Source organism: Abramis brama (genome assembly GCF_963993115.1).
Source record: "Abramis brama genome assembly, chromosome: 12".
Classification (NCBI taxonomy): Eukaryota; Metazoa; Chordata; class Actinopteri; order Cypriniformes; family Leuciscidae; genus Abramis; species Abramis brama.
Genome location: NC_139974.1, coordinates 36,991,416 through 37,063,504, shown reverse-complemented (window position 1 = coordinate 37,063,504; position 72,089 = coordinate 36,991,416). Strand labels below are relative to the sequence as shown.

Below are 72,089 nucleotides of genomic sequence, written 5' to 3'. Positions count from 1 at the left end.
TTTGATTTGGTCATCTTCGAAGAGGATCTTACTAAGGGAACACAAATGGACTGCACGTGGACATTGTGTACAAGCTCTATTGCACTATACAAAGTGTCCTGTTAATTGGAGTGAAAGGAAATCAATAGAGAGGCTCTTTAAAGTCTCCTGAGCAGATGCTCAGGCCCTCAAACCCTCAGACAACAATCAAAACTGTCATTACACACCGAGCTCCACCTGAACCCCACAGATACAAAGCACTCAACCTTAAATGTGATTCTTTAGTGATTTCATCTGAATCAGGACAGAAAAAGGTTCTGTTTACACCTGGAATTAAGACGCGTTTTGGTCGATTGGTCGATCACAAGTGGACGACGCTAAATACAGGTGTAAATGGGGTCTAAAACGTTTTGAGCTTGTCCACTTTTCACACCCTTCCAGATGTAGTTGAAAACACATTTGACCGGATTTCTTTCGTAGTGTAAATGCTCATGAATGCGTTAAAACAGACACAAAAGACCGTCTTCTCTCCGTCTGCTGACCTAATGCGTAGACATTGTAGGAAGCGCGCTAGCCAGACGGGATTTAAACTTTGTCAGCTGGAGACCCAAGTTTGGTTTGAAGACGAATAACGTAACAAGCACAATATTCTCACCATTCCTGATTTCTAACACTCAGTGTTCGGCTGGTCTTGCGGCTGTCAGAGCAGAAACGAAAGCTGATGCTCTCTGTATGTTTCTCTGTCGTCTTCAGGCGCATTCATATTTAAATTGCGTGAGCTTATTTCGTCCATTAGATCGAAAGATCTGAAAAAACACATACATTTACCCGCCCATATTCCCTCCCCTCGAAGAAATCAGGACAGAAGTGTTTGAAAGTGGACAAAAGAGACGGATTAAAACACCTGGGGCCGGTTGCATAAACTGCTAAGACTAGTCTTACAAGTTAAGTCATAAGCTAAATTTTTTTCTTTAAGACTGGTCATGTCTTTTTCAAGTCAGTTACATAAAAACGTAGATTGGTCTAATTTGATACCGAAAAGTAAGACTGATTACCCCTAACTAACTGCTAGTTCTAACCCACTAGTTCTTATAGCAACACTAAGGAACATTTTTTACCTTAAAATAATGTTTCCAAAATCGTATCAGTGGTTCATCAAGTCGTAACAGGGTGAAAGGCACTTCTGGATTCGCTTTGCAGCCCTATATCTGCTATAACCACACTATGCAAATTTGCCAAACCAGGTCACGTTTCTGTAGTTCGAATGAGACATTTTGACTTGATTTACATCAAGCGTTACAATAGTCATTATTTAGTTTTTCTTTGTTTCTGATGTCGCAATACATCATACTTTCATGAAATCATGCAACATACTCTACCTTGTCTGTGGACATCGTTCATTCCAAAGCCGGTGATAGACAGCGGTAATGGACAATTCTACTTCCAACCTGTAGGGCGACCGAAGAGGAAAAGTTCCTTAGTGTTGCTTTAAGTACTCTTACCATAATGGCTATGTTTATGCAACTGGCCCCAGGTGTAAACGGGTATGTGTCTCCCTCGTCTCCTAGTGATCCGATCGACCAAAACGCATCTTAATACCTAAGATCTGTAAAACATAGATGTGGATAAAATATCATAATCATGATTATGAGTGGTCTATATCAATAAAATAGTGGGCTATTTTGACTTGGGCTGGTGAGCAACCCTCTAGCAACCACCCACAACCCCTGGCAACTGCATAGCAACCCCTTGGCAACACCCCAAACAGCCTAGCAACTGCACAGGAATGTGCTAAAACCACTTATACCTCTTTAGCAACCACATAGCAACCACCCACAACAACCTAGCATCATTGTAGTGACCTTTGGACAGAGACAAATCTTCAGAAAATGTAAATCTAGTGTTTAATACAGATATTTTCTTTCATTAATAGCAATGTTTCTAAGCTAATGACAACAGCATGTGATGGTTCACCTTGGCAAAATCTTCACGCGTTTCCCTTGACATTCACAGCAAGCTGCACTGAAGCTGTAATTGAGGATGATGGGCTGTTTGTTTAATAACACATCATTCCCTTCATTCCCAGCCTCTCGCTTTGAGGAATGTGAGGGTTGTAAGAGAAAAAGACTCACACCAGATGTAGGGTAAGTATACCCATTAAGCCCACCAAAATCTAAATCTAGGTTTTTTTCATAGATATTGACATAGTTTATAAGAAAAATAATTTGTTAAAATGCAAGATTAATCTCTCATTTGAAATTGTATTAATTAGTTGATGTACATTTTAGAATATAAAATTAAGATAATTTAGGAATAAAGTCAGAAGTCTGGCATGGGCTTAATTGGTACTTTTGGTACCATTTAAGCCCGCATGTGTTCCAAATAAGCCCACATCATCATTGATTCACAAAATATATATTTTTTTAATTGATTTTAAAGAAGTAAAACATCAATATATTTATTCAGTGACAGGGAAGAATAAAAAAAAATCCTTCTGCTAATGTTTGATTAGAGCCCTGGGTGGGATGGGTAGGTGTTAGTGGCCGGTGGTCTGGAGCTTTAAGTCGGCTTGACTGGAGTTGTAGCTGGAGTCAAGCTGGAAGTTTGACCGGGTGTATCTCGGGAGCCAAGCCGAGTTAGGGCTCCATACTCTGGGCTTAGGGGGGGCTCCTAGTGGGCCCCCCACACCAGGAGTCTGGATCCTTAAGCCAGCTTGGCTCCCGAGTTATGCCTGGTCAAAGGTGGAACTTAAACCGGGTGTATCTCGGGAAGGAAGCCGAGTCGGGGCTCCATACTCTAGGCTTAGGGGGGCCTCCTAGTGGGCCCCCACACCAGGAGTATGCAGCCTTAGGTCGGCTTGATTCTAGAGTTATGCCCAATCAAAGTTCCACAGGAAGTGACCATATATTTGGAAGAAAGCCGAGTTAGGGCTCAATAACACTGCATAGGGGGCCCACTGGGTGACCCCTCCATGCCCGGAGTCCAGAGCCCCAACTCAGCTTGGGTTGGGTCCCGAGTTTTGCCCAGACAAAGCTAGACAAGAAGTGCCGGACGGTCCCAGGGGCTCAGGACTATGGGGAATGTAGGGTCCCTCTGGGGACCTCTCCATGCCCAGAATCTCAAGCCTTAACTCAGCTTGTTTGCACTTAGAGGGATTCTTCATTGAAATACATAAGGTGGGCTTAAATGGTTCCACAGTGAGTAATGGTGAAAAAAGACAATGTTTTCCTTTAAAAATGTAAGATATGTTTACAAATACATGCATGGAGCTTAAATATACTGTGGACTAGTATCACAGTAATTTTCATTTTTTTCATTCAAGGTTAGCTTGTTGGCTCTAGTTTGCATGCCTTTTGTGGCGCTGTACCATTTAAAAAAAGTTAATTAAAAAAAATAATCTCCTCTACAAAACAATTTATGATGTATTTATTTGTAGATGAATGTAAAATGAATCACAAAACATTTATTGTTTGCAGTTCACATGCTTAATTCTTTGGCAGTCTATCTTTCTGTAAGGCTAATGGTTTGACCTAGAGATTAGCTTTGAACGCAAGCTAATAAAACTCATCTTTCCATTTAAAGGAAAATAATATAAAATGGTAAAGTACTATTTGTTCATACACAAAAAACAATACATTTATCTCTTATTTGACATAATATCAATGTAGTTACCAAAGAAATGGCTGAAAATTGCAGAAATGTGTTGATTTCTGAAGGCTCCCGAAACACCAAAGTTTTGGGGTGACTTTGTGCGAGGTCCCCTGAGACAGCACATGGGTGGGGCTAACTCAACATTGCCAAATGTGATTGGTATGCAATAAAAAATGCCAGGGAAGTAATAAATCACTGGATTGGTTAAAATAATAAGCAGCACAAAATATCATTTTCTCTTTTTTTAATTTGACTTCAGAGTTGAAAGTGGGCTTAAAGGGTACATGGGCTTAATGGGTACACTTACTCTATGTTGACACCAGGAGGAGAGCTGGAAGTGAGAATGCTGACAGTGAAGAGACCGTTCTGTGCTACAGCTGGCACCTGTGAGCTCACTAATGTCTCATAACCCTCTCAAGGCCAGAGGATAAGAGCAGAATGAAGACCTTATCCACCCCCTGGACTGATGTCAGAGACTCTTTTCACTATTATCTCAGCTGAAGCTGTTCTGTCTACTGAGAAATAGTGAATTATTTTAATAGGTCCTTTAATGTGTCATGCATGTCACATTACTGATTTAAATTGCTACATTTTATTAAATTACTGTAAATTATACAAATTTAGTGAGTGGATGAGTCTGGTGAGAATCTTGTACAGAGTCGGTTATGTTTTGGAGGATGGGTCATTAGCTAGACAACATGATCACTTTACATTAGTGTTGATGTCACAGTGTAATTGCAAAATAATAACATGTAATTATTATGTGTAAAACATCTTATTAGATTATTTAAACCCCTGACCATAAAATTTGTGCTGCAGACATGAATTATACCTCAAAATTGGTTTGCTTTTAGTTTTATGAGTCTTTTTTCATATAATTTTCACTTTGATGATAATAAAACAAACATACTAAAACAATATTAGAGTTACACTGAAGGAGGAACCTGAGAGACTTGTGAGTGGACTCTTTTGACTTGGACACGTTTGTAAAAACCTAGCAAACTCTAAGATCACCCTAGCAACCACATAGTAGGCTAATAGGCTAATAGGCCACTCTCAACACCTAAACTGCATAGTAACACCCTGGCAACCACCCGCAAGCTGTGAACCCGCAAACATTTAACGTTACTTCACATTATTCAGTTTCTTCACAGTTGATATTAGCCTACTATTTTTCACCCCTATAATTGACTCACCCTAGTGTTCTTTTAAGGACAACAAAAGGATAAGTTGTGTGTGTTCTGGGAGTATACGAAAGGGTTTGGTGGAAAACAAACTTTAATGTAATGTATTATTTAACAAAATTCTTTACCTTGGCCGTTGGTCTTTCTTGGCCGATGTGCGCGTTCATGACAATTAGCGCCTCCGACGCGCAGTTCTCTCCGTCTTGCCCAGAAAAAAGCACACAAGTTGTTAGAAATCAAGATTAACAAAAAACAAGACACATAACAAAAACAAATACAACACATAGAAATTCCAAAAAAGTAGGCTATCCGTGTACTTTCTTCACTGAGTCAAATATCACCGGACCAGAAGTCTGATGATGATGACAGTCAGTCAGAGTGACAGTTGACAGATGTGAATGTTAACGCGATAACTTCTTGTACAACTAATATATTCACCTCAGAGAAGAAGGTACTTGGGTTCTTTTATTTCTTGTTGCGTTTTTGTTCATCTTTATTTCTCACAACTTGTGTGCTATTTCTGGGCGAGATGGAGTAAACTGGGTGGTGCTAAGAAGTCTCACGAACGCGCACGTCGTGCAGAGAAGACCAATATGGCCAAAGTCAAGAATTTCGTTAATAATAAATTACGGTTTGTTTTTACATTACCATAATGACTGTGATCTGCACACTATGGGGCCTATTTTAACGATCTGAAACGCAAGTGTCAAAGCGCAAAGCGCAAGTAACTTTGTGGGCGGGTCTCGGCGCTGTTGCTATTATACCGGCGGGATAAATGACTCTTGCGCCAGGCGCAAATCTAAAATGGGTTGGTCTGAAGTAGCTTCATTATTCATAGGTGTGGTTTGGGCGTAACGTGAAATAAACCAATCAGAGCGACATCTCACATTCCCTTTAAGAGCAGACGCGCTTTTTCCTTGGCATATTGCTATTATAACGGCGGATTTGCCAGGCGCGCGCCAGGAGCGGTTCACAGCCGAGGAGAGCAACGCTCTCGTCACGGCCGTAAAAGAGAGAGAAGTGACATTGGGGATGGAGAAACACACCCAAATTATCTTCGGTTAAACAGGTATATAATAATGTGGGTAAATGTGTAAGCTAGATGTATGCTTTTATAATAAATTGTCTATCTATCTATCTATCTATCTATCTATCTATCTATCTATCTATCGTTTGTAATAATATGATTTGCAAAAATGAAAACTGCTGCTTCTGTGTAGATTAGAGAATCAAAGTGTATGCGCGTTGTGCACGCTATACATTATGGTCAAGCATGCGCCCTTAAAATAGCATAATGAACAACGCGCAACGCGCCACTGACTTTAGACTAGGTTTTTTCTGGCCAGTGGCGCAATTGTTTTATGGAACAGTAAAATAGCACCAGGGATTGTTTGCGCCGGAACACGCCTCCTTTTTTGCGCTGAACCGCCCAGGGAGTTCATTCCCTAGTTTAGCGACGTGCTTCTGTGGAGGGAAAAGCGCGCTTTGCGCGGGTGCAAAATAGGAATGAAACATGCGTCGGTGTACAAAGTTATTTGCGCTGGGTGCAAGATAGGGCCCTATAAGTGCCTCTAAAAAGTATTCGGACACATATATTAAACCAAATGATAGCAAATAAATATAGCACCAATAGGTTTCCAAGAAAACCTTTTCGTAAAAATATGTTTGTTAGGTATTAAATGATAAAACAATAGATAAACTGTGCAAAATAGAGACAAAAAGTACTTGGACACTGTCTATAATGTGATGAACATTTTAGACACCTGTGTGAACTTGAGGAGAACTAGGCTACGTCTACTAAAAATGACACCAGAAAAAAACGTGGTGTCCAAACCATAGACTGTAAAAAAATAGGTCCAAACACTATAAATAAAAACATAGTAGAAATTAAATCAAGGCATTTGCAGATGGATGGGTCAGTAAAGAATAACTCACTTGAAGAGAATACCACAGATGCATTTCACACAGCACTGTTCAACACTGCCCTCTATTGCTGGCAAGAGACTGAAAAGTATAGAATCAGGCTAATGATTCAGCCAGAGTAGAATACCAGTGAAGAAATGATCATTACTATAAAAAAGGGGAAATAGGATGACCAGAAAGTGGTGAGTAGACTGACTTACAGAGGAACAGGCCTTACCTTGTCCAAGCCCTGCAGCTGCTCCGGTGACACAGAGATCATTCCCAACTTAACTTCATTCCAAAGTTGACATCCACTACAACCTGCAGCCTCTCCAGACACGCTTCCTGATGACTAATGAGACGTAATCGGGACAAGCTGTCACTAAACAATGTGTATGCGGGTGGAAATGACATGGAAATTACACTAGTAATGACTAATAGTTTTAAGTTTGCAGTCACTGAATGTTTTTGCAGTGGCCTGAGGGGAACATTCTTGGAAAGACAGAAAACGAATCACTCCAGATTTCCAGTGGGATGCATTTCTACATTTTAGGTGGATTTTGAATCTTTTCAACAAGAGCTCTTACTCAACCTTTGATTACATAACCCATGAATAGAACTACACACACTAACATGTTAGTGTGACAAAGGCGTGACACACACGTTGCGACCCTGGCCGGCACAGATGTGCAGTTGTGACCCGTTACACACTCAAGGTCAGAGAACAGAATGGTCAGCGATGATCATATCGTCACCTCTGACCCCAACACTCCTCCTCATTCATGCATCTGCTCTACGGCCCAGGAACAGAGGTTGAGAAATACACACGAGCAGGTGGGCGCATGTCGAGCACTGAAACACACCTCAGATATTTAGCCAAAAAGCAAGAGCACAGGAAATATGTTTGTGGGTTGATTCCAAGAACAAAACTGTGTGGGCTGCGCACAATTGTATATTGCTTAATACAAGCATGTCATGTCTAGAACACAAAGCAACTGATTATAATGGTAAATGATGATGAATGAATAAAAAAAAAAAGAGGTTGCTCACCTATTAAATTTACAAAATGACCTTTTTTTAAGCATTAAAGGCATTAATAGATAATGGAATTCGTTCATTACGATGTTCACAATTCATACATATTGATATTCAGAGCCCAGGACAAAACTTATCACTATAGCGTACTTGATATTAAAGGGATAGTTCACCCAAAAATTTTAATTCTGCCATTTACTCACCCTCATATTGTTTAAAGTATGAGTTTCTTTCTTCTATTGAACGATAAAGAAGATATTTTAAAGAATGTTGGTAACCAGACAGTTGCCATTGGCTTCCATAGTAGGAAAAAATACTATGGAAGTCAATGGCTAAAGTCTGGTTACAGTTGCTTGATTCCCATAGCATCTGAAGCATTTGTATACAAGGAGGGTTGGATTGCTGAAAGAAAGGCCCAGTCAACATCTATTCACCAGATAGATTCATTGAGAGAATATGATGAAATATTCAATACACATAACAGGAGGGAGGGCTGGTCTCTGTCCGTATCACTCAGATAGCCTACCAGTGTTTTACAACTGCTTGTTCAAACACAAATGTTCTCTAAACACAATAATCCGTATTACTGACTATATTTGGATCCATTTGTGAAAATACATGACTAGAAGAATTGTGACTTCATCAGGACTGCAAATTACATTTAAAAAGAAAATTACCACTAAAATAAAAAATGCTTGCCCATTGCTGTAATAAAGCATGTCAAGAATGAATTGAAATAACTCACTGTCCACTTTCAGATGATCACACATGCACCTGTGTCAACTAACACTGGTTTAGTATGACCATAATAACAGCTATCATCCCTTAAAAGAGAACAACCTTGAATCTGCTGGCAGGAGACAGAAGAACAGTGATGCTGTGGAAAATAGCTATAATTGTTGTGACCGGATAATGTCAAAGCTTTTAATGAAGCCGATTAGTCTGTAAATGAATGACCACGGCCCAGGAGACCGTGTGTGTGTGCTGGAGGAGTGTGAGAACTCTGATCGTGGCGGCATCACCGAACATTGTGTTACGCTTTAACTTTAGAGTGACCTGACAACATTGTTAATCTGTCGTTTTAAAGGGATAGTTCACTCAAAATTGAAAATTCTGTCATTATTTACTCACCCTCATGTTGTTCCGAACCCATAAGACTTTCTTTCATCTTCGAAACACAAATTAAGATATTTGAATGAAATCTGAGAAATGTGTCCCTCCGTTGACAGTTATGCAGCCAAGATTTTGACGATTCAAACAGTTCATAGAGATCGTAAAACTAATCCATATGAATTGAGTGGTTTAGTCCAAATTTTCTGAAGAGACTCGATCGCTTTTTATGATGAACAGATTGAATTTAGTCAGACTGAAATTAACATATAAATATTGATCAGCGAACATAAACGGAAGCTTAACCTTGACGCGGGAGAACAAACCTCATTGGTTCTTGCGGAAGCTCAAATGCGCTGCGCAACACGAGAATGAACCTCACTGGTTTTCACATGCTGATGAATGTTTATGTTTGAATAAAAGCCTAAATTAAATCTGTTCATCATATAAAGCGATTCTTAAGAAAATTCGGACTAAACTCTCAATTCATATAGATTAGTTTTACGATCTCTTTATGACTTTTTGACAGAAATGTGTTTCGGAGATGAACTTAAGACTTATAGGTTTAAAACGAAAGGAGAGGGTGAGTAATTAATGACAGAATTTTCATTTTTGGCCGAACTATCCCTTTAAACATTTAAAAGAGAAGTCTTAAGTATAAAACAACAATACAAAATAATAACAACATTTTTAAAACGTCAAAAATACTAATAGTCCAGTCATTTTATGAAAAAAGGTTGAACAAATTGCAATAGAAGCAAACTCAACTGATTTTGTATCCTCAATATGTCCTATGTAAGGAAAAAAAAAGTCCCGAAGAATCCCATTAGGGGAAAGTTTCGAAAAAGACCCAAATATAGCCTATTCATACGCCTATTCATTCTTTTTCTTACGTGAATAGGGTAAACATTTTAACCTTTAGATATCACCATGAAAATTACTGAGTTGATTACGTACATCAAGACAAACAAAAAATGTATTACAAGTTTTTTTAAATTGTTTGTTAACATGGACAAACGGTGCATAATCTAATTACAGATGTGCTAATTTGCATAAATACCACAACAGATCTAAACATTGGGTCTAGCCAGGTGAAAATGTCTTGTTGAATCTTGTTGACACATAACAGTAAAATACTTGATGTTAAGGTCTGAATGGAACACATTTAGGCTACCCATGAGCATTAATACATAGAGGCAGGAAGAAGTACTTTAGAAACCAGCCTTTATTAATTATTATTGCAGAGATGGGGTTTGGGGCTGGGTCCGTGGGACTGTTTCTTGGGATTCACTTTTTATTTTACTTACCTTTTGTCTTCTGCATTCCCCTTACCATTGTCTCCTGTTCTTCCCTCAGACTCGTCCCCAAGAAACAGTCCCACGGACCCAGCCCCAAACCCCATCTCTGCAATAATAATTAATAAAGGCTGGTTTCTAAAGTACTTCTTCCTGCCTCTATGTATTAATGCTCATGGGTAGCCTAAATGTGTTCCATTCAGACCTTAACATCAAGTATTTTACTGTTATGTGTCAACAAGATTCAACAAGACATTTTCACCTGGCTAGACCCAATGTTTAGATCTGTTGTGGTATTTATGCAAATTAGCACATACGTAATTAGATTATGCATCGTTTGTCCATGGTAACAAACCATTAAAAAAAACTTGTAATACAATTTGTGTTTGTCTTGATGCAAGTAATCAACTCAGTAATTTTCATGGTGATATCTAAAGGTTAAAATGTTTACCCTATTCACGTAAGAAAAAGAATGAATAGGCGTATGAATAGGCTATATTTGGGTCTTTATCGAAACTTTCCCCTAATGGGATTCTTCGAGACTTTTTTTTTCCTTACTCAGGACATATTGAGGATACAAAATCAGTTGAGTTTGCTTCTGTTGCAATTTGTTCAAGATTGACGCCCATTTTGGCTTAAAATGACTGGACTATAAAGGACTTTTAAAAATGGCAAAATAGGCCAACTAAAAATTTAACAAATAACACTATAAATGAGCTGCGGACAAATGTTAACACACTCCGAGATAAACTGTTCCATCCTTTATTAAACATAGCTTGCAAGTGATAAATATTACAAAGTTATTTCCTCCAAAATTAGCTTATTTTTTTTTTTCAGTCAATGCATAATTGTTGTTAATCAACCGGCAGTAATCAAACAGCATTTTTTCATCTCCATTTTAGACAGTTAAATATCAAGGATGTGCAAAAGGTCTGGATTAATGTTCTAAATTAAAATAAAAACTTGACAAAAAGCACTTATTTTCCTTGACTAAAATCAATAATCCTTTAAGCCAATCTCCAGTACTTTTTTTTTTCTTTTTTTTTTTTTTTTACTGTACACAATTTAATTAATCATAGTTTTCTTTTACAAACGGATTTCAACATATTGCCATTTGCTTTAAAATTCAAACTGGGTAAATTGCAGCTAAGTCTATTTAAAAATATATGAAAGGTCAGATGAAATTCAGAAAAGAAATGATGACCAAAAACCCTCTCTCCCATTTCAATAACAAAAAAAAAAAAGAAACAAAAAAAAGAGAGACTTGCAACAAATAAAAATCAGGGAGAGGGGGGGAAAAAAAATTGCAGAGAAAAGAAAAGAAATGGAGGAGAGAAGTAAACCCCAGCGCTAGAACTCCAGAAAAGCTGATTGTCCAGTCAGAGAATTATGGACAGTGATTCCATGACATGAAACTTCAAAAAGTATATCTAAGTCACAAACCTTAGGATCAAAACTTGCATGTGTGCGAATTGTCCATTTTTTTTTTTTGTCTTATGATTTAAAGGCTGAAGGCAAGAAGCATTGGAACAGTCAAAAACAAACAAGTTTTTTTTCTTCATCGTATACAATGTATACAATCTTCCATGAAAAAAAAATAAGAGCATTGTGATTTTTCCCTAGAAAAAAAAAAAAATGATATATTGAAGAAAGTTTGTACTGTAAGCAATAGAAAACAAATTTACACAATCTCCCCTGTAGGGTTTTCTGCACCCAGTAATTTAGCTAAAGCATTAGCGTGCTTTGATTTTACATTTATGATGATCGCTTTGGATTTGGTCAGGTGAGGGCTAATACTGTCAAATGTTTTATCCAGTCCATGTTCTGTAAGACCAACACTTTGTGTGGGACATTAGAGAAAGGAACTTATTCACCGAACATCTACGTAACTTCAATGCTTGAAATCAATCGTGGAAACAAATAAAAGAGGTAACAAAAAAAAAGTAACATACGAGACTGTCCCATCATGTCTCAGTCCAAAGACTACAGAAATGGATGGATCCACCAGAACAATGAACTTTTTTTTCCTCTGCAAATACTACATACTACAAAAAACGTACAGCCGGGGAGAAAATGCATCTAAAGAGCTCATTCAAAAACAAGAGAAGTATAATCCCATACATTTTGCACATTTGTTACACAATAATACACAGTGATCACAAAACGAAATGACAAGCTTCACAATATTCATGGCTTTTTGTTTGCTTTTCTACACAATATACAACCATTTTAATTTCATTTCATTATTTTTAATTCAAGGGAGAAAAAAAGCATATGTACAATAAGTCATTATTACTTCTGACCTAGCAAATATCGTGTCATCATCTGTTCATACATTTTTTTTTTGTTGTTTGATTAAATTTGATTTTTTTTTCTCCTTTTTTCTTTCTTTTATTTTTTTTAAGAAACAGCTGAAATTAAACAACCAAAAAAAAAAAAAAAAATGGAACTTAATCGAGGAGTCAAAAAGGAAGTTAAACTTCAAAATCCAACTTTCTCGTAAATACATGAACACAGGTATATGGATGCATCTAATATAGTCTACAAGAGAGAGCAGGAGAGAGAAATGAGTTATTATAAACACCCTACGTTCATTTCAAAAAAAAAAAAAAAAAAAAAAATACAGATAAAATTGGAGCAAAAATAATATCAAAGACTGAACAGAATGACTAAAAGGGACTGAATTATTTTCATTACCAGGAAAAAAAGAAAAAAAAAAATTAATAAAAATGTAAACATCCTATCATCTAATATTGCACCTGAAAATTTAAATCCAAGGTAGCTTCAAAATTGTTTTGTTCAAAAGTTGCATCGTTCCACCACAAATCAGTGGCGTTATACAGGACACAGTTTAAAAAAAAACTGCAAGGATCAGTGACTATTCACATGACAGAAAGACGCATGTGCACAGATTCATTTCCATTAATTCGCCACTTCATAGCTTCGAGTTTCCTCACGGCTATTAAACATGACAGACCTCAAAAGTCTGATTTCCAAAAGAACCAAACGTGTCATGGTAAATGCTTAGGATCAAAAAAAAAAAAAAAAAAAAAGTTAAGTGCTCAACTTCTCGTCAACAAGCAGATGTTAAACCCTTCGAAAGCCATTCGTGAAACACGGAGCACTGCCTCAATAACAGGCGCTGATGGGAGTCCCAAATCATCCTGCACGAAATCCCTAATACTGCATATCGACTAAACACTGCTTATATTGTCGCCGTCGCCTCCACAAACACACGTACCATATCTTGAAATGCATTCATTCAACGTGGGGTCGAAAAAAAAAGCAGGTCTCTCTCGAAAAGATGAAATGCTCCACAAAATCTTTCTCCCAACTCTCTCTCCGAGACATCCGATGGCATCCATACCTTAAGCTGAAACATTCTTATCCTCTTTCGTTTAACCATTTTTTTTCCCACTTATTAAGAAGAAAAGTGCTCCTCCATAACGAGGCATCTCATGTGCATTGCTTTAACATGATGATTGATCCTTGTCAATGCCTTCTGTTAAAACTCACGTTAACAATCTACGCATAAACCGTTTTTTTTTTTGTGTGTTTTTTTTTTTACCAATAATTCCACCTATTTGACATATCAATGATTATCGTCTCCCGTGGCAAGTACCTTTAAGATACACGGCCATTTCAGATGGAGACGCCGCCCGACGAAAAAAATAATAATAAAGAGTACAAAAAAACACCCAAGCAGAAAGAAAAATCAAAAAGAGACAAAGTTCATGGAGATGGAGAACTCTCTGGCTTCATTCTCTGCTGTGCAGTGAAACACGACGTCACCACACGAGGAGATATACGACATCACTGCATCCTGTGAAAGTGAAGGCATCGAGAGACACGGGAGAGATCCTGCTCGGTAACAGGACTCGGATTCTACAGTTTCTCCGTACATTCGACGGCAGGAGACTCGTCCGTCCTTTTTCAGTTCGTGTGGCCTTCTCAGATCAGCACTCTGCATAAGGATCAATCTGATCAATGTACATGAGTCTGTCTCAATCTCTCTGAACCGGAAGGTTCTCGGAGGACTTTGTAGTTTCCAAACGTGTAACGCTACAAAGATTCTGCTCTCTCTCTGCGGGTAAGAACGCTTTAACCATTCCAACTCTGAACATATACGACGTGAGAGAACGAGTCTAATTTTACAAGGGCGACTGAGGGAGGAAGATTTCAAAATGAACCAAAAAAGCTTGGAGATTTTTAAGAGACCCTGCAATCTGGCATCCTCCCTCTAAAAAGAAAAACATTAGGGTAGGAACATAAAAAGATGCAAAAACCACTAAACCTACTAATAAGTGTAATAAGAGTAACTGTAACAGAAGCAACAATAATACTAATAATAATAACTGTGATAATAATAGAAGTAGCAATAACAACAGCAATAATAAGTTGAGATAACAATAAAGAGCTTTGCTATAGTAGGAAACCGAAGTTTGAGATGCACAGTCTGGTGTTTATAGTCTGACTGATTGAGCTGTTCTTATGGGTTAGTTGGGTAGGCACACGGACAGGCACTGCATGCGATGGGGTGATGGTGTGCGTGTGTATGTGTCGGGGGGGGGGTGTTCTGATGTAGAACAGAGGGGTGGTGGGGCGTCCGAAAGGGAGGGGGGGGGGGGGGATCTGCAGTCCCGTCGGGGCTCATTTCTGCCCGGTGATGGACTGGGATATGGAGCGCGGGGGAATCATGTCGAGCAGATACTCCCGCTGACGGTCCGCTAGGCTGGATGCCTTGTGGCCCCCAATGGCTCCCGGATTTAGATAGGCAATATTCAGACCTGCGATGGAGAAGAAAGACAAAAAGAGGGGCCGGGATAAGTTAAGGAAAAAAGTTTTTGCTCCTGATATACACTCCAAGAATAACAATTCTCACCCAAAACTAACTTTTTCACATGTGATCCTATCAAACCCCAACAATCATGCCAACAAAATGAAATAATAATAATAAAATAAGGGGTAAATGTGAATTTAAATTAAATTAAAATGCGTTGAAATAAGTAAATTACATTAAATTGAATAATATATTTTTCTGTATAAAAATATGGTTCATTTTTCTGTAATTAAATCGCACCAATTCTAGAATTTCACAGTTAATCTCACAGTCTCAACACACTACATACTCAACGAAATTAGATCTATTTTGCATATGCCTTGGGCGGGAATTATTTAAATGAGGAATATTGTTCCCGGAAGAAAACTCAAGACTACAATGGAGGCGTTTCAGGGAGTTCAGAAACACTGACACTGATATAGAGAATAACTCACTTTGAAGTGACTTTGTTCTTTGCAGAGCTTTTTCAAGCTCAAACAGCAACATTACACACTAAAGAAAGGTGAAAATCCTCTTTACGGTGTACGGTGCGTTCTTAATTAAGAGGTATCATCTTACCAGGGATATTGTAGATCTGCCTGCGGCTGTCATGCTGGGCCCGACTGCCGCCACTGGAACTGCTGCTGCCGCCACAGCGCTTGCTTGTCATACCCAGCAGCCCACTGGCCACCGAGAGCTGGGAGGCCTGGGCGAAGTTAGAGAGGACTCCTCGTGCTGAGCTGGACAGGCTCCGCTGTAGAGCGGCCTGTGGCTGGGGAGTCTGAGAGCAAATCACACAGAATCAGTGTTAAATTTCACGACACCTTTTGGTGCCATTAATTTGCTGTTTGGACACCAGCATTCAGAATCATCAGTCATTAAAATCTGTGATTAGCTGAAAGGCCAGAATAAAACATCCATTTCAAAATCCATAAAAATGCTCTGATGAGATGCCATTATTAGTCCACACTGAGAGGGTTTACCTGTCGGAGGGCATGGTGTCGGATCATGGTTTCCGCTTTGCTCACGCTGGGCACAGTCTGGGCGGAGCTGGGAGACAGAGCGGCCTGTTGCTGCAACCTCTGCTCGATTTCCTGAAGCCAGCGTACAGTTACACAAACCACAGTTACCACACAAACCACCAGCTAGGAACGTCACTATTAAATCAATAATAATAATAATAATAATAATAATAATAATAATAATAATAATAATGAATGAGTCTATATGAATAAATATAATATTAATCAATATAAATAATAAAGACAAATAAACAAGTAAAATGAAGAACAAAAACTATTAATGTATTATTTAAAACTTGAAGAAAATGTTACTTAATAAAGAAATAAATGTAGGCTGTTTGTCATTGTTTTTAATTAATTAGTTACCATTTCACTTCTGCAATTCAGCAGCACATAAGTATTATTTTTATATTATTTATATACTATTTTTAGAACTAGAATTTATGTGTTTAGTTTTTTGGTCATTTAGTTTTTGTAATTTTTATTAGTTTTTTTTTTTATGAATAGCTTTCATTTATTTTTATTTCAATTTGAATACTTAAACTTCCAATTATTTAAGTTAGTTGCCAAAACAACATTTCTATTTTTTTTTTTTAATCAAACATTTCTCAGGGTTCCCACATCTTGGTTAACTTCAAATTCAAAGACCTTTTCAAGGACTTTCCAGGTCCAATACCCTCAAATTCAAGGACTTAATATGGGAACACATTTGTTGTGTCGAACAACAAACGTTGAGGTACCATCGTAGAGTAGTTTTGTGAACGCGGGAAACGCTTAACGTAACGTGTAAATGCGCGTAACGATAATCAAGCAAGCTAGTATGCATAGGAAATAACACATTAGCGGACCGAAGCGAATAATATGGAATTTTTTCCAGAAAACTTCTTGCACAAAATAAATTCAAGCACTTTCATTTTTTTTTTTTTTCAGATTCACAAACTTTCAAGGATTTCAAAGACCCGTGGGAACCCTTTTTTTTGCTTTATGACATTTATAACTTTTTTCTAGTTCGTAGTGCCGTATTGAAACTTTTATTGAGAATCATCAAATTTCACTGTTACTGACTGCAGAAATGTTGATATCATGACAACTCTACTTCCAGCTGTGAAATGAAACCTCAGATATCGACTGACCTGTTCTTGCTGCAGAGCTTTAACGAAAGCGTTCTTCAGCCTATTGGTGTGCTCGGCCTTCAAGGCCTTCTTCTGATTGGACGTCATGCACTGCTCACAGAGGATGCGGCCGCTCTTCTCCTGCTTCCAGTGTGGGGTGAAGTCGGTCCTGCACTGGGCACAGAAGAACGGCTCCACGTGTGGCAGTGACCCCCGCATTTTACCTGATCAGTTACAAACACACAAAAGAGGAGTTTAGTGATGAACAGAATTAGACCTGCATGCAAATTGAACAAACTGAGTGAATGTGGTTCAATAAATCACAGGTATTGTTTTATTTTTGGGTCAAGTGTGATCGGCAAATGATTCTATTTAATTTACACAATTTTTGTAACCCTTTTGAACATTAGATCTGTGGATTAAACCATTTTGTTATTTTAGGGTGTGTTCACACCCAATTCTCTTGGTCCGGACCAAAAAAATAAAATGATACATTTAGTCCTGGTTCGCTTAGTGTTCACAGTGCCATTTTAAAGGCCGAGACTAAAAAATGGTTGCGACGGAACTTACTGAACATCCAAAAATAATGCTGCGTTCTGGACTAAATGTGCCAGTTGTATGTGCGTACATATGATGGTATTTTTACCAACATATAAAATGTGTAAAGGAATCAAAACAGCATCAGAACAAAACATCTGCTGCAAGGAGACGCGTTTCCAGCGCCTGTACTGAACTGTAAAGGGCAACATTGTGACTATGGCGAGAACAACCAGGTATGCGTGAGCAATCTGTCCTTCGTAGGATCGCATCTTGTGATATCATGTCCTGTTTTTGGTTTGTTTAGATGTCTTTGGTCCGTGTTGCGTTCGTATTTTAGTCAAACCGTACCAGAGTTCGATTGGAAGCCCTGAAAAGTTTAGTTTCGGTCTGTTTGTTTGATGCACTCCAGGGTTCAGATGGCAGCGTTCACGTTTATACAAATGAACCGCACTAACAGAGCCATCAGATTCACTTTAATCGAACCAAACATGCAAACCAAACACACACCCTGCAATATGACTTAATGTGTATCATACTGCAATTCAAACTATATTGCGTTCCCATATTGTGCAAGGTTCAGAATCCTCTCCACCCTATCCAACAGTGTGTTTTTGCAGTGTGGTTTCTTCCTCTCGCTCTCACCCTGACTATCAATGACGCTCTGCACCACCTCTTCCAACCCCACCATGTAGATGAACTCAGAGTTGGCAGCAGAGGGCAGAAAGTGCAGCAGGGGTGCTGGGGGTTTAGGTGGAGGGATCTCCAGCAGGGTCTTCTCCAGCTGTTTGCGCAGGGCCAGTTTAGCGGCTGCTTGGCTGCTGGCCTGGTCGTTCAGAGAAGCGACGCTAGAGGCGCTGGAAAGGGTGGACGGGCTGACGGCACCGACCCCGCTAACACCCACCCCGACGCCAGCTCCCGCTGCCTGCATGTGGGCCAGGTTCATGTAGATCGCAGAGGAGCCCGAGCGCTGCGAGACCCCCACCTGCTGGCTGGCAGCCTGCATCACACAGAGCAAAAGGGCAAATCATCAGCGACTGACACGATCCATTTTTATCAATGATTCATGCTGCGATTTGTCTGCGATCTGGGTGATTTGTTAAATATACGACATGTTCAATATGATTTTGTTGGCGATATAAAACTAAACAACACTATGAATACTGCTGTGATTTAATGCACAATTTTTATTTGGCTATTAAGTCAAGGGCTGTTCCAGTAGGCTTGTTTTATGCACCATCCAGAGGAGGAGAAATTTTAAAAGCAAAATTTAAATCTAAGCGGCAAAAGAAAAAAAAAGTAGTACTTGCATTGTAGCAAACATAGCACATAGTAAAAATATTAATTAGTGTACACATACACACACAAAAAAAATACTGTTTGTTCTGTGTTCATAATGAAAACATGATTATTTTGTATTTAATTTTGTTAACTATTAACAAAAAAACTCCCACCCTTTTAAGGCAATTTATAAATATATCAATGCTGAGATATATACACACACTTTACCATTAATATTTTTTAAAGATGCTCATCAAGGCTGAATATATTAAATAAAATACAGTAATATTGTGAAATTGCATTACAGCTTACACCAACTGTTTTCTATGTGAATATATATATTATAAAATCTAATTTATTCCTGTGATGCAAAGCTGAATTTCATCATTTAAATTATATCAATTTTGAGAACAGTCCTGCTGCTTCATATGTTTTGTGGAAACAGTGATACATTATTCAGGAATCTTTGAATAGGAAGTTCAAAAGAATTTCTTTACTGTCACTTTTGATCAATTTAATGCATTCTTGCTAAATAAACGCATTACGTAGAAAAAATTACACCCACAACTTTTTAACGTTAGTGTATATTTTGTCAAAAGCCTGAAAATATTTTTTTCGCTATATCGGACAGCCTTAGTTTATAAATTCAGTCTTTTGAAATGAGCCTGTAATAAATGAATTTAACAAAGTACAAATGTGACGCAGCAACTCCCAGAACAGATTATGACCAGATAAAACCTGAGCTGTTCACATTGTATAATTGTTTAAAAGTTCAATGTCAATAAATTGTAGGGAGAAAAAACACAAAACGAATTAGGACTAATGTGTTTGAGCTTAACGGTGCGACCGTACCTGCTGATAGCTCACTGTATTACCCAAACCGCCCGTGGAGGAGCGGCCCATGCCAGGCTTGGAGGGCATTCTCTGACCCTGAAGCTGGGCAGGATTGGGTGCAATAACCCGCTGTGACATCATCATGGGGGGCAAAGATGCATTGGCAGCAGACCTGATTACTGTGTGGCCCTAAGGGGGAAAAAACACATACAGAGCTATTAATAAATATGCAATGCACTGTATGTCCACTAGATGTCAACAGACACTGTCAGTCACATTGTTGACATCAAATGCTTTGTTTGTACTCAACAGATGGACTGTTATTAAAAATGGTTACTGGTACCAATCTATACAGTTATGCTGATCTTAAGGTGCTGCTCCCATGGCAACCAACAGCAGGCTTTAACATGTTCAGACTAATATGTATAACGTAATGAGTATTATTTAGTGCTTGCTTTAGAAACAAACATTAATGCATGTAGAAAAAAGCTCATATTTAGAAAAGGAGTATTCTGGTGCACATATCTCCTTTGCACGTACATGTACCTGTGCAGTGCGCAGGTTCTGAGGCTCGGACGAGTGCATGCCGGGCCGCACGGGTAGTTTCCCGAGCCCCTGAGAGCCGTGCATGGGTGACGGCTGCACTGACGACGGGGCATTCTGGACCACCGGCACCTGAAAGGAAAACCTTAAGAGGTCAAAATCCATCTAGTACAAAGAGTGCCAATATAACTTACAACAACAGAAAAATCTCAATGTATTAGAACAGTGGTTCTCAACAGTGGGCCGGGAGCCACTAGGGGCCTCGACAAACTACCAAGGGTTGTTATATACATCTTTCTAGTTCTGCCAAGCTCTAAAATATTTGATCAGGTAGAAATTGTGAGTGGGGGGGGGGCTTCAAATATTGTTGTGGACAATGTGGGAACCTTGAAGTCAAAGGTTGAGTAAATCCACTGTATTAGAGGAACTCAAGCAACATTTTTCAGTTAACGCTGCTGTGTGATTTCCACCAATTGGAAGTAGAAAAATAGGTATTGTTTGGGATTTTACTGAACGTTTAGGATTTAAGAAACAAACACTTCCCTGTATTCCATTGTTCAACAATTGTCCTGTTCCAAACTCACTGGTTGAGGCCACAGATTTTTTTTACAGTCTAGGGATATCACACAAATAAATGTGACTTCACACACCTATTTTAGGGATGTCTGACAGGTGACAGGGACATTTTACACACTGAAAGAATGATTAGCATATTCATCTTTCATGGTATTTCATCTAAGGAATTTCAAAGAATATAATACATAACCCATATAAATGCATACGTATGTATGCATGTATGCATGTATGTATGTATGTATGTATGTATGCATGTATGCATGTATGCATGTATGTATGCATGCATGCATGCATATATATATATATTTACACATACATATATTCACATATACACACACACACATATACATACTGTGTACACATAAGTATGCATTTAAATGGGTATATACACATCTTAATTTTTATTATTATTGTGCATGTCCAAATACAGTGGATTAACACACACACACACATATATATACACATACATGCATACATATGCATACACATATATATAAATATATAAAATAATTAAACCTTGCATCTCATCATCACAAATCAAAATAAATTTAGCAAATCAAAACTGCATCCTCCAGTTCAAGAGCAAGCAAACATTGTGCATGAAGAGTGTGTTGTGGCACTTGAACGTCAGGCGCGAGTGAGTGTTTATGGCCATTCCTGTATCTAGACAGACACCGAGTTGAGTAGTACAGACAAAACATCTCAATGACACGTACATGGACAAACATCACACAGAGCTGTGATATGGTATCTGTGAGGTTATGGCTACCTGTCTCACTCCGTTACCTTATTTCACCCCCGCTAGTAACTAACGTCCTTTCAACTATAGAACGATTTACCTCGGCAGTTTTTCCTGGCATTAATATAACACTCAGCTGGACGTGAGGGGAGGTTATTTTGCTTGGTGTTTTAGCAGTGAAGGTGAACATGCTGTACAGAGGATCTGCAGTGTACATGTGGAGTACAAATACAGGCAGATTTACAGCAGACAACACTGCGACATTCATTTCAGACACTGCTGATTTTTTTTTGTGTGTTGATGCTAATGTACTTTCTCCAATTACAGTTTAATATGAAGAGACAACTATAAGAAAGACATTTGCAGGCCGATTTCACAGAAATCACACACATCAGCTGTAAAGTGGAAGTGTACAGAAAAAAACGGGATGTGAAAAGTAACAATACTTCACTCTTTATCAACATAAAAAAAAAAAAAATGGAAAAAAAAAATTAAATGAGTTAAAATACTCGGTATATACACGGTAATACTAGTACATGGGTGGCAAAGTTATTATTCGTAATTAAGGCCCTTGCACAAGTCCGAAAATTTCATATGCATTTTTTCGTATTCGTGATTCGGTGGCTCTGAATTGTCAAAACACCATTCAAAATGCTTGTTACGGATGCAAAAAACACCGAAAATCAAACCCGATCCGAATTTTTTTATGACGGACGAAAGTTTCGGAGGCAGTGTGCAAGCGTGACTGACATAACGTGAGGTCGTATTTATTTTTTAACGTGCTTCAGCTGATGGACATCCCCTTTCTATTTTTTACATGCTACTCCAGCCACTTTATTTAGCAGGACCATCTGAAATAATATGATCTTATTTACAAGCATCATGTGTGTGACTTCATTACCATGTATTTTATGGCGCTTTTCCACTGCATGGTACGGTACGGCTCGGTTCGGTACGGCACGCTTTGGCGCTTTTCCACTGCATGGTACGGTACGGCTCGGTTCAGTACGGCTCACTTTTGGCGCATTTCCACTGCATGGTACGGTACGGTACGGTACGGCTCGCTTCGGCTCGCTTTAAATGGTACCACCTCTGTTGAGGTTCCAAGCGTACCGTACCGATACTAAAATGTGACGTGAAAACACTGCAGATCACTGATTGGTCAGACAGAATCATCACTACCAGCGTCATTGTATTTATGACACGAGACACTAAACCCGCTAGATTTAAATAGCCAGTAGACAACAGCCAGCGCTGTAGCGCCTGTTTTAAAAGTATTTGCTTAAAAAATAAACTTCAAAAAAAGTAAAAAATAAACTTCAAAAAAAGAAATGGCTGAATCGTGGTCAGTGGACGAGGTGCAGACGTTCCTCTCGTTGGTTGCCGAGGAGTGGATAGGGAAACAAGGAATGAAAAATTCGCATTTAATATGATGATATCATGGCAGTAGAGACGGCAACTATAACGATCAGTCCCACCCACTTTGAAGCGGTACTAACTGCAGTGGAAAAGCAACCGAGCTAAAGCGAACCGAACCGTGCCGTACCGAGTCGAGTCGTACCACGCAGTGGAAAAGCGAAGCGAGCCGAACCGTTCCGCGCCGAGTCGAACCGTACCGAGCCGTACCGAGCCGTACCATGCAGTGGAAAAGCGCCAATAGTACTTTAACTTCTGACAGTGACATCAAAGGTCTTAAAGGCCCACTGAAGTGCCTTGAAACACGCAGCATTATTCAATGTGTTGACAATTTCCACTGAAACAGGAAGAAAGGGTGGGACATATCAAACAGCTCCTCCCCTTTTTTTAAATAGCCAAGTGTTTAGTTTATCACAGCTCATGCGAGAGCCGTTGAGCTCGGTAAAGCCGCAGTTTCCTCCTAATCTATAACCGTTTCTCCTCCTAATCTTCTCCATATCACTTTAAAATAAAGCATTCTGTGCAGAACTCGTGCATATGATCCTCTCTGTGCTGTCGTGTCTCTGGACCGGAGACTGTGAGACACTAATGTGAATCCAGACTTCATTCGCCTCAATGGAAAGCATATTTACACTGTCTGAATCGTTCCCTATATAGTGCAGCATGTGCCATTCACCATGTAGAAAACAGGAAATGTGTGAAAAGTGACAGATTTTAGCCACAGCTTTAGTGTCTATTTATAATGTATGGGCCGGGGACGCTTTAGATTCTAGAGAGCATTTAATTGGACAGAAAATCTGATGAGAAACTGAAATGCAGAGTCATCAAAATCATTGATCCATATTGGTGGAAGTGAGAGACTGTTTTGAATGAATTTCTTCTAAATGCAAATTTCGACACTGTTTTGGAGCACACGCTTATAGATCACCTTAAGGCTAACATATTCATACTAAAAGCCAAAACATTTTGATTTCATAGGGACTTTAAAGGTCAGATCTGCATGGAGAAATCTGCATACTACACTAAACGGACACAGCAGTGTGTTAGCTATGAGGCTGAAATGTTTTCTTAACTCTGAAACGGTCTCTAATCAGCCCGCCCATCTAATTAACAGTTCAAATTCACAATTGATGATGATGATGATGATGAGGACATCGAGTACGGTTCTGACCTTTTGCACCACGTTCTCCTTCTGCATCTGACTCTGTCTCAGCTTCTTCAGGAGCACCAGCTTGGCCTCCTCCAGCCTGAGCTCCTCTCGGAGAGCTTTGATCATCTGCTGCCGCTCCTCGCCAGTCTTCCCCTGAAGAACAAACACACACATAAGTGCTCAGCAAACATCTTCACGAGACTCACGCAAAGCTTTAATGGTGGGTAACACCCTAAAGTCCTGATTCCTGCATGGATATTGTACCTTAAACAGCTCCAGGTTGGCCTGATGCTGTTTCTCCTCAGGGTGAGGCGTGCTCCGTGGGCTGGACGCCTCGTTGTCTGATAAAATGATAACGTCTGGTGACGGAGTGCGTCGCTCTCGAACCATTTCACTGCAAAGAGCAAAATCAGAGGCGGATGTCAAAAGAGATCACAGAAACAAAATCAACCATTATTTTTTTTACTTTTTTTTTTAAAGGTACACAATGTAACTTTTAGCATTGCATGAGTCTTGCAGAAGAACATTGTAGCTGATGCTACTTCTCGCTGTTTATGTTTATGAGACACGCAGGTACTGGGATACTCCACAGAGGTCGTTGTTTAATCAAAATAACTTTATTACTATTATAATAGTAAAAATGACTCCGTGTTTACTGGCGTAAGGGTTGGACAACCTGTCACTCACATGAGATTGACCAATAGCATATACAGTAGTGGCCAAAAATGATGTCCGGAGTAGGGCTGGGTATCGTTCCAAAAATTTCGATACCAATACCGATACCGATACCTTGATTTCGATACCGGTTCCTGAACGATACTTTTTTCGATACCAATTTTATGAAATCCATTTTAACAAGATTACATAACACATTACCTCAGAAAAACTTTGGTTTTATTTTTTCTGTTTGACTTATGCTCCTTAGCCAGTGCACAAAGGAACTAATTTTTTTTTTATAAAGAGCTCATGCTCACCAAAGCTGAATTTGTTTGATCCAAAATACAGTAAAACTTGTAACATTGTGAAATAGTATTACAATTTAAAATCTTATTTGAATATATTTCAAAATGTAATTTATTCCTGTGATGTCAAAGCTACATTTTCAAAATCATTACTTCAGTGTCACATGATCCTTCAGAAATATGAAAACAATGTGCTGCTTAATATTTTGGAAACTATGATACATTTTTTCATGTTTCTTTGATGAATAAAATTTTCAAAAGAACAGCATTTATTTGAAACAAATCTTTTGTAACATTACACACGTTTTAAGGTCATTTTTGATCACTTTAATGCATCCTTATTGAAAAACAATTCTGACTAACCAACAATTTTTTGAACGGCAGTGTACATTCAGTAGGTCATTATTGCAATATAAACACTGTCAGAGTGATCAACAAGGTATCTCTTCATTTACCAGTCGAAGACGAAGCAACTTTCTGCTCTTATGTTACTGTCGTGGTACCGGTCTTTGCAGCAATTATTTTACCGCAAATACTGCATCGCACGCTGTTGGCATCGAGCCTGGAGAAATGTAGCCACACTTTTGATCGACTTTTCCACATCTTTAGGGTATTGTGTGTGCCTCTCATGAGTATGTGCGCGGAGAGTTCCGCGCGTCTAGTGTGTGTAGAGTTTGCGTGTATGTGCGTGAGCGACTTTAGGTGTGTCGTTGTGCATTTTATATGTATTTGTCTGAGCACTGACGTTGACGAGTTAACCCCTTAGGTATCGAAATCTGGTACCGAACAACAAGTCATTTTTCGATACTCGATAGTATCGAGGCAATTCGGTCGGTACCTAAAAAGTATCGAACTCGGTACCCAGCCCCAGTCTGGAGTGGATATCTGTTTTTAATGACTCTACAAGTTCGATTAAAGTTATTCTCTATATCGATGCGCATTGTTTCTGAACGCCTGGTTAAGTTAGTTAGTAGTGTGTTGAAACTCATGGTCATGGTAAGGGCGTGACATTTCCTAAACGCGCTTAAAACAGTTGACCAATCACACCGATTCAGCCGACAAATCAGAGCTCATTGTGATTTTTGAAAGGAGGGGCTTCATAGAGACAGGAACTAAACAAAGCGTTAATGATAGACTGGGAAGAGAGGAGCTGCAACAATGTCAAATAAATGAAAAATAAGGTGTTTTTTGAACATTCAAGCATAAAAACCTATTCTAATAGACCCCAAAAACAAAATCCGACAGAAATATTGCATAATAGGTCTTCTTTAAAGGATTTGCTGTGGTAAAAGGGTAACTAAAATACATGTTAATAGAGTTTATATTGCTTGTAAATGTTTTGTTTTATTAACTGGTATTTTTACATTATTTAAAATATGACTCCTGTGCCGATGCAAATTTTTCCTCTCAGCGATGCAACTCGTTGAGAGTTATGTGCAAATTGATGTGGAACAGTCTCCCAAAACCTCACCTCCTTCTTGCACTCATGTCCACTGGTTCATCTACTATGTTTTCCTTCCCATTCTTGCTGGGACCTCCATGGCCACCGACTCTCAAACTTCCGTTCATCTTTTCCTCGTAGGGCACAGCTCCCATCAGCCCCTGGCTGCCCCCGGGACCTTTGCCCTCTGCCATGGCTGCTGCAACCGCCGCCCCCTCTAAAGCAGCCAGATCCTTGCGTTTGAGGAGGGCAAGCATCTTCAGCCTCTCCATGGCCTCGTGACCCTCCATCTTCAGGCGCTTGGCCTCCCGCTCATCCGGCGCCTCCAGACCCCGCTTTAGCAGGTTCAGCCTCAACGCCTCCTCAGACATCCGCTCCATCCTGTCAGAGACACAGAGAGAGAATCTGTGAACACACTTGTTAAGCTTTTAATCATCCACATCCAGGTGCAAAGTTCATAATACGACCGCCCCCTAATAGTCGTCGAGAAGAGGCTTGCGAAGGAGTCGGGCAGGAAATCCAAACGTTCCCAACGACCTCAAATATGGCTTATAATTTGAAACATGCAAGTAACTTGGCTGCTCGCTCTAACGTTTACCTGGATTAATTAGGCGCATATTTAAGTGTTTGTGCGGAGAGTGGAAGCTAACATATTAGCACGCTTACTGCATGACATCGAGGGGTCGGCGCAATCACTTGCATTTTTTCCTGTTAACAGCGGAAATGACTTATGACTTAAGAGTAATACATCATTCAAAACTGTAAAGGGTCTCACAATAACAAATTGTCGTGCTTTTGTAAAATAAGGAAAACAAACAGAACGTAACTAAAGCGCGACACAAAAATTAACTGAAACTCAGCGTATAGGCTACTTGATAAAACTAAATATATCTATAGAAAGCTTGAAGTCTATCTATCTATCTATCTATCTATCCATCTATCTATCCATCTATCCATCTATCCATCTATCTATCTATCTATCTATCTATCAATCTATCAAAAGTTCATTATGGTTTAGTATTATCCCCAGTATTTAAATAATATAAACGTGCAATTAGTCAACTAATGGCTAAAATGAACAACTACTAGTCGAGGGCATCCATAGTTGATAAAATAATTGAATTTTAAATAACTTGAGGCACTATTTACCAAGAAATATAAATATTAACAAGTTACCTTTTAAATAAAAAGGAATGTATTTGGTTAAAGCGTATATTCATTCTCGCAGCCGTATCAAGATCTGTTACTGGTTATGCTAACGGTTACTGAAATTTTGGTATCGTGACAGCCCTGATCTAATCTGTATGGACAAATTCCCCTGCTAGAGACCAATGCAAATCACTTAATTATTCTTTAACAGTGAAAGAGCTGAGAGCAAGAGAGAAAGTGAGAGAGATCGACTATGACTCCTCAACACGCCCACAGACTTTACAGAGCCATTAGTCTCGTGCTGAGGCTGTGGACTACAGTGCTTGAGAACCAAGGCCTCTCCAGGCTTAATTGATAAATTACATGATCATTACATACAAATCAGTGTAACTTTCATGGTTTGACTGAGGAAATTTGCTTGGGCTGCTAGGAGAGAGGGTCTCCCTACCTCACTTTAGGATTCATATCGCAGCTGAGCGGAGCTTTCCAAAACTCCTGCTGACAACGTCACAAAGCGGTCACTGAGAGGGGACCGACCTTCCCCACTTGTGGGATCGTATTTCTGGCACCAAATTACTGTGACGGAAGATTCAAGCCTTACCCAAGAACTATAATTAGAGACTTTTCCTCTGATGAAGGAGAGTTCTGTTTCCATTTTATATATTTTTTTTATAATTTTAAGTGCCCCCATTATGCTATTTTAAAGGTTCCTAATTTTGTTTTGGAGGTCTCCTACAATATGTTTACATGCATTCAAGGTCAAAAACACTTTAATTTTCTCACAATATACATTACACATCACCTCATTTCCCAAAGAGTCTGAAAAAGGTTAGTTTGAAGATTCAGTCGCTCTAAACGATTGTTAACTCATTGTTACGCAGGTTTGTAACGGGAAGTGAGACTGGAATTGCTGATTCTTTCTTTAAGGAGACAATAACTTTATTTGTCATGCACTTTGATCTTTAAAACTTTGCAGACCTTTTACTATTCCTAAGCCTAAATTTAAAGGAACATGCCGACTTTTTGGGACTTATTCACTGTATCCCCCAGAGTTAGAGAAGTTCATACATGCCCTTTTCATCTCTGTGCGTGCCGTAACTCTGTCTGATGCACCCACCGCTAGCCTAGCTTAGCACAAACACTGGAGGTAAACGGCTCCAGCTAGCATACTGCTCCCAATAAGTGACAAAATAACCCCAACATTTTCCTATTTACATGTTGTGATTTGTATAGTCACAGCGTGTACAAATAACAAGATCACATGAGACACAGCCATCCTCTAACCGTATACATACTGGGAACTATATTCTCAGAAGGCGAAGCACTGCTACTTCTGCGTAGTGATTTACTCCAACTCTGAGTGAACTCTCTGCTCCTCACCACAGGGCTTCTCAGGAGCGGCGAGCAAATCTCTCCGCCCAAGTAGCAGTGCTTCACAGTATGCTAGCTGGAGCCATTTACCTCCAGTCTTTGTGCTAAGCTAGGCTAGCGGTGGGTGCGTCAGACAGTTACAGGACGCACGGAGATAAAAAAGGGTATGTATGGACTTATCTAACTCTGGGGGATACGGTGAATAAGATAAAGTCCCAAAATGTCGGCGTGTTCCTTTAATCTGTACATCATATAAAGCGATTTGGACTAAACTGCTCAATTCATATGGATTAGTTTTATGAACTTTTTGAAGCGTCAAAGTTGCGTAGTCAACACCGTCTCAATGTCTTACGGGTTTGGAATGACATGAATGACAATTTTCATTTTTGGATGAACTAACCCTTTAAATCAAATCAAATCAAATCAAATCAAATCAAATCAAATCAAATCAAATCAAGTATATTTGTATAGCGCTTTTCACAATACAGATTGTATCAAAGCAGCTTCACAGTATTAAATTAAAATAAAATAATACAACAAGGTTTGTTTCTAGTGGAATTTATTGATTGATAAAATAAAATTAAATATCCCCAACTGAGCAAGCCAAAGGCAACAGTGGCAGCGGTTAAAACTTGCAGCGGTTTCAGAAACTATTTTTAATTCACAGAACGTGGATAAGCTACAACAGGTAAACATGTCAGCAGTGTGGATGCACTTCACAGTAACCAAAAATGATGCTAGAGTAGCAAAAGGTGAAATTTGTTCGACAGAAATAACAAGAGGTGGCTTGTTACCGAAGAGCTTTACTACAACTGGTTTCATTTAGGACCCGAGAACATTAACAGAATACAGATTTTAAATTTCCCAATTACCTAAACTGAACTACGCTAACCGCTACGCAACAGCTCTGTTGTCGGATAACACAGCGAGTCTGTTTTGTGAGACCAAGAGAGAAAACTGTGGTGCAGTAGATTGATAAAAAGCACAGTCTTGCTAAAGAGACAGTAAAGCCTGGGAGACATCCTCGTTGTCTCCAGAAGCGTAATTTCTGGTGTGATGAGACAGATCAGGACCACAAATTCTTAAGTATACAGGTAAAACTCCAAAATGATGTCCTATATAAAATAGTATAATACGTGTAACGCATGATTAACTCAATAAACCGTGTAAACCAGCAGTGACACTCGTTTACTGAAGCACAAGATGAGCCAATCTCTACTGCTGCATTCTTACAGTCAGCCATTAACTTCCTGTTCTCCCCTCCGGACAAAAGCACAACACACCACACGGGAGCCCAACAGCCAGTCTATAACGTGACTGAATCACTCTGCGTGTGTGTGTGAGAGTGTGTACGCTCCCATGCGACGTGCACGCATGCACCGCGGGGTCATGCATGCTCAAGTGCAGATTTGATTGTGTGTACACATAAGGCTCTGCCGCGCTCTGGACATGTGTCACGTACTGCAGATCTAAATGATCATGTGTGTGTTTGCTCGTCTTTATTAGTTAGGCACGCTTGGGCGGACCCTTCATGGCCAGAGGGCAGAGAGAGGCTCTCCCCCCTCCCACACGCACACACACACACACACACACACACACACGGGGAGTGTCTGGACAGTGAATGTGCAGGACTCTATGCAGGCTATTGTTTGTGCTGGAACCTCTTTATCTGTCTGATACATTTGTATTCTGCTCGTAGCTCCAGTCTAAAGGTAGAACATTATCAGGTGCTGCCGCTCGTCGAGTATTAATTCTTTGGACCCTGTATATTAATAAGAGAGTACAACTTTACATACAGAAAGACATACATTAGGGCTGTGCGATTAATCAAAATTGAGTTTCGATTTTGGCTTCCAACGATTCTGAAAATACGATAATCGAGATAAAACGTTTATTGTGCCACATTCCCTCCATTTCCAGCATAAAAGCCCAAACTTAACGTGCAAAGCAGCAAAATCATGTAACGAGACTTTCACAAAATGGGACGTACTTGATATTAAAAAGAGTTATTAAAAACAAGTTATTAAAGAGAACTGGTGCTGTTCGAGCAGTCCTAATACACATGTACAATTTGCAGTTGAATGGGGCTGGGTAAAAAAAAAAACAATTTTAATTTTAACGACCCTGAAGGTAAAAAAACTGATACTCTATGCCTATTTTCAGTTGTAAATTTATTTCGAGCATCACTGTACAAATACATTACTCTGAGTCGGTTCTTTTTAGTAAATGAAAAACACAGTGTGACCAGTGGAGCCCGATTCCTGAAACAAATGACTCTTATGAACCAGTTCTCTTCATTAAAAGTTCAAAAATATATATATTATCATTTATCTATTAAACACTGCCCCATAAAATTTAAAGCAATTTCTTATAAACACAAGACAGACATAATGACTGACTCTACCCAAATGACCTGGAATTAAATGAAAACTAATTTAATCAAGAGCTTGTGAATGAATCAAACTGAATTCTTGATCTAATTTGGGAATCAGAATCAAATCAAAGCTTAGGAATTTGAATCGAGACAAAATTGGAATCTAATGAAATCGAGAGCTTGTAAATAAGAATCAAATATAACTTGAAAAAAAAAAAAATTAATAACGACAGCATTTAAATAAATTAAAATCGAATTGAGAGCTTGAGAATCAGAATCAAATCCAAATTTGAATCTAATCAAGTCGAAAGCCTATAAGTCAGAATCAAATTAAATCAAAATTGAGAGCTTGTGAATCAGTATTGAATCTGGATATCTGTATATGTAATACTCGTATTGCTAAAGTATGTAGGGGCAGCAACATATAGACCTTTAATTTTACGTTTATGAATGAAAGGATACAGCGTGCACATAGGCCAAGTCAACATTGTTTTATAGTGTGAAGCAGACAAAATAAAAACAGAATCTCTTCACTTCTGGAAGAAAGCACATTGTGAATGATCATAGTTCATCTCTGACCACCCCTCTCTGTTTGAGGTCATACAGAATTCAAACATTTTCCCCAGGACTCCTTAACTTTGATTTTAGAGCATCTGCAAGCAAGGGAGTGTGTTTAATATGATGTGCCGGAGCGAGGCTGGGATCAAAGGTGCATGGAGACACACACACACACACATCGGTCAGGAGAAAAGCAGCATGGTGCCACCCTGCCGCACTTATAGACCACATACACAGACAGAGAAGGAGAGATTCTCATCTGTGGCTTGACAAATGATGCTCTTTGTGACGTGAGTGTCACACAGGCCCTGATACAAACACAAATCAGCATTTACATCACCTAAATGCTTTTGTTTGGCTCTAATTATTATTAGTTAACATCCAGCTCCTGGAAAGCTCAGTCTTACTACCCATCCAGTCCTATAAGACAGGACTCATCACGGGTAGGGCTGTGACGGTGGCAGTTTTTTACCTCCGCGGTAGTAAATGGACCAACTACCGGCGGTGTTGCGGTAGTTGGGGGGTTGTTTTGAAAAAATAAATAATAATAATAATAATAAATAAACAACACACTAAAGCCTGTAAAGCATTGAAATAAATATCAGTAAAATACTGGTAACTTACATAATATAATAAAGTTGAATCTTTAAAAAAAAAAAAAAAACTTTTGTTTAATATTTCCATACAAAGACGCGTGATATAGCCTACCGCTCTGCTTTGAGAGGGATGTGGGACACGAGCAGGATAGAGACCATCGATCTTCATGTTTTCTACTGGTTGTAAAAGGTATGAAGAGCGAATTTTATCTTCCACAAGGGCAAGGCGTTTAGGCTATGTTTGCGCGCTGCCAGAGAAAGACAAACTAAAATCACCCGCGCGTGTGAAACGCGCTTTACAAACTTGACGCGCTGTAATTATATGTCTAATAACAAGCACAAACTGTCTTTAAAAAGAATTTGACGTACAAGTAAAAATGTAGGCTACGTCCTACAGCGTTTTTCTATACTTTACCAGAGTAAAGAATACGAAAATAATAGACCTAATTAAAAGCGAACAAAGGAAGAAACGTTTATAATCCCCTTCGGAAATGGGTGAGACACGAGAGACGATATGGGAAAAGAAACAAGAGATTACATGCAGGGATGAGTCCCGATGTTTTAATTTTCAATTTGTTTATTTAATTATAGAATATCTAATGTTGTGCGATTATTATTCTCTAAAATAAAATCTCCATGTTCTGGTGCTGATGCGGTGACGCGTTCATGTAACCGGAGGGTGACGCTGCCAATAACGCACATAACAGCTGTCACAAAGAACCAGCAAAAGTAATGATTATGAATGTGTCAAATATAGCAAGGAGACATTTGAATTGTTTATTAATAAAGTGGGTTTTTTTTGAGTCAGTGTCGGGCTGCAAAGATGAAGTTAACGATGCTGATTCATCATCTTCGCAGTGAACGCGCGCCTATAGAGAGAGATGCACACTTCATACGGAATACATAAGCATAGTCGGTTTATTTTCGTTTTGAATTGTTTTGTTTAAAAGTAGACAATTCAAGCTTTCTATATGGAAAAGGCCTAACTAATGGAATATTGTTAAATTTGCTGATAATCGGGTGACCAGATCGCAAACCAGAATTCAAAGCCGACAGTTTAAATTTATGGGCTCACGTAGCCTACAACTCTCTCATTCGTCATGAATTCAAACTTTTCCATGGCTGCGAATCTGCAATATAACATTTAATTGCAAACCTATTTTTTTCTTTTGTAAACAAAGCTTTGTGTGTCATAATATTAATGTAAAACAGCATTCACAAACACATTTTTTTTTTTTTGGCGAACCACCGCCGGTAGGTACTCAGCCACCGCGGTGGCGCTTTACAACCGCGGTGGTGCGGTTGTCAAGTTTACCGGCACAGCCCTAATCACGGGCAGTCATGGTGACCTTGCTGAGCCATAATATTAGGAAAGAAGGCTTTAGTGTGTGTGTGTGTGTGTGTGTGTGTGTGTGTGTGTGTGTGTGTGTTTCTGGGCGAGATTAATCTGTATTCACTTAACGGACAAGTGCCACCTCCACATTTCTGGTTGCTGTATATCTAAGACCTCTGTGACCAATTGACGACAATGGAAATAATTTGTCGTTTTTATCCTATTGTAAACTATATTTATTTGCTTGGTCAGTGCCGTTGAGGGTTTTGGTTCTTTTGCTGATGTAAGGACCTTTGAAATAACTGAAATCATTTGGCGAAGTGATATGGACATGTAATGCGGTCAAGACTTGCCTGGAACTACTAGCCGTGTGTTTCCATGAAAATAACAGAAACCTTAGAACGTTCATCAACCAATCAGATTTAAGCATTCAACAGCCCTGTAGTATAAGCTAAATACAACATTTGCATGTGGGTTTAATTAGGGCTGCACAATTAATCAAATTTGTAATCGCAATTACAATTACAGATGCCACAATTATGTAATCGTTAAAAGGCGCAATTACAAAAAAAAAGTTCACTTACATTATTCTGTGTGCTTAAGATGTTGTTCTTTCTACAGCTTATCTTAAGGTTTTTTTTTCCCCCATTGTTTGAATTGTTTTGTTTTAATATAACATTATAATACCATGCATACATTTACTTTGGTTTGGTTTCTTGAAATATATGTTTATATATTATATTATACATGTTTTGAATAATAAGCTATTCAAAACATCATTCAATGTAAATTGTGATAATCGTAATTTATAATCGCAATTACAATTTCAAGGGAATAATCGACAGTTATGATTATGAGTCATAATCGTGCAGCCCTAGGTTTAATATATTCACAATATTCATAATATTTTTTAACTACAGATAAACTAACCGTTTTTTTTTTTTCTAGACGAATCTCACAACTGTCCCAAACTAAACCAGTTAATTTATCCACTCTGAAATGTCACTTAAAGCAATATATCACACCATTGAGAGAAAAACTGAATTTTACCATGTTTTCCAAGTCTCCAATCTATGATTATTTTTGAAATGTAAGGGATAACATGCAGATGGTAATTATCAAAAAATAAAACCGTTCAAAAGTTTGGGGTTGGTGAGAATGTTTTTTTTTTATAGCCATCTCTTATGCTCACCAAGGCTATATTTATTACAATCTAAAATAACTTTTCTCCAGTCATGAGTATCACATGGTCCTTCAGAAATCATTCTAACATGCTGAAAACCATGATACATTTTTTCAGGATTTCATCCATTTTTATTCTTTGATGAATAGAGCACAATAGGGCAGAATAAAAATCTTTTGCAGCTATATAAATGTCTTTACGGTCACTTTTGTTTAATTTAATGTTTAATTTAATCAATCCTTGTTGATTGAAAGTATTGATTCCTTTAAAAAAAAAAAAAACACTACTGACCCCAAACACACTCTGATATTCCTTATGAGGATATCCCATAGGCATAATGGTTTTACTGAGCTAAAGGACATTTTCTATCGCCTAACCCTAACCCTACCCATCACTGCATTTTTACATTTAAAAAAAAACAAAAAACAATTTAGTATGATTTAGAAGTCATTGGGGACCAATATCAAAAATTACTGGTATTTGGACATCAGAAGAACAAAGGGTAAACCAGGTACAAACCTGAAATAAGTTTGACATCCCTGACTGACAAATTACAGGTGTTGCCTCACAAACCTCAGCACTAAATGCTAAAGCTACGCACAAATGAGCGAACAGTCACGTTCAGCTGTAGATTATATGAAACACACAATACTGTAGTTATTCCTAAACCCAATTAAGCTCCCGAGACCCACAAGCGACTGGTCTTAAAATGCCTTATTGTAGGGACATCCCCAATTACAAATTAAATTGAGCTGTAATTGGTCCCTTGATGACTTCATCATCTCTCCATCATCCCATTATTTTACGTGTCATCATTCGCCCTCATTATTCTTCTTGCATAGTTTAATCAAACATCCACCGTTGCGTTGCATCGCAAATCCTAATTCTTGAGATTGGCTTTATGAACACACAAATACAAATGGTTATCGCTCTTAAAAAAGTGCTAGGCTACAGTTTTGAGTGGAGGCCTTAACAACGATTGAGACAATGAGAAGCGAGCACATAAAACCCTGATATGTAATGTCGTACCTTCACAACAAGCCACCCACTTTGCACGAATGAGTGCGTGAGAGGGAAAAAAAGGGGGGAAAGAGGGTAAAGAGCGAGAAGAAAAAAAATGCGAGTGACTGAGACAGTGGAACGGAAGAGCGAGGGAGTGCGTGAGCAATAAACGCACAAGCATATACATAACCAACAATAGCACCAGCCAGCCAATCAGAAGGTCCGTGCAGTGCACGTCAGCCTGACCCCCCCACCCCCCCTTTACATAATATAATGACTGTTTCAGTCAGCTGCTACAAAAACCAGACTCTCTTTACTCTGCCCACTCCTCCTTTATCCACCCCCCTTTTTGCATATCGACGCACACACACCCCAGCCACCCTCCTCCTCCTCCTCCTCCTCCCCAGAAACCTGCACACGCGCACTCCACGACAGACTCACTGCTTTGGGCACTACGCCAGCCAACGCAGCAGCAGCAGCTCGGAGATGAAAAGAAAGAGAGCGAGAAAAAGAAAAAGACAGAGAGCGAAATGGTGTGCGAGTACACAGAGACACGGAGAAGCTCCACTCCGAATTAGATTATCCGGCGATCTCGCCCAACGACCCTCGCGACACCCTAAACCACAACTTTCAAATCTCCATTTTATTTAAATCAATCTTTTGTCCCGCTGTACAATCCCACTGATCCTTTACAAATGGTCCCTGGATAGTTACTTGCTCAGGAGTTCCTGGCTAGGTAGGGAGCGGGCCTGAAAACGAGGAACAATTTGTGTGTGTGTGTGTGTGTGTGTGTGTGTGTGTGTGTGTGTGTGTGTGTGTGTGTGGTTTCACGGGCCATTCCGACACAAGACGCACTTTGTGCCCTTCAGACCCACCATTCTAATACAGCTGTGCCACACACCACAAAGCACAGCAAAAACTGACCCCTCCCTTCTCGCTCTTCACCCCCCCCTCCTCCTCCTCCCCCTCCTTCCAAAAAAAGTATTTCTTTTTTTTCCTCCCTGCGTTGTAAAAATAAACACACACGCTCACTTTTCTGGGGGCCCCTTAAAGGTACGGACGACCACAAACTACTTTTCGGTTCTTTCTCTCTTTTTGTTGTAAATAGATTGTAATGTACACAGTGCACAAGATCTTCGTCGGTTCAGATGGGGGGCAGAGTTGGGGGGGGTTAGGGAGGACGGAGGATGAAGAGGACGCGATTGAGACGAAAAAATGAAATGGAAGAAAAAAACAAGACAGCAGCAGCACTCTCCTGACACGCTACCCTGTCATAATGCCAACCCTTAATTCCCCTCTGCCCATCCCCCACCGGCACACCATTTTCTTTATGCACACGCCACTGCTGCCTGTCGATCAGATCACTGCAAGCACAAAAATGTCCTCCTCCTTCTGCCCCCACTGCAAACACCATCACACCCTGAAGCCCCCTGAACCGGTACACACGCAAACACACACACGCAAAGAGACCCTTGCCCCCCTACATAAGAGAACTGATTCAGAAAGTGCGTTAAAAATCGCCAGCTAAAAGAAGTGATGGTAATATGGCCGGTTGCAAGTGCACGATGGAATCCGCAGCTCATTTCACGCATGATCTGCATCATGACAATTCATTTGGCTGACGTAACCCGCTGCCCCACCTCCCAGACCAAAGCGCTGGTGGCATCGCATCCCTCACCCAGAGAGGTACAAGGTGCCTTGTCTTAAACAGCACACTAGCACTCCCCCAGGACCGGGTTGATATCTGAATGCTCAGATTCCTTCACGCAAGAGTAGCGATGCATTCTCTTAATTTCCCAAGTTTCATCCTAAGGCGCAGTACTTATCGTGGAAGACCAGGGGTTTGCACCCATCTTCGCTCCCCACTCCCATCCCCCACCCTCAGAGCCTGGCTCATCTCCCAAATCTGCCTGTTCGCATGCAGCCCCTCTGATCACCCACCCGCTCAATTGGCTAGATTAAGCCTTTACTGTTTGCAGCATCTGATGCCGAGCACGGAGACCTCAAAATGGCTGCTTTCGCTAAAGGTGTGCATGCCCACCCAGATGAATAAAAAAAACAAAAACAAGATGTATTGGGCAGGAGCTGCTCTGGACGCTCGTCTCGTTCTCGGAAATATCCGTTTGGATGGAATCGCAGTTCTTTGGGGTTTTAAATGTAAGGAGAGTGATTTATAGTGAAGGGCAGGCATTGACGCAGTAACCTAGTTAAAGCTGGAGCGAACGGGCTTGGCATAGGGTCATACAGGGTGAGCGCCGTGAACACTTGGGAAATGGCGGCAATGGCTCATGTCTGGATGCAAACTTCATGATAACGTTGTCCGCTTTTTTCGGGGAAGCATTTGGGTGGCTTTTTGGCAGGAGTTAATTGATTTTAATTTGGCTGCAAGAGGTGAAACATGAATGTATTTTATGGATACAGTGGGAAGGGATAGTTAACCCAAAAATGAAGGAGAGTAAATAAAAGACGCACCAAACCTGTATGACTGACTGACTTACTTTCTCAGTCAAAAGAAGATATGAAGAGTTCAGATGCAAAAATTGCCATTGTCAGTGCCATCTGAAATTTTCTTCTAGAATGATCATTTTTATAAAGCTTATATATTTAAGTTAAGTAATTTCACTTAAATGACAATTAATATGCAATTTGCATTGCCATTTAAGTGAAATTATTAAACTTAAATATACGAGCTTGAAGAAAATTTCAGATGGCACTTAGAGGCTTTTGCATCTGAACTCTTTTTTCAGAAGAAGGTTTTGTCCATAAAATGAAAGTCACTGGATTGCAAAACCCCACTGGGCCCCAATAACATTTACTGTAAATTTTTTAATATTTTTTCCAAATTTTGTGTTTTCACAGAAGTTATACAGGTGTGGAACAACATGATTGTGAGTAAAGGATGAGCTAACTTATTTTTTTTTAGGCATACTGCCTCTTTAAGCAGACTTCTGTTGACTTCGGTGTAGAGGAGGATGAAAATATATTTTTTGTTGTTTATATCATTTGTGAAGAAGGGTACGGATTTGACATTTATCATGTCAGAACTCTCGGCCCTGAATAAACACTTCATAAAGCGAATAAACATTCTCCTTACTTTCCACAGCAACAGATAGAGAGTGTAGACGTCAAACGAAAAATACAACCATAACAAAAGCGGACTTAAATATTTAAGGTAATGTGCTCGGAAAATATAATGCTGTAAATTAAAGGCAAGGGATATGAGAATAACAAAAATCTGGCACCTTTAATCTACTATAACTCATACATTGATAACCATGATGGGAAATGATGGACGACTTGGCCGCAAGGTGACCATACAATATGGTTTGCTGCCAAGCCTGCAAAGTTTCAAATAATTACAACTTTATACGACTAAAGGCTGGAATACACACTACATGGCTTAAAATCTGAACAGATTTTAAAACTCTAGGCATCATACACTTGGCGACTTTATTAATCGTTTGCTGAGAAAAACTGGGGACAGTTGCATAAACATAGCCATTATGTTAAAACTGTGTCTTAAGTACTAGTATGACCAACTAGCGATTGGTCAAGGGATAATACTTTTTGGAAACAAATTAGACCAGTTAAACAAGTTTATGTAACACCTACTCATTATAAGTTTTTATGTAACCTACTTAAAATCGTTATGGTCTTAAAGAAGGTCTTAAAAATGTGATGTCTAACTTGTAAGACTAGTCTTAAGGGTCCGATAAACTTCAAACGAAATCAGGGAACGAACTGATGTGACATAATTTTGAACAAAATCAGGCCGAAAAGAAGTTCGTTTGGAGTTCGAAACACCTGCTAAACACATCTGTACTACCATTGGTCCGTGGCGATTACGTAATAGGTAGGGGTGCGCGGAGGCTCCACCTTCTATCACGTCAAAACCTTTTCCGGTTCATTTGGCCCATTCACTCGGTCGAGGTCAGGCGTCCGTGAGAACACACTGGAGAGATGCTTTATAGTAGAAAATGAAGTTGCACTTCTGATGAAACGATAGTGACAATGTTTAACATGGTAAAACTGCTTGATTTTAAGCTATCTATTATATAAAGTGATATGTAAATAAACGTGACGTGTCTACTGGAGTGCCGTAGAGTTCGTGCAAACATCCACATCGCTATGATCAGATGCTTTTCTTATGCTTTACTAAAATGCTGTTTTCTCAATTTTGTTGCGTTCTGTTTTTTGTTATTGAGAGGAAAGCGCGCAGCACATATTTACATATTCATCTAAACGCTGCTCTCAGAAGTGTGGGCGGCGTCAGATGTTTGATAACAGTATATCGCTGGTCACTTTTTTCGAACTTTGTTTCACCCCTAAACGAAGAACGAAAAAGAAGTTTGCCGTGAGTCACACACTACCAGACTTCAACATCGTTCCAAACACAAACTCGAGCAGAAACGTGTCAACTGCGACTGCCCAAAACCTGCAGACTGACTCTGACTTTCGGCAACCGGCATCAGCGCATTCAGACTGCAAATCGGGGCAAAAACCTGAGCACAATCATGTAGTATATATACCAAACTTAAATTTGGACAGTGTGGATTCCCATGTTTATAACTGCCGTACACCCAGGCTCTTCTGGCATGTTGCAGACCGAAATGTCAACAAGGTGACGACCCTCCATTTGCCATTAGGAGGTTTATCTTCAGCTCCTCAGCAGCTGGCTGCCACTCTGTGAACTTGCTTTCACAAGCGACAAAGCACCAGCGAGAGTGTGACCTCCCCCAGGGCACGTAAAGCAGAAATATGACTTGAGCAGCAGACCCGGGCCTCATGATCTCATGCCGCAGCCATTTCTGCAACCATGACTCCAGAGGACACGCAAAAGCAGGTGACAGCACCTGTTTGGTCAAGACCTGCCCGATTTCTCTCATTCTGCTGTCACTCTCGCTGCTCCTTGCACCGGTATCCACCACCTGAGGATCCGAGAATAACAGAATAAAAACAGCTGAACAAGGTGGTGAGAAATGTGAAAAAGATGAAAATGAACAAACACAGCACACCAGACCACAAAACATGCACTCAGTCTGGACCATGGAGATGCTCTAGGGTCTAACTAGCTCACAACAGTTACTTGTCACCTTTCAAATTAGACTTCCGAGTGAGTAGGCCCTCTGATCAATATGGACTGGCAGAACACTTGGGCTTAAATGTGAGAAAGATGTCAACAGAGCAGCTCCCTAAAGCCCTCAAGAACATGAATCAAATGACTTCACAGAACACGGCCTTAGATTAGAGAAGCTTTTTTGACTTTACTGAAAGCTAGGCCGGGTTTAAGAGGGACTAACATGATTTTTTTTTTTTAGGTACTTCTGGACAAAACTGATCATGTGCTCATGTCCAGCCCAGATGTTCCTCTTTTGTCACTATCAAAACAAAGCTCTGTTTGTTGGAGCCTGACCACCACAACACAACAACATTGGCTCAACCAAAGGCGGACTTTGGGGCAGGACTATCGGATTGTCTGACCAATAGTAGATGGGGAAAATGTTGGGGAAGACCATTTAAAAACGTACCTATTTAATCACACAAATGTTCAAATAAAGTGTATTTGAAGCACATAAGTGAACCAGATCAGCAAAAGGAGGTATAGCTACTTTAAACTTTGCAGATTTCCAAATGTTGACTGGTGGTGATTGTAACGACAACAGAGTGTGATATACACAGGTTACCATGATCTGATCAAAAATGCTACAGATGCTAATATTTTGGACTAGTTGACGCATGCTACGTTTCTTACAGCTGGACGGGAGCAGTTTTCAGTCTCTGCAACTCCACATGCGGCAAATCTGATAGACTGTAATATCAACATTAATTATTAGAACTGAAGCTTAGGGAAATTAAAGTACAGCACAGCAATAAAGTGATAAGAACTTAGAGGGCAGTATGCTATGGACTGATACAAGTACCAATGAGCATTTGAGATTAGTGCATCTCTAAAAAATCATAACCGATGACGATGTGTCCCAGAGATATAATGTTAGGCATCAATGCTCAATCAAAACATCTTCACAGTTGTACAATGATGATTCTGTTGGCGAAGCATTTCACTTATCATTAATCGGACAAAAAGGAATTACTATTAAAGTCACTAGGAAAATAATCTTAAAATGAGAATACAATCTACATTCATATTAGATTGTTGGTGTTACAGCCTCTCAGTACTAAATTGAGTTATTTTTCGCTGCTTATTGCGCTTAAACAGTCAAATACAAGAAATATTCAAGGCAATACTTGGCAAGAATTCACGTAAACACAGTCAAGTGAAAGTAAACAGCTGAGAAAGAAAACAGTATATGTGTAACAGTATAATGGATCCATGTGTCAGGTCTTAAACCTGCTGCCAAATTATGAAATAATATAAAAAATATCTATATGGCAGTTTTTCCCCATGGTACCGATGTCAAAATTGTGGCTAGTAAAAATGCAAAGTGGCTAGTAACTTTGAAAAACCACTTGCCACAGTGAGCAAAAAGTATATATATATATTATATACATTTTTTCAAGGACAGTATCTAAGCTTAGTGTTTAATTGGACCATTTGGACCACAGCAAAAAAAAAAAATTGCTGTAATCTTAATATGAATTTAGAAATTTTCCAGATAATATTTCAAGGATTAGCTTTAGTACAATGAATTAAAGCAAATTAACGATTAATAAAAAATATAAATAAAAGTAAAAAAATAATCTTATTTACAATATATTTTAGGAAGGGAATCCCTTCCAAAGGGATCATAAAATTCTGGGATCCTTGGCACTGAAAACACCTGGCATTAAGACCTTTTCATAAACTACCATTTCAAAGCAAAATCCTGCAAATCACATTCAAGGAATCTCACTAGAGCTCTACAGCAATTGTATTCATAAGATGCTAATGAAAATCCAAGTTAAAAAAAAAAAGCTTGTTGACATATTTATCAGTTTAAATCATTTCTCGCATCACACGCAATCCAGCTGCAACGTTGATGCAAGCGTAATTGAGATGTTGTAAGTCAGCTGTGCAGTGATGTCACTAAAAGTAGGTTGCAGTGGGGGAATTTCAGGACAGGCGTATTAGCATACCGTCACCAAACGGCACGTTCCTACACTGACAGGAATTTCAAAAACACTTCTGGGAGGTTGAGTCGAGTACAGTATCTAAGCGTAATGGTTAATTCGCTAATTGGACCGTTGTCCTCACCGACGACCTACACAATGGCTAACTATTACTGTATATTACTCAGAGAAGAGATCTGCTGGGAATATGACCAAAATTTGCATACGGCCAGTTTCTGACACTAATGAGGCCAATTAGGCGCATGGCGCCCATGGCAACAGGGTTGTAATTGGTTGGCTTGATGCATACGGGACGTATGGGTAACAGGATGTGGGTTGAGTCAATAACGTGTTTTGGAGCTGCCAGCGTATGATGCATTTGATGCGTTACCTTAATGCACCTCTGCAGATTCAGCAAGTACCTGAGGGTAAAGCAACCAGGATGAGACTGCGACAAAGCAGATTGGTAGTCGTTACCTGCAAAGCCACACAACACACCCACAGGAGGAAGACCATCCTGCACGCGCACAAAAACCATTCACGACCATCTGCATCTCGCACGACGCACACTTTTACCAGAAGGGACGAGACCACAGCTGATATCTCCGTCCCGGCATTTGTGCACACCTAGCCAGAAATGGCGTCTCCCGCTCACTGTACTGTTCAGCCACAACACTTAAAATCTCGGTCTTCATTAAACAAGACAACAGCTCATTGTGGCCGTTGCCATGACAACAGGCCCTTCTATTTTTAAGCCGTGCCACTAATCAATTCCTGTTCTGCTGTCGCCCGAGGGAGGGAGGGGCGGTTCAGGAGGAGGGTGGGGGCAGTAGCAGGGGGCAAAGGGGAGGAAGTGTGTGGGGGAGTGAGGCTGAAGACAAAGAGACCAAATAAAGACAGCAACAAGATCTTTAAGATACCAAAAGAAGGTGGTAGACGTAACAGCGGTTAAAACAGGCCAACAGTGAGGAAATGTGCCTCGAACGCAAACCGGGTTTCCTCCTCGAATAGACCTGTGAGGAACAGTGCTAACCAGAGGACCGAGATAGTACGCAGGTACAGAAACCACACAGATCTGCAAAACACGTGCAGGAAATACAGAACGAAACTGAACTTCAACTCTCGGTCGAACCTTGAGACTCTGATCCAGACCGCATTGACCAGTGTGGATCGTTCTCTTGGACGAGACAGGCCCGGTTCCCTTTCTGCTGCTACTCTTCCTCAGAAATCCCCACACACTCTCAAACTTCAGCTCAAATACGTGGAGAGTGAGGAAAAACCCTCAACAGGAGGTTTTCTAACAGAGGCGGCGACTGTAGAGAAACTGAATAAAGCTACAGGCCTATTTATACAAGATACAGACAGACTTCAAGGTTAAGGAGGAACACAATCTAATACTCATGCCAGATGAGAGAAAATACACAAAGAGAAGAAACGTGGATGGATATTTCTATCCAAAAAAAAAAGAAAAAAGAAAAGAAAAAAGCACTAAAGGAGATGAATCGCTCTGATATTACTAAGAGGCTGAACTGAGTATTTGAAAGATGGTCACAATATAATAACGCAAGACCATTATGAGAAAGAAACACATTACCCTTGTTTTTATGCCAGTCAGGAAGATAATTTAATTTATACGGGAGAACAGGGCAAGTTGTCACACTTTTGCTGAGGTAAATGAGGTATGCTCATTTTTAAAAGCCAATCTCTATATAGATTCTTGGCTATAAAACGCTATTGAATATTCCTATTAATGCTGCCCAGGATAAAATATAAATAATTTTCATATAATTCACACTGACTCTGTGACAACATGCCCCAACAGTTGTCAAAGTGGAACATGCCATTAAACAGCCTATAACTAAATTTAAACAGTAAAACATTTATGGAAAAAACTAATTAAATAAATTCAAAATACATACAATTTAATACAATCAAATGTAAAAAGCAACCTATTAAAATATCAAACCATTGTTTTGGAATTTGATATTGATATTTAGATAAGAATGATAATTAATAATTTGTTTACATTTATAACATTCAAAATATGACAACTTACTGTACCTTTGTCCTAACACAAATCTGCCGTCATTATATAGTTGGCCCTTGTATGTCAGTCTGCTTTTATTATGTTCACCTACATGTTTGAAACAATTTGCATACATAACCACAGCTAAAAAAATAAAAACACACATTTGTGTAACACAACCACAACCTCCACAACCTTTTGCAACTGGAGAACGAATGAGCAAAAGTGTAGCCTAATTCTGAAGCCTGCATTATTGTGATTAAGGTAGATAATTATGCAAAATAAATAAAAATAATCATATTTCAGAACAGAAGTCGTGCAGCTTGGTTTGCCTGGTTGTGCTTTTATGGGTATGAGCAATCCTTGTAGCATGCATAAATGCATAACATGTTTGTTTTAAGCATTGCCGACTGAACTGATGTCATTCTCGGTGAGAATTAGTTTCCTGCTTCTTTAAAAAAAAGAAAAAAAAGAAAAAAAAAAAGAGAAGAAAAAAAACAGGGAGTTACAATATCTTTTTTTTTTTTTCACCCAGGGTACCCAGTGGAGTCAAAATGCGAGAGAGCCAGTCTAAGCCGGTTTGTAACCTCAGGGTATGGAATTATCTCTTAATATGTAGCCGTTAGTGGTCAGGACGTCACACGAACACAGAGAGAGAGAGAAAGAAAGAGAAAGACAGAACGAAAAAAGACAAAAAAGGAGGGGGCCAAAGGGGGCAGTAAGAGGAAAATGTACTTCTTATGAGACGCTGAATCTAAAACCTGGCACCTTGTCAAGACGGCTCATTGCGGAACTTCAGACCACAGGGTGGGGCATACGTTGTTTAAACAAAAAGAAAAAAAAAAAAAAAGGGAAAATGCTGGAACGTGAGCCATCTGGAGAAAGCGAGGTAGCAAAAAGATTTTAAAATGGGGTTGAATTGGGAAGGAGGCAGGGAGGACAGTCGGACGATTAAAAAAACCTGCCTTATTCAAATCAATCGCATGCAAAACACCAACAAAAAAAGAAAAATACACCAATATCCCCTAATACATTGTACAATCCCTGCACACTACCTTTACACACACCGACATGACCAGTGCTTTATCAAGTCGAGATAAAATCTGCGGAGGCTCCCTTCTGACGCTCAAAGTAATGGGCACACAGACATACACTCGGGGAAAACACGATTTCCACCAAGGAACCGGCCCTCTGGAAAGGCAGATAGGCCTGGAGTGTGTGGAGTGTGTGCGCACAGGACCAAAAACTTCAAGAAAACCCAGATTCCCGAGTTCGCACAAGCTCCATCCTCTATACCGGCTGAAGAGAGACCAGGCTCTCGAGAATGACCCAAGAAACAAAGACCTGTGGCTGAATGGAGGGATATGGAGAAGATGCTTAAATGTGCTAAGGTTCAATTTGTTAATCTGCTAAACACAGTAATAAGACAAAGAGGCATTTGTGGAGGGATTATGGGAATTGAATCTTGCGGTTGCGCATGTACAGAGAATCAGCTATAAATCTTAACAAGGTTAAACTACCACAGGTACAGCAGCTTTCACAGATTTCCTCAAAGGTGCTGGCTGTGATGTTATATTTATACATTTTAGTAAACCATAATAGTCAGCCTATTGATGCAACAATATCATGCTAAAAGCAAACTTTAACCCAGTAAAGGGGTCTTAGATTGCTACCACTGTGATCAGGGATATTTAACTTTAACTAGTCTTCCCTTTTTTTGTATATTTAATATACCGTGCTGTTGTTTCCTTGTTTTTTGGACATTTGTTCATTAAAACGTTTCGTTTTAAGTCCTAGATGATATGAGGGTACAAACATCAATTACCAGGACAGATCAGTTAAATATGAATTAGCCTACATACTATTGCAGCATTTATTAAAAATGAATTAGTTTTATTTTAATTTTAGTTCAACTTAATATTTTGGTTATGTATATCATTTTTTATTATTATTACTGTTTATTTTTGTAATATTCCGATTTAGCTTTAATTTTGCTTATATTACAGTTTGTCATTTTAGTTCTTTAACATATTCATTTCAGTTAGTTATCAAGGAAACGTTTCTAATTTATTTAAAGTATTTCCATCTAATATACTTTATTTCAGCCTTAATTGTAATTAACGAAAACTAATTTTTAATAGTTTTTGTTTAAACTGAGAATAACAACACTGGGACAGATACCTGAAACCAGTTGATACAAACCCCTTAAGTCTGAAAAACATTTATGATAATGCACTTCAAGGGGTTTTCCTGACTTAAAGGAACACTTTTATTTTCATAGGCTCATTTTCCAACTCCCCTAGAGTTAAACAGTTGAGTTTTACCGTTTTTGCATCCATTCAGCCGTTCTCTGGGTCTGGCGGTAGCACTTTTAGCATAGCTTAGCATAGATCATTGAATCCGATTAGACCGTTAGCATCTCTCTAAAAAAAAAATTATATTTTTGATATTTTTTGATATTTTTCCTATTTAAAACTTGACTCTTCTGTAGTTACATCGTATACTAAGACAGACGGAAAATGAAAAGTTGCGATTTTCTAGGCCAAAATGGTTAGGAACTAAACTCTCATTCCTGCGTAATAATCAAGGAACTTTGCTGCCATACCATGGGTGCAGCAGGCGCAATGATATTACGCAAACTTAGTGGCGGTCACGTTGGAAGTTACCTAGCTGGCAGTGGTGGACAGTAACGAAGTAAATGTAATTCGTTACTATACTTAAGTAGCTTTTTGCGTATCTGTACTTTACTGAAGTATTTCAATTTGGGAAGACTTTTACTTTAACTCCACTACATTTCAAAGTCAAATATCTTACTTTTTACTCTACTACATTTTCAAAATCAGTCGTTCCTTTTTATTTATGAGTGGATAAAAACTTAACTGGTCAAATGAGCCACCAATCACAGTACAGCGCGCACGCTTTGTTTTGAACTTGCCTTGGCGCTATCTACTAAGCGCGAACCAGGGGTGCGTTTCCCGAAAGCATCGTTGGCCAACTATGGTCGCAAGTTCATCGCAATGTCCATTGAACTCTATTGGTAACGAGGGAACTTGCGACCATAGTTGGCTAACGATGCTTTCGGGAAACGCACCCCAGAGCCGTTAAATATGAGAGTTGCGACCATAGATAGTATATAAGAGGTTGCGACACACTAGGCTTGTTCGACTTGAACCGGCGCTGCACAGACCGATCAGTTTATGACATCAAAGTATAGAGCGAAATCGCGAGAGCGATTGAAAAGCATACAGAGCCGTCTACTCTCTAATCACTCTCGCGGTATTTTAATGTCATTCACCGATTGGTCTGTGCAGCGCCGGTTCAAGTTGAACCAGCCTACTGTGATCTCGCCGCCGCGCGGTCACATGATTCGTGTAGCTCTCAATAGTTCCAAACAAATCGCGTTGCCAATGATTTTAAGCGGGGCAGAGAGCAGCAGCTATTATTGCAGCAATTATCAGTAAATATTGATGCATAATGAACATTACTTATTACGTTGACACTAAAATGACTTGCTAGCATTTTTTTTTCTGGGGAGCAGCAGAAACACTGCATTAATACGTTTTGGTGTTTAATTTTGGAGAGAAATTGGCTGCTCCCATAACGTAGAAATATATATATATATATATATATATATATATATATATATATATATATATATATGTGTGTGTGTGTGTGTGTGTGTGTGTGTGTGTGTGTGTGTGTGTGTGTGTGTGTGTGTGTGTGTGTGTGTGTATATCAATGGCATTGTGCAGGTTTATGTGAATGTATCATAACATTATGATGTTTATAATTATGACCATAGACGCTCGTGAAAAATATATACTAATACTGTAAATACTGTATATGTATTATACCTTATGGGAACAGTCCCCTTCCCTCCAAAATTAATCACACAAAAAATGTATTCAATTCAATTAAAAAAAATATATATAATAAAAAATATATATAGACTAATTAATGTCATTTTATTATTAGATTGATGTGCCAAGAGTGACATTAGAGTCTTCACGTAGACTGAGTTAAGCAAGAGTCTTGTGAAAAAAATTATAATAGGACATTATAGCCATAAAAAAAATCATAGTACTTGGATACTTAAGTACATTTGAAAGCAAATACTTTTGTACTTTTACTCAAGTGAATGTTTAAAGGCAGCACTACTACTTTTACTTGAGTAATAGGCTATTTTACCTTGAGTATCATGTACTTGAGTTAAAGTAAAGGTATGTGTACTTCGTCCACCACTGCTAGCTGGGGACTATTTTCTGCGTAAACCGCCAGACCCGGAGATCTGCAGAATGGATTTGAAAATGGTAAAATTCAACAGATTAACTCTAGGCGAGTTGGAAAATGAGCCTATTTCCAAAAAAAGTGGAGTGTTCCTTTAAAGGACAGTACACACAAAAATGAAATGAAAAATTAATGACTCTCTTTCAGTGGAACACAGAATGTTTTAACTGCTCTTGTCCATACAGTGAAAGTCATTGGGGTCCAATAATGCTTTCTGGACCCCATTGACTTTCATTGTATCGATGGACAACAAAAATATATATATATATTTTTTTGTGTGTTCTGCAGAAGAAAGTCATACATGTTTGGATAAACATGATGGTGAGTAGAAATAATGACAGACGTTTGTCCCATTAAGGGCTATGTTTCAACTGGACACAAGTTTTGGCTGACGTCAAGATAATAAAAGTAAAAAAAGTTTACGACTGCATAGTCAAAAATAAAAACAACATTTCTAAGTCTACTTTAGCTTAAATAAATGATGCAACGCCATGCACAATGTCAGGTCCATCAACTTTAATAGATAAACTAGCCCCCAGGCCATGAAAACTAAGATGGTTCCACAGAGAAATGCTTCGGATGGGTTCCGCTTGCTCTTTCATCTTGCACTGAATTAATTGTTCCAGCAGTCCTTCGATCAGCTCAACCCATCACACAGCTCTCTCACTCCTGAAACGAGTGCAGCCGGAGAACCTCGCGCTGCAAGGGCCACCTATCTAGGGACTCTCCATCTATACCTCCCTCTGTAATCACAAAACGGGTCCATGCGCTTCATACTCACTCACAGCTTCCGTCTCGCTACAATGTAATGCGTTGCGAAATGATGAAAACAGCTTGGCCTGAATCAATACTTTTAAATTTTTCAACCAGAGCCAATACCTGGACCCACTGCAATTAATGCAGTCCACACCTCATCTTCAGAGAAATCCCACTTGACAGACGTCGAGCAAATTAACAACAATCCGGAGCTCTCGTGACGGCCGAGACTCGTGAAGCTTGAAAAACTCATCTATTTCACGATTGGGATGGTCAGACACCCTCCACGAGGAAAAGGACAGGAATAAAAGAACAAAAACGACAACATTCTGAATCCTAAACCTAGAAACATCTTCGTCTTCTCTCCAGTCGGACTTGTGCTTGCTCCTCACATACACAAATTCTTCAAGAATCAACGCAAGAGGCCCGTCATGTCATTTCTTGCTGCTGTTTATCCAGCTAAAGCATCAGGGAGGCCCTCTAATTAAACTTCACAGGAAGCCATTCATCTGGGCTGATTGTTTCTGCGTGGGGTTTAATAAGCCTTGCATGAGGCCCGCAGAACGCAGCCTCCCCATTCAGGTGTTAACAAGACCGGCGCACCAACATACATTACAGTCGACTGAAACATTCCCTCTCTGTACCTTCTCGCTGTGCCCACCTAAGATCTCACAACTAAAATGGTGGAGAATAATTAATCAGCAACTGACAGAGCAGAGCGGAAAAAGCTCAGGAGTCAAAGGTCCCTTGCTGCGCAACCATCGACCACCAAAGGGTTTCAGATACCTCTAAAACACAGAGAGGATCATTCGGAAAACAAACAGCGATTCCTAAATGAAACGGGGACTGACATCATGCCCAGATTGGTTTACAAATCAGCTATTTTAGCTTAGCCATAGAGACCTCTTCAACTTTATGAGGAAAAATCATGACAGTCTGACCAACAAACCTGGCTGCAAGTGGATCTAATTTAAAATGGACCTTCTAAAGATTTAAAGGGATCGTTCATCATAAAATTAAAAAATTTAAATCTATTTACCCTCCAAAGTCCAACCCATTGTTATTTTAGTATTGTAGCGTATAGAAAAAAATCTATATAATTCAAGGCAACATTTCTAATTTCGTTAAGTTTTTTCATCTATTATATTTTATTTCAGCTTTATTTCAAATAACAAAAACTGATTTTAATGGTTTTGAATAACAACAACACTATTCATTCCAAACCTGTATGACTTTCTTTCTTATGCAGAACATAAAAGATAGCTTGAACAATGTTTCAGTGTTTTTGTTTTTTGTTTGAAAGTCAATGGTGTCTAATGTTGTTTTGGACCCCATTGACTTTCATTGTGTGGAAAAAAAGAGTTGAAACCATCTCTAAACTATCTTATTTTGTTTTCGGCAGAGGTTTGGAATGACATGAGGGTGAGTAAATGATGACAATTTTTATTTCTGGGTGAACTTATCCCTTAACCTTGGTTAAAAAAAAAAAAAAAAAAAAAAAAAAAAAACGACTGTATACTACCAAACATTGACACATATTGGCATCACTTTCCAAACTAGTCTGACATGCTTTTCTTTTTGTTTTTACTTCTTTCACTGATCTAGATTTATCAAATTTATTAACATCCATATCAATTAGTAGCATGTACAAGCAAACCGAACAGACATCTCACCCTCAAAGGATTTTCACTTGGGAAGATTTTTAAATAAACTTAATGTTTCTGATTAAGGGGTAATTATGCTGATTTCTTTCTTTTCAAAACATTCATGTCTCAATTTTACATAACTATGGATCATAAAATGAGCACTGATTTTGAGTAGGGATCTATCAGACTTGCTCTAGTCAATAAAAAGGAAAGACTGACTTTTTATCAAAGACAAATAACAAGTATGAACACCACTTGTTACAAATTTAACCATAAGGAAACCATTTAGTTCAAATACTGAATGACCAGCGAATATGGATAAATCGTAAACCACATAATTATTATCGATTATTAGAAGCGTATGGTGTGTTATTAAGATTTGTAACCTTGTAATTACACTTCAAACCGCAAATCAAGTACAATCAAAAACATTCCTGCGAGCATCTGATTCATTTCTCTATGACGTCAATGGGAAGGTCTGAGGTAATGATGTTGTTTATTACGATTTATCAAGCCAAAAGTCATGTGGTCATATTGTTTCCTAGACCCATAAGCCTTATCTGGGGAAAGGGCACGCAGCAGCCCCTAGCTTACCCAAGAGCAAATGAATCAAACCCTTTTGGACCTGACAGGTTGGTCCTCCTGAGGGTCTTTTTTAAACCCACTATCACACAAAACCAAAAAACTAGTGGACGTCGGCATCCTCTTCTCTTTTTTAACGGCTTTAAAGCAACACTACAGACACTGAAGGTGCATTGAAGGGTAGGAGATCAATGGGAGGACATGTGAGTGTCAATGCCCCATTCTTGTCTCTCAGGACTGTCGCAGTGAGGGTTCGTTTTACAAAACTAGCACAACTTTGGTCCACATCATCATATTGCACAGCCGTAAATCTCATGGCGCATGTTTACAGTTCAAGTCGTTTTGTTGTGTCTACTCAAAGCGTTTGCCAAAGGGGCACTGCTAATTCTAAACACTACCTTTTCTGACCATTCAGCAGTCCTGAAACCCAGCCAAGTCAAGTACTCTTTCTGATCCAAGAGTCAATATGCAGTTCTAAATGTGATTTCCCAATCAAACGTCTTCAATGGCATGGTCTCTTCTTCTAGATGAACTCGTGATTGCACATCTAACACAGAGTTTCCTGAATATTGAGAGTGGTTGTCAATAGTAATTCAGCACTTAAAAGTTCAATAAAAGTTGGATAAAGCTCAGCCAAATATGAAATCATTACCTATCCTCATGTGACTCTTTCTTCTACAGAACACAAAAGAAGATATTTTGAAGAATGCTTAAAATACCCATACAATGAAAATCCCATTCAGCGTTGTTTTGGACCCCATTGACTTTCATTATACAGACAAAAATATCTTTTTTAAGAAGAAAGTCAAACAGATGTTTGAACGACATAAGGGTGAGCAAAGCTAATTCTTGGGTGAACTATCTCTTCAAGTATTCAAGTATTTATTCAAGTAATATGCATTAGCATAGGCTTATATTTATTGTGAAAATCCAAGCATTCAGCATGGAAATGCCAATGTTGTGCTGAAGCACCGGTACGAACATAAGATCTGGGGTGACGCAGGTCTAAGCAGAACAGGTACCTCTAAACCGTGACAGATCTATGATGAAATCTACATTGATAACTTGAGCTTAGAGTCTTTGCTCAGCTCAGTGTATTCCATCTTATCATCTGGCACCGCACTTCACGGGTTTCCTTGGCTTAACAAAACCAGAGAGTCACTAGCAATAAGGTGCCCATGAACCATGGAAATTAAAGAGAACAAACAGCATAAAATCCTTTCACAGGCGATGGCCATAAGCTCGGGTGCACCGACTACAGTGATGAATAGCGCAAAAAAGGTAGAAAAATAAATACCAAGCTGCCAAGTATCTTCCGCCTGAGGGGGAGGAGGGGGAACAGTCCACACAAAATGCCTTTGAGCAAAACAGTCAATAAGAACATTGTTTGGACCCCTCTTGAGGATGTAATACTAGTGGGGCGCCCCTCACAGTATGCAGCACAGCAGCCTTTAAAAAAAATAAATTAGCAGAAAACACTCCAAATGGCGCTCATTAGATGTGCTACTTGCTAAAAAAAATATTTCTCCTTCACATTTCTTTTGTTTACACAGATTACTTACATCAGACATTAGTATGATTTCACTACAGTAATTCTAAGAGAAGTGCATGTTCAGTGACTTCTGAGCAGAGCTTTCTCTCCGCACAATAAGTATAAATGGCTTTAATAACAGTGTGTGAGAGCTTTTTCTCTGTGACTTGTCAAACTGGGAAACTTTTATGTGCTATAAAAATATCAAGGAGTACATAAGCCTTTGCGTTAGTTGCTTAAGAAATTCCTCGAACTTAAAAGGTGCACTCGGTACGTTTTTGTTTACATTTTGCTGGCTCTAGTTTAGTGGTTTTAAACTTTATGCTGACACCTATTTGTGTGGATGTATGACGCTTATACCCATGCTGTCGATTTTATTTTGTTTGTTTTTGTGTCTTTCTCCAATCATATACTACATACAATCCATAATGGTCATTCTTGAATTCAAACTCATTCAGTTGTCATCTCTAATATTAGTAGTAGTAGTATCTCTCACTTTTTCACCAGCCTTGGTTCCAAAAGTATTTTCCCATTCATATTTTTCCATATGGGGTTTTAAAGTCTTTGTTAAAAGGTTATAAGCCATGAACCCGCTACGAGGTAAATCACCACATTACAAACTTTGATTTGAAGCAAAAAAGTATTTGAAAATTGAACAAAAAGACAATGCGAATGACAAACAAAATAAAAGAGAAGGATAAATATAAAACTACTGATTTAAAGATGTTGATTTTGTATATATGGGACAACATATCCTAGGTTTATTGCAAAATATAAAAGTAATATTTAAGTAGTTTGAGAGTGCAGGCAAGGTGACTATTGCATCATTCACAGTGCTTCTTGGGAGTGGGCGGGCGCTAAGGAGTTCTTTTGGTGTGATTTGCATGCAAAATATTAGTTAAAAAATAAGTCGAAATCATGCAGACTGATTGCTGAAAGCAAATACCATTCATTAACAAACATGTAACAGCAGGTCTGTCTTTAAAGATGTATTGTTTAAGTTATCATTACAAATCAATTCCCCTATGAAGAAAATGAATGGGAATTTTTACTTCTGGTGTGGTGACAAATCAGGTCCTCCTCGAAATCGGGTCTATGTTAGGACCCAAAGCAATCCCATTGGCTCAAATTACTTTTAATATGCACTCTTTAGCGCCGGATTACAATTCCTAAAAAAAGTCATGTTATGGTAAATTCTGTTTGATACAATGACCATCAATGTCTGTATTAGTTAGCTTATGTACTAGCATAGTATTAGTACCCGTTTAGCCTGATAGCTTAGTTTATCCACATATTTGCACTTGCCCTAAATGTATTCCCAATTATCTTTAATGTAATTACGTGTTAAATTAAGTGTTACATGTCCAATTATTTCAGTTATAAAAAGAAGAATGATGTTCATTTATTCAGGCTATTATGATTTTATTTATTAACAGTTTATCAAGTGAAAGACACATTCAATTATGCACTGTAGAGTAACCCATACATGTGCTTAGTATAACCATTAACTGATAACTGATAGAGCCCCGATTTTGCGGGAGGACCCGATAAGTCAGGACACCAGTATGGACTGTTGCACTTTATTGCATGACACAGCAGGTCATGTGATCTCAACATGGCAGCACCCATGATTGGGCGACCCTCTCCATGTAGAACATTTCAAACTTTTTTTAGCAAAAGATTACTGAGTGCACGTTTAAAAGACTTTAGGGTGGTAGGAAAAATATAATTTGCCAAAATAGTGGAATTATCTGTCAAGTGCATTTTTACTTAAAACGTAAAAAAAGAAAGAAAGTAAAAAGTCTCCACAAACAAACAACTGTCATGTAACGTTAGATACTAAATGCATGCATATGGGGCCAAACTCTGCCAAATCAGATTGCTAGAGTAAGCCTTAGACTATATAAAGCCTATAAAGTAAACCCTGTCTCACTTTGGACTTGTCTGCAGAGAACGAACAACAGAGCGCATATATCTATCATTGATCAGAGTTTCTTTCTAAGCGTCATCTCCCCCGATTATCAGTGACTCCCTGTTGGCTTCGATCAATACCTGCATTCACGCTGGAATTAGATTTCACTCTTCCGTCTGTCAAGTGTTGGGCAGCCATTTGCGTGCATATGGAGCAAGTTGAGAGAACGTCCTCACTTACGTAAATGGCTGATGCATTTTCGACATCTTTTTTTTCTAATTGTACAGGCTCACCGTACACTATCCGTGTGCCCTCGGCACAGTAGAGAGAACCCCCGCTCCACAGAACAGCCCTAAAACACTCACTAAACAGCCCGTTTGAGGTGATATCGTTGGAATACGAGCGTTAGATAGATTTAGATGGTGCTGTGTGTGTGTATTGGGCTTTTTCATTGTGTCTGAGCTGCTACTGCACTACTGTAGCCACAGCCGGGAGGACGCGAGGCTTTCTCCGCCAATCTGGGTTAACCCCTAGAGACACCAGATGAAACAATGAACGCCGTTTCACACATTTTAAAATGCCGCTTTGGCCAATAAACTTGTCAAAGTTGCTAGCTAAATATGACGGGCTTTTCGCGGAATCGCTCTTGAAATCGCCGCTCGATGTGCGATACGCCGCGGCGCAATCCCGAGCTCATTTTAATAGTATTAGCCAGCTACTTTGAACTGCTGCGTGTTCCACGCAAAATCCGCTATGCTATTGTCTGGCTTGCTCAGCAGACTCCCTCAAAGGCATTTTTAACCGTTAAGCCCATTCAATAACAGCATATGACGGTGGATTCGTGTGGCAGCTACGATTATAAACCATATCGCTCGCAAATTCCCCAATCCGATCCGATACCGGCTAGGCCGCGCGTGAATCCCCGGACTCACCTGACTCGCCTTTACCCTTCAGGTTCCTCTGGCTCCGGGTTCACTCTCCGATCCTGAAGCGCTGCTGTAGCTCTTCACGACCAGTCCCCGGCACCGGCAGGCAACACAAAAGCGCTGATTGGGCCTCGGCGAGCGCTCATCCCCTTGGTCTCTGCCCAGACAGACGGGTTATTGGTCGGCGGCTGTGTCGGAGACGCGCCCCTATTAAGGTGTATGTTGTTGTCTGTGTCTGGAGGGGAGGGGACAAGAAGCTCTGAAATGATGGGAACTAAATGGGTTGTTATGCGCGTCGTGTCGGCAGCACAAGGCGAGCTTACTACACTGACAGATAAATTGTGGACAGCCATATTAACTCCGTCTTCTTTCCGATCGACTGGAGCATTTTGAGGAACATTGTGGTGGGAAACCGCCGCGATTCCACACAACATTTGGACATTCTTCCAGCCGTTTCCCAAAAACTTACAGACCAACAAAACAGACTGCACTTTTTCGCAATGACAGATATGTGGTTTTAGAGGCCGCATAGGTGGACTGGAGTGAATCCTACGAAATTTCATCCTGCCATTGTGTGAAGCACCAAGGGTTAGGAAATGATTTTTTAACAAATTAGGCTGTTGTTCAGATCTGGATTATGTTGCAGGGACTGATATGACTAGGCTATATCAAATGCAGCCATACATGATAATCAATAAAAAGCGAGTTTATGATTTTTTCAGTTTAAGCTATTTCGATGTCCATTGCAATACATATTGGTTCTGTTCATTGAGGATCAAAATCATTGTAGACTGCGTTGTCTTGATAAGTGCATATTTGTAAACAAATCAAATAGCCTATGTATGGTAGCCTATTTAATGTTGATTTGCATTGAAGATGTCCATTTCAGAACAGTGAGTGTAACATGGCAAACAAGTCCGTTACAATACATATGGTTTCCGTTCATAATAGAATGTAATTATACATATCATGATACATATATACAAGAACAATAAATGCATTTTATGCAAAATAATTGCATTGGGGGCAAGCTTAATTATCTTACAAGTGCATTTTGACTTAAAATTATGTGAAATTCATTTAACACGACATCCTGAAAATTAGCATAATTTGTGCCAAAAAAAGGAAAGAGTATCCTCTTTTCACAAACCAGCTACTAATTGCATGTGGGGGAAAAAATAAGGGTCGAAATTATTGTAGACTGCTTTGTTTTGATGAGCGTATAATTGTAAAGAAATCAAATATATTCTATGGTATTCAGTGTTGATTTTCATTGAATTTTAGAACAGTGAGTGTAACATGGCAAACAAAGAATGATCTCTGCAGAAACAATTATGCATGTACATTTACTACATGGACAGTCCTTTATATCTCATGCTCAAATAGTAATGTCTCCTACAGGGCTCAAACCTGCAACCTTTTGGTGACCAGCTCAGCTTTTTTTCTCCACAGTGCCACTTCACCACAACACATCCAAAAAAAGACAAGTTAAATGTCCATGCAATGCAATAGCCTACTTGTGTTAATTTGATAGGCAAACATTTTTGCATTCAAAACATCCATTTAATCAAATTTGTCAGGAGTGGAATGAAGATAATCTGACTCAGTTCTGGTGACGACTGTGGGATTTGCAGTAGTACGCTGCCAATCACAATGAACATTATTAAAAATCGGTCAAATCTTCAATAGGGTACATGACTTATCTTGCAAATGCCACCTCTCAGATTCACTTTAAAACAGTCAAACTTATATTGCTTTATAAGAAATATAACAGGTACAATTAGCTATCTCGTACCACATTTAAAATAAAATGTTTGTCAGCTAAGCAACAATATGTGGTATGATGACAGACTGATTTAGCAATATGTGCCACTAAAATTAAAAACATCCGAGAAAAGTGACATCCACTGGAGTCTCAAGCAGAAATCAGTAGCATCTGCCCAATGTTTTCTGCAGCAAGATGCACATAGGCATACTTAATTTGCTGTGCGTGTGAGATATCTTTTACCTTTCTTTTGCTTGCTCTCATTTATTCTTATATTCGACACACTGATGGGGCAGTAGCACACACTGACTGAACAATACGATTCTCCTGACCTACTTACACATTCATGCATTGTAGCAGCCCTGAATTCAGAGTGCAACAAAGGTGTGAAACTCTGAAACTAAATGTTTCACGGAGAAAAAAAATAACAGTTGGTTATCGTTTGCACGTGCACATAGGGTAAAAACCATTCCCTGTGAAATCATTGTTACATGCAGCCTTTTTCTTCATCCGGGTATTGTTTACACTCACTGTTTTGATACTGTATCTCGCTCGTCATATACTGTATACGGACCGCAGCGTCTGACCCGTCAGTCGCGCGAGGAGCAACTCTCTGCCTAACTGGAGCTGTCTTTGTGTTATAGGCAAGGAGGATTAGTGACAAATCGCAACATTTGTCCACCATAAACCAGCAAATCGTTTTAACCGATGCTGGGTTTGTATTGATGTTCACATAGAACTCTTTTATTGTTTGTCAACACTGAGGCTGAGACCTCTAGCGGCGGTTTGTGCTGTTTACGGCAGATTTACAACGCACGAGCCGAGTGAGTCACTGCAATATGGAGTGCATTAATAACTCACTACTGTCTACACCTACCACACGGGTCTGACTTACTCCATGTAACATCCTAGCACTGACTCTAAATGTTTACTTCATTAAATACACGAAAAACTATGAGGAACTGGCCTACTTCATAAGAATGACAAACTTAAAGAGATAGCTCACCAAAAAAAGAGCATTCTGTCCTCATTTACTCACCCTAATGACTTTTTTTTTCTTTCTGCAGAAACACAAAAGAAAATATTTCAAAAAAATAATCATGTTTCTGTCCATATTCAGTTAAAGTCCAGTGTTGTTTGGAAACCTCTGACCTTCAGAAAGTCATACACGCTTTGAGAAAGAAATGGTACAAAAGCTGTCACTGGGACGGTATACCTTTTAAAAAGTGTCTAATATTTTCACTTTTGTGTACACAATGTGTTACTTTGAGCTACTAATATGCACTCTTTAGGTGCAAAGGTGTACCTTTTTTTCCTGAGAGGTTCGAAACAACATGAGGGTGAGGATATGATTTTGAACACTTGGACATTCATCATTATGAAAAATGATGATTTTCCGGTTCTCCAAAAAAGGAAAGAAAAAAACATCAGTTTTCAATAGGAATTCTATGAGTCATAAGTTCAAAATAACCAAGAATCAAAGGAAGCTCCTTATCTGTGTCAACTTACCTCTTGTAGACAAAAACACCAATATATGGATGCCTGTGTTTAGATATATAACGGAACTGAAACAAAGCACAGATCGAGTGACTTTTTGTAAAGTCTAAGAGGTGTAAACAGTGTATGCTAAAAACATTTTGTCAAGTGCAACAGCATTATTTTGGCAGTTATTTGGAGTCAGGCGATGGCTTAACTGTGATGACTTACTGTGTTTCTCAGAACAGGTTTTATGTGTAACTCATTTCAGTGAGGAGGGCCTGTTGGATTTAAGAGTACAGATTAGTGCTAAATATTCCATGCAGTGATTCTCTTGAGCTAATCCAGCATTCCCTCCACGGATTGGCCATTTGCATCATCACCCGCTAGTCCAATGAACACTCACTTTATGAAATATCAACAAACCAGTTTTTTTAAGGTTCAGTGACTAAAGCCATATTCCATTCCATTCTCTCTCTCTCTCTCTCTCTCTCTCTCTCTCTCTCTCTCTCTCTCTCTCTCTCTCTCTCTCTCTCTCTCTCTCTCTCTCTCTCTCTCTCTCTCTCTCTCTCTCTCTCTCTCTCTCTCTCTCTTCTATTTGTATAGGGTATTGCAGTCACATGGTGTCATGTGGCAAGTGTATGAGTGCAAAGTCACATGTTAGGTACTGTAACTTCCGAACCAGATTCACATTTAAACCTGTCATCTTAAATGCTGTTTTGCTTGAGTAATCTTTCAGATTTACTATATGCGTTTATTTGATTGTGTGGTACGTAAAAAGCCAAAGATCCTGAGATGTGTGAAGCTTTAGGCCAAATGATAATTATACTAAAATGGTGTGAACCGCCTCACTACTTCACATCAGTGAATTCAGTCTTATAGTTTTTGCACCACTGTTACTTGTGATGTTTTCTGTAATCCCACATCAGAAGTGTGCAGAAACACGTTACGAGATGCTATAAGAGCTCTATGTCAGCTTCAATATGTGGTTCATTAGAGAGTCCCAAGTTCTACCCACAATCTAACTGGACACGTCAGCAGGGGGTCTGCATTAAAGACCAAAACTAAGCAGACTAAGCGGTTTAACTCGTGATTAAAAGACTTAAAAATCATGGAGAAAACAAAAACAAGAACTACTTCCATGATGCCACCAGTTCCTTAAGCTTTTAAAGGAATATTCAATAAAAGTTAAGCTCAATCGACAGCACTTGCGGCATAATGTTGATTACCACATTAACTTCCACTGCTTTTCTTTAAAAGCAAAAAACAGTGAGGTTTTTTAGCGCTTACAATGGAAGTGAATAGGGCCAGTCTGTAAATGTTAAAATACTCACTACTCCAGTTGTATAGAAGACATGTGTGTTAAAATGATTTTAGTCAGAGGCTGCACCTGAAACCGAATGCTTCCCTACTGTGTAGTACGAAAAAGTAAGGATGTCTTAATTCAAAGTACTCATAAAAGAGTAGGCGGAAAGTACCAGATGACCTATTAACCAAGTCAAGACCAAGACCAGTGTGTGTTGAGACAAAGTCAAGACCAGAGCAACACTCATCTGAAAGATCCACATTTACTGCCTGAGATATGTCTTTCATTTAATCAGTAAATGGCAAATACTAGGCAAAAAGTACCCGGATGACCGATGAGACCTGATGGACACTTTGGCTGCGTCCGAAATCACTTGAGTAGGTACTTATTTTGAATAATTATTACTTCCTGACCGCTAAAAGATGCTCCGAGTGTGTGTAGAATGAATGTAATCCAGACGTACATTCACCATGTTGTCATTATCATGTGACCTATACCAGCGTCAGTTGCGTCGCTTCACTGTCATTCACAAATCCTATAAAGTAAATAGTAAAGGATAGTAAAGTGTCCATCATATGCACACTTCAGAATCTCACCGGAAATAGGAAGTCATCCGGATACTTTTTGTCTACTCTACTGTGAATTCGGATATACTTCTTTTGTCACATACTGTTTTTCGCCTACTATACAGTAGGGATGTATACGATTTCGGATGCAGCCATCGCTTTACATGAGGCCACAGGAGAAAATGTGCGTCCCTTCACAGGAGAGTGAACTGACGCTGGTATGTCACATGATAAGGACAATATGGCGAATGTAGTATGGATTACATTAATAGGCCCTGTCCCAAATGGCACCCTAAACACTGCCAGTCTTCCTACAAGTTTGCACTTTTATGAAGTAACGCCGCTTTAACTGTCAAAGAAGTTTGCTGTGGAGTGCGGGCTCGGTGAAAGTGCATCAATGGCACATATCAACCACAAAGGGGCCGCTCGTGAGCACACTTCTGACACTCAAAATGACAAATGGGACACCCTACGCTACGGTCTCATGGACTCAACGGACACATGCACACGGCAGCCATTGTAAGTCCAAGTCCACAAGACCGCAAGTGCATATGAAGTGTGCATTTAGGACAGGGCCTAATACTATATAGAACATACTTTTTTAGCGGTTGCAAAGTAATTACTTAATACTTTTTATACTTAATATATATATATAATACTTAATAATTACTTAGTTAGTACTTAATAATTACTCAGGAGTGTATGCGATTTCGGACCTGGTCAATGTTATTTTAGTTTTATTATTCATATTTTGAATTAGCTTTTATTTTTATATTTTTAGTTTTCATGTTAATTTTTGTTTAACTGTAACAAATTTTTAAAAAATTTTTTTGTAATTTAGTTAGCCTATGTGCTTTTGTCATTTTATTATTTTTTTGCTATTTAGGTTTAGTTTATTTATTTATTCATTTCAGTTTTAGTTTTTATTTATCTCCGGATAATAATTTTAGTGCTTCAACTTAAACCCATTGCCAAGGCAACATTTCTAATTTTTAAACTACAATTTATATTGTGTTTTATTAATTAACAGAAATGTTTAATAGATTTAGTTAACGATAATTTAGTTAATGTGATACTTTTCTTTTCTTTTTTCAACGTACTTGAAAGATGAACCCTAAAACAACTATAACAATTATTTAAACAACTTTACAGGTAAAATAATACACATATTTTAACTGTGAACCTGATTTCACCGAGTGCAATGTGTTGAACTTCCTTGTTGATCCTGGAACAACATTCCAATGAATCAACCAATCAGATTTAAAGGACAAGTTTACAGTTTGTCAAGTGTTATTCACCTTAACCGATCAACTGTAAATGCTTTCATAGAATTATACATAGTAAGCACTTTGGTACTCAACATTATGCCACAAATGTTGTCGATTGAGCTTAACTCTGAACATAAATCAGTGCACATTTTGTGGGTTGCTGGTTACAGAGTACTGCTGTGTTAGAGGTGTCTATAAGCAGGCCTACTGTATAATATGCTATATATGTCGTTTCATTGTCCTTTTTAGGGAGTTAGTCTCCCACCTGGTGGTCATAATATTAAACTCCACAATTCTGAAAGATAAGACAACAGTCTTTATGTAATTCACGCACATAAAGAACATTGATATGAAGGGTTTTGTCTATAGGGTATACAATAAATGCTTCATAATCAGACGTCTTTCGTTGTGTTATTTTATTGGAACACTCTACATTCTCATTTATAGCATGAATGTTCTCTTCAGATTTGTACGCACATATACAGAGATTTCTGTTTGTTGTAACGTCATGCTTTATTTATTATCACTGATGTATGATTGTTCTTCGATCAAATGTTGAGATTATTTCGCATTGCTAATTAACGTTCAGAATTAAGAGGTACAGCAGACAGGGAGTAATTAAGCTTCATGTTAATGAGTTCCAGCTCAGTAAGTTTCGAATAACATTAAATATTAGACACAACTGGAGGAGGAGGGCTTCCGGTGTGTGAGCTGTCAATTCATTAAAGGTCTGCTAACATTTGGATAGAGAACACGTCAAAATCTATATTCAGAATCAAATCCAGCACACGAGAGGATTAAGATATTATTATCAGTATCATCAATATCAGAAATGCGACATCAGTATTAGAGACAGCATCAAATCCGTTCTTAAACTCACAGACGGGAGATGTTATGTAAACACTCAAAGTGCATATTAAATAATCTCATGAATGTTATGCAATCTGTCAACTAAGACTGCAGTGTGCGCGTGCACACACAAACACAAGCGCGCGCAAACACATACGTACGCACACACACACACACACACACACACACACGCATTTTCATGTTTTATGGGGACATTCCATTTACATATAGATTTTTATACTGTAGAAAATTTATATTCTATATCCCTACACTAACCCTTACCCCTAAACCTATACCCGTCACAGAAAACGTTCTGCATTTTTGCTTTTTCAAAACACTTCATTTAGTATGATTTAAGCTGTTTTCCTCACGGGGAGCAAATAAATAAATAAATAAACTCCACAAAAAGCCAAAATGTACTGGTATTTCTATCCGGGTCCCCATAACGTAGGGAATACCAGGCGCGCGCGCACGTACGCACGCACGCACGCACACACACATGGGTGGTTAGCTAGCTTGTAATGCATACTAAGGTGAAGAGAGAGATTAAATAAAGAGGTCATTGTGTTCTAGACAACATAATCGAGATTAATCATAAAGAAAACAGTAATTTTATTTTAATACCCCATAAAGTCAAAGTGTGATAGTTATATCAATGAGAAAAAATAAAATAAAATACAAATAGCAGTAGATTTTAAATGAACTAATAGTCAAGTCTAATCACTTTTATTTAGCGCTTTGTACAATACAGATTGTCTCAAAGGAGCTTTACAGTGATAAACAGGAAAATAATGATTCAATGATCAAACAGAATTCAACTCTGCTGTAAAGCAGCTCTAAAAACACAGTAGTAAACAGTCATTATTCAGTTGAAATAAGTTCAGTGTCGATTCATTTCGGTTCAATAACTGTGCAAATTACATCAATTATGAAATGAGTTCAATTCAGCAATAAAGCACAGATCTTTAAACTGAAAAATTAATAAAAAAATAAAAAATAGCCTACATATACAGATTCGTTGCTTTTTTATCAGATATAACTTATTATGATCTGTCTCAAATATAAAATGGTTGCTTACCCACACAGACACACAATCAGTGTAAATTATTTATCCTTAAAAAAAAGAGACAAACATGAATTATTAAATGAATGAATATTCATTTATTCTGAGATGCTATTGGTTGTCACTGAAATCTTCCCAGCAGAGGGCAGTACAACCTAAAGTAAGATTGCCGATCACACACTGGCTTTGCAAAAATGTTCCTTTATAAAAACATGTGATTAAATGTTATAAATATTTTATTTGAAAGTATACATGTGCAAAATTACTTAAAAACTAATATAATATATATAATATTTGTTTGTTTTACGTAGAAGTTATTTTTATTGTCATATTTAAATGTTTTGCTGAAACTCCTCATGTCTCTGCAGCACCATGACATACACATAACAGTTGATTTGCAGATTATATTTATATGTGACCCCATAATCAGGATTTGTCATTTCAATCTGAGGCATGAATAACAATAGACAAAATATGTGAATATTTTGCAAGTTATACATAAATCAAATCTTTCTGAATTGCATTTATTACCTGCCAGCATATCACTAGAAAAAAGGTTCAGTAGGGTTCTTGACTCAATTTGAATTGTTTGAACAATGTTTTATGTAAAATAATTCTATGTAAGGAGGAGAAATTTCTTAAATGATTGCATAATACTTTCATTTTAACGGCTTATTTCTATTTTTTCTACTGATAAATATGTTTCATAAAATTGGCATAAAATTTTAAATTAATTAATTAAAACTAAGTCCATAAAATGATGGAACCACTAAAAGGTTCTATGCATGAAGCGCCTGACTAGAACCTTTTCTTCTAAGAGTGTACTATCTTCCAGCTAAATGTATAAATGTCTTAAATGTACATGTATTTATAATTGTGAAACCTTGGACAGTCTATTAAATACAGGATTAAAGACTAAAATGAACGTCTTAGGAACTTTTTGTACCATGTCCTCCACCAAAGGAACATTGGCAAATTAAACACGCTTTACATTCACTCTGTGGCTTTTTATTATTTAATTATAATTATTAATCGACTTAATCAGCAGAGCAAAAAGAATGGAGTGAAAGCCTCAACCTGCACGACATTTAATCTTTGAACTAATTCAAAACTTGCTGTCAAAATTAGCACTGCTCTGAACCAGTTAACCTGGAAGAGATGTGACAGCAGTTCATCAACACGTTCTCTGCAATTAAAATGTCTATGAGGCAGATGCATTAAAAGGCTGTTGCGTTTGAATGCCTCCATTAACATGTGTAATACAAAAGAAGGGTGAATGCAAATGAGGTTTAAGAAAACAAATCCCTTCATAACATTTAACACGGGAAAAATAACAGTAACTATTGCAATTAAACCAGCTTGGATAGCAGTCTGTCAGAGAATCCATTAATGATGTTAGAAATAAACTGTTAATAAGAGACTCCTTGTTGTTAGAAAGTCACGATAAAGGTTTTTTTATTTCTGCTTCTCATAATAATTAGCTAAGCATTTCTTTCATTTGTTTCTTTCATTTGACAGTTTACAGTAATATTATGTTCATATTTTATTCACAGTAAAAATTATGTGCATGTGTAACATCAAACCAAAATTAAATGTGAATTATGTTTTGATACATATTCTCTGAGTGCAAGTCTGTGCACTGTATTAATGTTGGAAATACTGGCAGCTGAGTATGCTGAACCTTACCGTAAAAATACATTGATGTTACAGGCTTTACAGTAAGGCATTTAAGTTATTGTGTTTTACTGTATATGCAATTTATCATGCTGAAGCAAAACAGCTTGAATGTGAACATACCAAACTGAGCCATTCAAACCTGTTATGTACTGATAACAATACAAGTGGTACAATGGATCGCCACATAATGACTTAAGCAAAATTGGTCTCTATATATAGCAATTCAAAAGACACATTTGTCATGATTCCTGTCGTGTGTTTCCCTTGTCTTGTGGACTTTTGTTATTTCCTGTCCTGTGCCATGTTTTGTAGTCCTTTGTAGTTTTTCTTGTTTATTAGTCTTCCCAGGTGTTTCTAATTAGCCACACCCCCTTGTTATCTAGCTTAGCTTGTTTGTCCCTGTGTATTTATACCCCTTGTGTTTCACTTGTTACTTTGTCAGTTGTTGTATGTGTAATGGTTGCCTCTCTCTGTGATTCCCAAGGTTTTGTTCCTTTGTTCTTCGAGTTCTGTGTTCTCTGTTTTGTGTTACTTTATTAAATCACCCTGCGTTTAGATCCTCGTCTTCGCCTGCTTTTCTCAGCTGCGTTACAGAATACAAAACTTTGCAGTGAGTGAATGAGTGAACATGGTATAAATAGGCTGAGACTAACAGGGTGATGAGACACAGGTGAATGCAATCAGTGATGATGAGTCCGGGCAGTGAGTTATGGGAAATGTAGTTTGTGAGGGAGTGATAATAGTCTGGTGTGGAGTGCCCTCTGGTGGCTCTCAAGGGCACTCCAGCTAGTGACCGTTACAATATTAGAGTCGAATGTGTTTTGACCCATTAGAACTGCAACTTGCCCCCAATAAACTGTTCAGTTATTTTTGCTTATCTTGAACATTGGTTAATTGTCTCAACAGTGTGATGTATCTGTACATTTAAAGTCGCTGTATATTATAATGTGTAAGCTATTTTTGTGTGTATTTGTACTTAGTTATTATGTGTAGCCTATATTCATTCTCCTATAAGTGGTCAAAAGTGATGTCAGACCTAGGAAAATTGGTTTATTCAAACTTTTTATTAGATTTGTATTAAATGCATGTTGTGAAGTTGTGCCTGGAGTGTGCTGTGGCTGGTCAAGGAAGACTAGTGAGCATTTTGACAGAAGAATGAAAATCACCTGAATGTTGGATCACCTTAAAACAGCTTCTAAACACCTGGATGAGATCTATAACATCCAATTTCATCTTGAACCGTAGGCCAATGGCTATAGTTGAGGCTGGATTGAGAGGCTGTGTACCAGTAAATGAATTTTATCTGCTGCCAAACACACACACACACACACACACACACAAAACACCTTGCATTTGCCAAAGAAAAGAAGGACTGGAGTGTGGAAGATTAGAGCCGTGTTCTGCAGTCAAACAAGTCAAAATTGAACAGCCTAGCATTGGATGTTGTCAGGTATGTGTGTAGGAGACAGCCGAGTGGTTTAATACTAAATGCGTCGCTCCATTAAGCACGGCAGGGGAAACATAATAGTATTGGGATGCATGTCTGCATTAGGTGTTGGAATGATCTACAAAGTTGCTGGCACTTTGAAAATGGACCAATGGTAAATGGACCAATGGGAATCCATGCTGAACACAAGTAGAGGATCTTTTCGGAGGTCAAATGTGTATTTTCCAACACGGTAGCGATCCCAAACACACAGGGAACACAGTTGTGCGCAATGAAAGTGTTCATGCTCAGCATTTTGAAGACTTCAATTGGCCTCCTTAGTCCCCTGACCTTAATGCCATTGAAAACCTTTGGGAAATTATATACATGAACTGTGATAAGTTATGCAAAGCTTAACTTTGGGAAGAACTTAAGGAAGGAAGGGAAAAAGTTAAGCATGACACATGCACAAAGTTTAGTGAGTCAATACACAGGAGAATGGCTGCTAATCAAAAACAAGGGAGAACCAACAAAATATTAATGTTATAGTCAGTGAATGCTTTCCTGTGAGCTTTTGGTTGCCTTTTTTGCATAAAACAATAAAACCCATTTATTTTGCTGGAGTTTGCCTTTCTTGCCAAATAATGTTGTACTTTTAATACATTAACCAAATTAGTGTATTCTTCCCATTGTAAATTTACAATTTATTTATGAATGAACCGCTCGTTTTAAAATCTTCCCGGTGATATTTGTTCATATCCGCTTCAAACATTACAATGCTCATGATAACTTTCGTTAACTCTACAGTAAGTATCCACTTCACCAGATAATTACTCTTCGACAGCAATGCCTTAAATTTACAGAGCAACCTCAAAAGCCAAAAACGGAAGTTCAAAGACAAAATTCTAAAAATGGCTGCGCGCTTGTTTCTCTGGCGCATAAGATCTATACCGTCCACCGTACTGTGGTAAGCTAAATTACAGTTAAACAACTAACAGATTTGTTATACTGTATAGGATTTTTAAAATAGTTTTCGCTGTTTCCCGTTAATATGACGAACATGTAACGCTGTGTGGTGACGCTGAGGATTCCTCACTGTTGAGGAGGGTTTTGTGCAGTAGAGTAGTGTGTGTGTGTGTGTGTGTGTGTGAAGGTGAAGCAGCGCTGGCTGCTGATGCTGTACAGACACTGATGCTCTTGGAGACTCTTCAGCACCTGGACAGCTCCGCGACTCCGTTTAAACACTCGGTTTTTGGGCAAAAAGTGCCGATAAGACAACATGTAGCTTCTTAAAAAGTGCCCTACTATCCTAAAGCGTCAAGCAACCAAACTTTTGCGCCGGGAGATCATCGTTATCACCCTGATGAGTGAATTACCGTTGACTGCGGCAAACTGTTCCCTACAGGAGTCCATGGTGCCGTCAAGCTCACGCGGGGGTCGGAGGACATTTACCCGCGTATCAACACGACATGTTAACGGACTGCTGAATGAAATGCACTTATTTTCTCCACAGCAGCATATGTTTAATATATGAATAACTGAGGGAAATATTCAAGGATTAATCTACAAATCACACATTGCAGCAAACAGGTAAGTCTAACTCTATCACTGTTTTATTTTACAGCAGGCTATACTGTAACGAGTTTAGACAACACCTAGAATCCTAAACAACAGCATTTCTTGGCATCATAGTGCATGATAATCAATTTCAGCATGATACAGAAATGCTGTTTAGGTAGACAGCTCAGGTTTGGATACACAGACAAAAGGTCTAAGTTTGGAATTGATTTCAGGATCACTTGTGTTTTAAGAAACTGATGTAAATGCAGCAAAAACTTTTCCTGATGAATCCTGGATGTGTATCAGGTGTTTTCATGATAGTTTTTGAGGCGAGACAAGGAAAACTGTCATTGATATAATGAAGATGAATTCTTACCGCACCAATACCTAGCATACAGTCAATAACATCTGCTCAGGTGAAGCTGATGAAGCATATGATCAAATGCTATTATACACATGCTTCATGACATATTTTGTCAGAGTCTTCTGTACATTGCATGACTAAGCTGACTTCTGATAAAGTAAACTCCCAACAAAAATGTCCAAAATAGCCAAATGTGAGAGAATACATTTCTTTTTATTTTAAATTCACAAGCAAAAGTCTTCTTTCTGGCCACTCTGCAAATATCAGCCCAATCGCACGTTAATTTGCCATCAAATCTTAATATTCTCATCACCGCTATCTTAATTAACTGGCTCCAAGTCATTAGTCATGTGAGCAAGAATATGAATGTAATTATGCAAATTCACATGCAAAGTTGCAGAGCTTATCATGACAATGATCCCTAAAGATTTTTTTTGATGTGAAACGTTTTTGGTTTTCTAAACAGCATTGAACTATTATATTGTATGATGAATCCCACAAATAAAACACCATTCAGTGTGTAAAAGGAAGACATTTAAAGTCAGGTAGTTTTCTGATTCTGCATTTCTAACAGCCCTTAAGATTAGCATATTCATGACAGCACTTATGCTATATTCCAAAGAGTTATGATAGCCGACACTCTTCCTTGCATATATTTGCATAATGTTTACCAACATTAAGAGGCAGGAGTGCAAAGCCGCCATGTGGGCCGGTGTCCAGCAATCATTTAAACAGGATGACAGCGATGCCAAGGATATCATCTATTAACAGCTCTAATTTCTATACATAATCTTAGTTAATTAATCACAAAGAAAACAATATCCTTCATGAAATGGATTTTTAAAAAATGCATATTGATTTCGCAAGAGGCAAAAATACATTTCTCCAGGTCAAGCCACTTGTTAAACTTTGGAGAATATATTTCATTTTCAAGCATGAAGAACAATTGCAGTGCCAAAAAGATGTATTACTGGACCCTGTGCAATTTGGTGTGAGTGTGCGGATACAGGGGAAGATGCTGCAGAGGTTGTGTTCTCTAGGGTTCTCTCTATCTATCACCTCCATGCTGTTTACCTGACTATACAAAAGACAATATCAGATTCAGAGCGAAGGGAAATACTGACATCAGCCATTTGTCAGCATGATAGGGCATTTATATCAGAACCAGAGCCAACACGGGAACCCCCAAACCATTAAAGCATCCTTTGTCTTCATGATGTTATCAAGAATGTAAACTACATGTCGATTTATCTAATAACGTAATCACTCAATAAGAGATAATTAAACTCATTTTAACTCAAACTAATTTAAATCAAATTTGATCATAAAGGTGTAGAGTGCCAAGTGGCCAAATAAGATAGGCAGAAGAACATCTTTACGATACTGTACTTGTGAATTACTCGTTTGTGAATTATCTCATTCTGCCTGGGTCTGCTGTGCATAATCTCACACAGAGCTCTGATAGTTGTGTCAGAGGTTTATATATAGACCTTTAAATAACCTCCGAGGTGTTATCTATCTTCCTGACACTTAACCAAGGTCTCCCTATTTGCCAGAAGAGATCCGGAGTGAAAAAAGGCCCCTGGCAAGAGTTTCTTATCTGTAGAGATGAGATGGCAGACGGGTGCCGTAAAAGCGGAGGATGTTTGACTGCGGGGGTGATGGACGTTTGGGTGAAAAGTCATAAGGGTGACAAATGCCTCAGTGGTAACAGTAATGTAATGGTAATCAGGGTCTCTAGGTGATGTGATCTGAATATTCATGTCTGAGTGAACATTTTGCTGAATTTTTAGAAAGGATTATTCTGTAAAGTGCACAAAGCAATGCCAATAATCTACAGTTGAGCAAAATTAAGAATTGAAGAATTGTCTGCCTTTCAATTCATGACTATCTATCTATCTA

The 72,089-nt window shown here is 38.7% G+C and overlaps 1 protein-coding gene across 1 annotated transcript; it reads right to left on the bottom strand.

Moving 5' to 3' along the window:
• Positions 1 to 11,684: 11,684 nt before the first annotated feature.
• On the bottom strand, positions 11,685 to 57,098 carry gatad2b (GATA zinc finger domain containing 2B). The gene is made up of 11 exons (XM_084131159.1): positions 56,874 to 57,098; positions 26,619 to 26,969; positions 24,450 to 24,579; positions 24,207 to 24,338; positions 20,308 to 20,436; positions 19,780 to 19,950; positions 18,292 to 18,646; positions 17,131 to 17,333; positions 15,959 to 16,069; positions 15,555 to 15,756; positions 11,685 to 14,943 (listed from the first exon to the last, which is right to left on the bottom strand). Exons 2-11 carry the CDS (start codon positions 26,966 to 26,968, stop codon positions 14,807 to 14,809), a joined length of 1,920 nt encoding a protein of 639 aa, XP_083987285.1. The 5' UTR covers position 26,969; positions 56,874 to 57,098; the 3' UTR covers positions 11,685 to 14,806.
• Positions 57,099 to 72,089: the final 14,991 nt, after the last annotated feature.

What these genes read in the sequence shown, in the direction of transcription:
- gatad2b (XM_084131159.1), bottom strand. Translation starts at nt 26,968, where the DNA reads ATGGAGCGGATGTCTGAGGAGGCGTTGAGGCTGAACCTGCTAAAGCGG. An exon ending in AGAACCTGCGCACTGCACAG is followed by an intron (nt 19,951 to 20,307) that starts GTACATGTACGT and finishes TTTCCCCCTTAG; the next exon opens with GGCCACACAGTAATCAGGTC. An exon ending in GAGCGTCATTGATAGTCAGG is followed by an intron (nt 17,334 to 18,291) that starts GTGAGAGCGAGA and finishes GTAACTGATCAG; the next exon opens with GTAAAATGCGGGGGTCACTG.